Source organism: Phycodurus eques, chromosome 2, assembly GCF_024500275.1.
Source record: "Phycodurus eques isolate BA_2022a chromosome 2, UOR_Pequ_1.1, whole genome shotgun sequence".
NCBI classification, from domain to species: Eukaryota; Metazoa; Chordata; class Actinopteri; order Syngnathiformes; family Syngnathidae; genus Phycodurus; species Phycodurus eques.
In genome coordinates, this window is record NC_084526.1 from 633,435 (window position 1) to 705,523 (window position 72,089).

Consider the following 72,089-nt stretch of genomic DNA (forward strand, 5'->3'; position numbering starts at 1 on the left):
ACTCCTTGAAGTCTCAGCGCCCTTTGCACAATGGTCATTGCACCGGACTATTGCAATATTAGTCATTCGAACTGCTCTAAGTGCTAGAGGACTCTGCATCTTTTTGCACAATTGTTTTTTGTCAATGTCTTTATGTCTCCAAAGTGTTCTGTAAATTGACCGTCTGTTGTACTAGAGCGGCTCCAACTACCGGAGACAAATTCCTTGTGTGTTTTGGACATACTTGGCAAATAAAGATGATTCTGATAACAAACACCATGTTCAAGTATAAGGGTGTCCACACGTGCACTTGGCACTAGGACACCCGAGGTCGCAGTTCAATGATTGACTTTGAGGACGTGTCATCGGACTTGCGGCCGCATGTCTTGGACACTCTGGTGAAGAGAGGGGCGGAGGTGGTGAGTTGGCTTCGATGATGGGGGAAGATGCCAGTCGGACCTGGCAAGCGTATTGTGAGGGTCTGCTGGGAACGTCTGTCAGAATCCGCTGTGAGAAGGAGTTTCAACTCCCACCTGCGGCAGAACTTCACCCACGTCTCAGCGGATGCAGGGGACATTGAGTCCGAGTGGACCGTGTTCCGCGCCTCCATTGCTGAGGCGGCCGACCAGAGCGGTGGCCGTAAGATGGTCGGTGCCTGTCGTGGCGGAAATCCCTGAACCCGTGAGCGGTGAAGGATGCCGTCAAGTTGAAGAAAGAGTCCTATCTGGCTTTTTTGGCCTGTGGGACTCCTGAGGCAGCTGATGGGCCAAGCGGAATGCAGCTTTGGTGGTTGCTGAGGCAAAAACTCGGACGTGGGAGGAGTTTGGTGAGGCCATGAAGAACGATTTCCGAACGGCTTGGAGGAAATTCTGGTCCACCATCCGGCGTCTCAGGAGGGGGAAGCAGTGCACCATCAACGCTGTGTATAGTGGAGATGGGGGGCTGCAGACCTCGACTCGGGACGTTGTGAGTCGGTGGTGAGAATACTTCAATTCCACCGACATGCCTTCCAATGAAGAAGCAGAGTCTGGGATCTCTGAGGCGGGCTCTCCTATCTCTAGGATTGAGGTCAACGAGGTGGTTAAAAATCTCCTCGGTGGCAAGGATGAGATTTACCCGGAGTTTCGAAAGGCTCTGGATGTTGTGGGGCTGTCCTGGTTGACATGCCTCTGCAACATCGCGTGGACATCGGGGACAGTGCCTATGGATTTGCACACTGGGGTGGTGATCCCCCTTTTTAAAAAGGTCCGGAGGCTGTGTTCCAACTACAGGGGGCTGAGACTACTCAGCCTTCCTGGTAAGGTCTATTCAGGGGTGCTGGAGAGGAGGGTCTGTCGGGAAGTCGAACCGCAGATTCAGGAGGAGCAGTGTGGTTTTCGACCTGGCCGTGGAACAGTGGACCAGTTCTACACCCTTGGCAGGGTCCTCGAGGGTACATGGGAGTTCACCCAACCAGTCTACATGTGTTTTGTGGACTTGGAGAAGGCGTCCGACCGTGTCCCTCTGAGAGTTTTGTGGGGGTTGCTTCAGGAGTATGGGGTGCCGAACCCCCTGATACGGGCTGTTCGGTCCCTGTACGACCAGTGTCAGAGTTTGGTCCGCATTGCCAGCAATAAGTCGGATTCGTTTCCAGTGAGGGTTGGACTCCGCCAAGGCTGCCCTTTGTCACCGATTTTGTTAAGTTTTATGGACAGAATTTCTAGGCACAGCCGAGGCGTAGAGGGGGTCCGGTTTGATGGCCTCAGTATTGCATCTCTTCTTTTTGATGATGTGGTTCTGTTGGCTTCATCAAGCTGTGATCTCTAACTCTCACTGGAGTGATTCGCAGCTTAGTGTGACGTGGCTGGGATGAAAATCAGCACCTCCAAATCTGAGACCATTGTCGTCAGTCGGAAAAGGGTGGAGTGCCCTCTCCGGGTCGGGGATGAGAATCCTGCTCCAAGTGGAGGAGTTCAAGTATCTTGGGGTCTTGTTCACGAGTGAGGGGAGAATGGAACGGGAGATCGACAGGCAGATCGTCTACAGTGATGCGGACTTCGTATCTGTATTGTGGTGAAGAAGGAGCTAAGCCGAAAGGCGAAGCTCTCGATTTACGTTCCTACCCTCACCTATGGTCACGAGCTGTGGGTCGTGACCGAAAGAACAAGATTCCGGATACAATCGGCCGAAATGAGTTTCCTCCGCAGGGTATCCGGGCTCTCCCTTAGAGATACGGTGAGAAGCTCGGTCATCCGGTCGGGGCTCAGAGTAGAGCCGCTGCCCCTCCGCATTGAGAGGAGCCAGATGAGGTGGCTCGGGCATCTGATTACAAGACCCCGAGGACGACCCAGGACACACTGGAGAGACAATGTCTCTCGGCTTGCCTGGGAACGCCTCAGGATCCTCTCGGTAGAGCTGGAGGAAGTGGCAGGGGAGAGGGAAGTCTGGGCTTCCCTGCTGAGGCTGCTGCTGTCCCCGCGACCCGACCTCGGATAAGCGGAGGAAAATGGATGGATGGATGGTCTGGAATCACTGGTGGATACAGACAAAAAGATGCTTTCCAAATACGTCTGGACTTAAGTGTATTATTGTTGATTGAGAAGTCCAAATAAGCATGTACATTAAGTGACAATAATAGTGAGGGAGCCATATAACCAGCATTCCCCCTCCGCAAGGCCACACGGAAATGAGCCACACTCACAACTCCAGACACACAACACAATAGCCTTGTTACACGTCGACCATCTGAAAGTAAGGATGCATTCATGAACCAAATGTACTACACAATTAAACTGTTACCAACAACAATAGACAGAACAGACGTGCTGGCACGAGAACACACATACACGTTTACTTTAGATTTTGAGTTTAATTCACAATGAGCGACACTTCGGACACATTATTTTGGCAAGCTGGTACATACAGCTAGAACCTTCCCCTAAGAGGAAAAAAAATGTGTGTGTGTGTGTATATGTATATATATATATATATTTGTGTGTGTGTGTGTGCGTGGCGTTTGCATGTTCTTCCCTTGCCTGTGTGGGTTTTCTCCGGGTACTCCGGTTTCCTCCCACATCCCAAAAAACATGCATTAAATTGCCCGTAGGTGTGAATGGTTGTTTGTTTATATGTGTCTTGTGATTGGCTGGCAACCAGTTCAGGGTGTACCCCACCTCTTGCCCGAAGATAGCTGGGATCGGCTCCAGTACGCCCGCGACCCGAGTGAGGATAAGCAGAACGGAAAATGGAATAGAATATATACATGCAGTGGGGCAAAAAGGTATTTAGTCAGCCACCAATTGTGCAAGTTCTCCCACTTAAAAAGATGAGGGAGGGCTGTAATTTTAATCACAGGTATACCTCACCTATGAGAGACTATATGAGAAAAAAATAATAATTCCATGATTGATCGACATGTCTGATATTTAAAGAATTTATGAGCAAATTATGGTGGAAAATAAGTATTTGTTCAATATCAAAAGTTCATTTCAATACTTTGTTATATAACCTTTGCCAGCATTTTCTGTAAGTCTTCACAAGGTTTTCACACACTGTTGCTGGTATTTTGGCCCATTTCTCCATGCAGATCTCCACGAGAGCAGGGATGTTTTGGGGCTGTCGCTGGGCAGCACAGACTTTCAACTCCCTCCAAAGATTTTCTACAGGGTTGAGATCTGGAGATTGGGGAGGACACTCCAGGACCTTCAAATGTTTCTTACGAAGCCACGCCTTTGTTGCTCGGGCGGTGTGTTTGGGATCATTGTCATGCTGAAAGACCCAGCCACGTTTCATCTTCAATGCCCTTGCTGATGGAAGGAGGATTTCACTCAAAATCTCACGATACACGGCGCCATTCATTCTTTCCTTTACACGGATCAGTCGTCCTGGTCCCTTCGCAGAAAAACAGCCCCAAAGCATGATGTTACCAATCCCATGGTTCACAGTTGGTATGGTGTTCTTTGGATGCAACTTAGCATTCATTCTCTTCCAAAGTTTTTTTTTTGAGTTTTTACCAAAAAGCTCTATTTTGGTTTCATCTGACTATATGACATTCTCCCAATCCTCTGCTGGATCATACAAAGCTCTCTAGCAAACGTCAAAGGAGATTATCAGTGGTCTTCTATGTCTTCCATTTTGCAGTAATTGCTCCCACAGTTGATTTCTTCACACCAAGCTGCTTACCTATTGCAGATGCAGTCTTCCCAGCCTGGTGCAGGTCTACAATTTTGTTTCTTGTGTCCTTTGACAGCTCTAGTGGAGTTTGGAGGGTGACTTTTTGAAGTTGTGGACAGGTGTCTTTTATACTGATGAGTTCAAACAGGTGCCATTAATACAGGTAACGAGTGGAGAACAGAGGAGCCTTTTAAAGAAGAAGTTACAGGTCTGTGAGAGCCAGAAATCTTGCTTGTTTGTAGGTGACCAAATACTTATCTTCCACCATAATTTGCTAATAAATTAGCTTTTGCTTTAAAAATCAGATTTTCTGTATCTTTTTTTCTCATTTTGTCTCTCATAGTTGAGGTATACCTCTGATGAAAATAACAGGACTCTCTCATCTTTTTAAGTGGGAGAACTTGCACAATTGGTGGCTCACAACTTTTTTGCCCCACAGTGTGTGTGTCTGTATTGTATCTATCTATATATATGTAAATATACACATATATATATATATATATTTATACACACACACATATCTATCTATCTGTATCTATATATATATATATATATATATATATATATATATATATATATATATATATATATATATATATATATATATGATAGGCTCCAGCACGCCCGCGACCCGAGTGAGGATAAGCAGTACAGAAAATGGATGGATGGATCGATATATATGTACACACACATAGATAGATAGATAGATAGATAGATAGACAGACAGACAGACACACACACACACATACACATCCATTTTACACACTGCTTATCCTCACTAGGGCATGCTCGAGCCTATCCCAGCTGACTTCGGGCGAGAGGCAGGGAACATTCTGAACAGGTCGCCAGACAATCGCAGGGCGCATTTAGACAAACAACCATTTGTCCTCACATACACACCCACGGGCAATCAACCTAACATGCATGTTTTTGGGATGTGGGAGTAAACTGGAGAAAAGCCACACAGGCACGGGGAGAACATGCAAACTCCACACAGACGAGGCCGGATTTGAACCCGGGTCCTCAGAACTGTGAGGCAGATGTGCTAACCAGTCGTCAGATGTGCTAAACACATGCTTGACCGTGTCACAGAACCATCCATCCATCCATTTTCTGAGCCACTTCTCCTCACTAGGGTCGCGGGCGTGCTGGAGCCTATCCCAGCTATCATCGGGCAGGAGGTGGGGTACACCCTGAAGTGGTTGCCAGCCAATCGCAGGGCACATACAAACAAACAACCATTCGCACTCACACCTACGGGCAATTTAGAGTTGTCAATTAACCTACCATGCATGTTTTTGTTTTGTGGGAGGAAGCCGGAGTGCCCGGAGAAAACCCACGCAGGCACGGGGAGAACATGCAAACTCCACACAGGCGGGGGATTGAACCCCAGTCCTCAGAACTGTGAGGCAGACGATCTAACCAATCGTTCACTGTGCCACCCGTGTCACAGAACCCCCTGCGAAAATCCATCCATTTGGACTGCCTGTCCTCATTAGGGTCCCAGGTGAGCTGGAGTCTATCCCGGCTGATTTTGAGCAGGAGGTGGGGTAAACCCTGGAATGGTTTCCAGCCAATCGCAGGGCATAAATAGACAAACAACCATTCAGAGTCATAGTCATGAAACAAGGGGCAAATATGCAAATGATTGATGACTAGTCCAAGGTGCACCGCGCCTCTCAGCTCCAGGTCACCCATGACCCTAATAAGGACAAGCACTGTAAAATGAACGGATGGACTTCTCAAAAACATACTCACTTTATCGTCAACTAACTATATCATCCTGCATACATATACTTATAATTTAAATCTGTTTAAAAATATAATTCTAAACCATTACTCACCTTACTCAGTCTAGTTTATTCTAAGCCTCTGAACTGGAGTTTGAGGTCAGCTGAGTGAAACATGTCTGATGAGGTAAACTACAGCATGTGAAATGTTTTCTTTCCTTTGGTAAGATGAAAACACACACACACACATACACACACACAAATGCACTTTAGCTGGTCCGTGCTCATGGAGGTAACCCCTGGCAACAAGTGGAAGAGGAACTTCAGCTTCTGACCAACGTCAGAAACTCATCACGAGTTTTGGGATCTTCCCTGAAGACTCCCAGCATGGTGCTGGTGATGGTCTTGCTGTTCATCTTTTGGACACCTCGCATCACCATACACATATGACTGCAGACAGGAACGGATGACGTTAAACACACTGTGACAAGAAGTTATGTTGAGGGTTACTAGTAAATGTTCAAGCTTGAGACATGATTTCTATTGACAGATTCCACTGTACAAATACTTTCTCCATTCAGTGTTTTCCGTGTACTTACGTTGCTTCGATGACAACACCAACCCCTGTGGGCTTCAGAGCTTCAGTGACCGCCACAGCGATTTGCTTGGTCAACCTCTCCTGAACTGTGAAGAAGCACCACGGATGAACTCTGAACATGCTTGTTGCAATGCAAAGGTTTTCGATCTACCTTGTAGTCTGCGGCTGAAGATCTCGACAATCCTGAGAAAAGAGGATGTGAAGTGAAGGCTTATGTACTGTATATATTTCTTTTTTGCAACAAAGCTTAAATTTACACAGTATTTAATCCTCAAGTGTTGTTCTTAAACATTGTGGGGACAAGTGCTCAAACACATAAATGACATAGTGTGTGACATGAAATATGTCAGCAATAACAAATGCGCACGTGTATGACTGCAAACAGTCTCAAAGTCATGAGTGAAGCCCAAACACCCACAATTGCTTTAACAGCCAGCAGATAGTAGTATTACTGTTTGCAAAGAGATGGCAGTTTGTACTGTTTTATACATAATTTCAGTTTTACCTTGTATAAATTGACCGTTTCGAAAGGTTTGTAAACAATAGGCGCCACGATGCTTCCTGGTGGCAGAAAATTGACCACCGGAGCCTTAAACTGAAACAATGCACTGCCAGTTTCATCCTAACAGGTTTAGTGTACTCTGCCTGGTGGAGTAGTAGCTACTTCTGAAGGGACAGACTGGGAACCAAAATCGGATTTGTGGAGGACATTTTCATACAGGTACAGTATGTGTAAAATGTTTGGTTGGGGTCTTTGAGTAATTTAGCAAACTATAATGTCTAGCTTGATTGGACTAGAGTGACGCTATCCATGAGTGATGTGCGGTCAGGGGAGGCGCTCCGCCTCCCCAGAATTATGAAGGATGAAAGAAACAAACAAATAATGATTTAATAAAATAATTTTCAATTTCATTTCGCTGCTCTTTGCTTCATTTGATTATAATTTAAAATCTTATAATAATTCCATCATCAAAATTGCTGAATTGGCATATTTCCTATTCAAACACATGGGCCAGACAAGAAGTGAGGCAGGCATCCTCAACCCAATGTTTTACTAAAAGCACAAATATATAGCAACCACCACCATCTATTGGTAAATTGTTGTACTAAAACAGAAGAGCCTATTGAAAAGTGCCTGTTTTCGCTCTTCACGTCTTCAATATGTTTTAAAATTCTTGTAATGTGCATTCTGATTTTCCATAGTCAGGTTTCTTCTTTTTTTCCTTTCGGCAGCATGTCATCCTTTTCCATGTACGCCTATTTCCTGCATCTTGCTCGCTAACACCAACTGCTCACATCTTCCTTCACTACATCTATCAACCTTCTCTTTGTCCTTCCTTGACCTCTCTTGCCTGGCAGCTCCGTCCTCATCATCCTTCAACTAATATACTCACTATTTTTCCCCTGGATGTGTCCAAACCATCGAAGTCTGCTCTCTCTAACTTTGTCTCCAAAACATCTAACCGTGGCCTTGACCGTCCCTCTGATGAGCTCATTTCTAATCCTATCCAGCCTGGTCACTCCAAGAGAGAACCTCAACATCTCCATTTCCTCCAGCTCTGCTTTCTGTTGTCTCTTCAGTGCCACTGTCTCTAATCAGTACATCAGAATCAGAATCATCTTTATTTGCCAAGTATGTCCAAAAAAACACACAAGGAATTTGTCTCCGGTAGTTGGAGCCACTCTAGTACGACAACAGACAGTCAATTTACAGAACACTTTGGAGACAGAAAGACATTGAAAAAAAAAAAAAAAAAAAAAACAGTCACTGAGCAGTAAAGGGTTGCTAGTTATCTGGTAATACTGGTACTTTTTTTGGACAATTGTGCAAAAAGATGCAGAGTCCTCTAGCACTTAGAGCAGTTTGAATGACTAATATTGCAATAGTCCGGTGCAATGACCATTGTGCAAAGGGCGCTGAGACTTCAAGGAGTGTATGCGGTTTAAAGTGACGAGTAGTGCGATAATCTGGGACAATGTTGGTTGTGCAAATGTTACAGATACTCCTCAATCAGTGTGCAAATGGAGCAGATGCTAATCTGGCATGAGTGGCCAGTATATGAAAATAGTGCAGCATGACGAGACAACTACAGTGAGTACACGAGTAATATATAATTGGCCCCACAGAAATGTGACAACGAACAAAAAATTACCAGCATGTTGTAATGGAATTGTAGGTCAGGTGTTTAAGAAGTTGATCGCAAGAGGGAAGAAGCTGTTGGAATGTCTACTAGTTCTAGTTTGCATTGATCGGTAGCGCCTACCTGAGGGAAGGAGCTGGAAGAGCTGGTGATCGGGGTGCGGAGTGTCTGAGAGGATTTTGCACGCCCTTGTCTTAGTTCTGGCAGCGTGCAAGTCCTCAATGGTGGGTAAGGGGGTTCCGACAATCCTTTCAGCAGTTTTGATTGTCCGTTGCAGTCGGAGTTTGTCCTTTCTTGTAGCAGCACCAAACCAGACTGTGATGGAAGAACACAGGACTGATTCGATGACCGCTGTGTAGAACTGTCTCAGCAGCTCCGGTGGCAGGCCGTGCTTTCTCAGAAGCCGCAGGAAGTACATTCTCTGCTGGGCCTTTTTGAGGACGTAGTTGATGTTGGTCGCCCACTTCAGGTCCTGAGAGATTGGAATTCCCAGGAACTTGAAGGTCTCAACGGTTGACACAAGGCAGCTGAACAACGTGAGGGGCAGCTGTGGCGAAGGATGCCTCCTGAAGTCCACGATCATCTCTACAGTCTTGAGCGTGTTCAGCTCCAGGTTGTGTCGGCCGCACCACATGGCTGGACTCGCCACTGTCTTATAAACTTTGTCCTTCATCCTAGCAGAGACTCTTCTGTCACATAACACACCTGACACCTACCTCCACCCGTTCCAACCTGCTTGGACCCGTTTCTTCACTTCCTTACCACACTCACCATTGCTCTGGACTGTTGACCCCAAGTATTTAATGTCCTCCACCCTTGCTATCTCCTCTCCCTGTAGCTTCACTCTTCCCCCTCCACCCTTCTTATTCATGCACATATATTCTGTCTTACTTCAGCTAATCTTCATTTCTCTCCTTTCCAGTACAGGCCTCCACCTTTCTAACTGTTCCTCCAGCTGCTCCGTGCTTTCACTGCAGATCACAATGTCATCTGCAAACATCATGGTCCACGGGGATTCTATTCTAACCTCATCTGTCAGCCAATCCATCACCACTGCAAACAGGAAGGGGCTCAGGGCTTATCCCTGATGCAGTCCCACCTCCACCTTAAATTTGTCTGTCACACTACAGGACACCTCACCACTGTTCTGCTGCCCTCATACATGTCCTGTATTATTCTAACATACTTCTCTGCCACTCCAGACTTCCGCATGCAGTACCACAGTTGCTCTCTGGGTACTCTGTCATAGGCTTTCTCTCGATCTACAGAGACACACTGTAGCTCCTTCTGAACTTCTCTGTACTTTTCCATCAACATCCTCAAGGCAAATAATGCATCTGTGGTACTCTTTCTCGGCATGAAACCATACAGTTGTCACAAATACTCACTTCTGTCCTGAGTCTAGCCTCCACGACTCTTTCCCATAACTTCATTGTGTGGCTCATCAACTTTATTCTTCTATTGTTCCCACAGCTGTCCACATCACTTTTGTTCTTAAAAATGGGCACCAGCACACTTTTCCTCCCTTCCTCAGGCATCTTCTCACCCGCTAGCATTCTGCGAGCCTGTTCTTGACTGTGGGCTGATGTCACTGGAATGTATAGCTCACAAACGGTGGGGAATTAATTCAAAACTCCCGGACAGGTTCTTACCTTTTGGACTGAAAAGGTTTGGATCTATTCTAGACTGTGCCGGAGGTTGACAAGGTTAGTCGAGCTTGTGCTCACTGTAGCAGTTGCAGTGGTGTCTGTTGAAAGATGATTCATTCTGAATAGCTGGACTGATCAAGGCAGACTTTCTGTAATGGCAATAGTCTCTTTTTAGACAGAGAGACTTTTGATGCTCAAAGAAGAAAATGAAGACTTTTACAGTAGACTTCAACTAAAGGTAAGACAAAACTTTAAAATGCGACTTAAAATGAGATCACACTATGAAACGAATAATCCAAAAATCAAATTAAAAACTAGCTTTTGAACGTAAGTATTTTTTGTAATTATTTTGTTGAAAAGTCCTTGTTTAATATTTGGGCATGATAATAAAATATGTTTCAAATATAAATGTAATATTTCAGTAGTATAGGCCAAAAGTAAAATTTATATTTTGCACAACACTGTAATTTAATGAGTAGACTGTTAAATTACTAAGAAATTGCAATTGAAAATACACTCTAAACCACAGTAAATAATGTTCTTTATGGCCAAATATGTGTTTAAATAAGGCTGATGTGATTGTTTATTTTGTTTGTGTTTGTTTTTGCCATTTTCTTGTTTGGCTTCTAATGCTCTTCTGAGTGACTCACTCAGAAGAACACGCCTGTGCCATTAATCCAAGAAACAGAAAAGTCAATTAATTAGCCAGTCCCATGATAATGTTGTATGTCTGAATTTCCACCAAATCTATTTTTGAATCAACTTACCTGTTGAAATGTAAATTATGGCCAGCTTTCCATCTCCTTTGGATGCAATTTACCTCATGTAACAGATTCTTTTATCTTCTTTTTGACTGACACTTAACACATTCTAACTCCAGTGGTAGAGAAGAAGGCTAAAATAATAATTTAAGCCGTTTACACTGTTTCTCAACTGTGCCTTGGTCAAATGACATCGAAGGATTTGTGCAATTGAAGAAAGCTCTGTCTTTTACCACTCAGACGGACGTGCAGCGCCATGGTATCCACTGCCCTAGTCCCCTCCAGTTATTGATCAACAAGCTTGGGCCCTATTTTTGTGAACGGTATAAATCCAGCACAGCCGGTGGCGCAACTGTACGCCAGAGGCGGGTTAGACCGGTGTTGGTAATTTCGTAGACCAGCACAGCCTGCTGCCTGCTCTCATTTTCCTTTCACTCTTTATGACAAACAGACTCATCTGTAAAGGTTTTAATAAGCTTCAATCCCCGGCCCTGCCTGTGTGGAGTTTGCATGTTCTCCCCGTGCCTGCGTGGGTTTTCTCCGGGCACTCCGGCTTCCTCCCACAGAACAAAAACATGCATGGTAGGTTAATTGACAACTCTAAATTGCCCGTAGGTGTGAGTGCGAATGGTTGTTTGTTTGTATGTGCCCTGCGATTGGCTGGCAACCACTTCAGGGTGAACCCCACCTCCTGCCCGATGATAGCTGGGATAGGCTCCAGCACGCCCGCGACCCTAGTGAGGAGAAGTGGCTCAGAAAATGGATGGATGGATGGTTCTGTGACACGGTCAAGCATGTGTTTAGCACATCTGATGACTGGTTAGCACATCTGCCTCACAGTTCTGAGGACCCGGGTTCAAATCCGGCCTCGTCTGTATGGAGTTTGCATGTTCTCGCCGTGCCTGTGTGGGTTTTCTCCAGTTTACTCCCACATCCCAAAAACATGCATGTTAGGTTAATTGAAGACTCTAAATTGCCCGTAGGTGTGTATGTGAGTACAAATGGTGGTTTGTCTAAATGCGCCCTGCGATTGTCTGGCGACCTGTTCAGGATGTTCCCTGCCTCTCGCCCGAAGTCAGCTGGGATAGGCTCCAGCATGCCCTAGTGAGGATAAGCAGTGTGGAAAATGGATGTGTATGTGTGTGTGTGTGTGTGTGTATCAATCGATCTATCTATCTATCAAGTAACCCTAGTCCTAACCCTGTTTATAGCATAGACCTATGACGATATGTACAAAGTTAAAAAGCCCAGACAGCATATGGAAAAAAACTATCATGAAAATAAAGTGCAGTAAATGATACTCCATGTTCTGTTTGGGACTACGATTTTAAATTGGTAAATTGGTTTGTTTTGCTAGTAAATATTACAAAATAGTGTGAATAATCATAAACAATACTTTCATATGGTGGTGGTACACTTCTGCAATTGTTTTTAAAAAGATGTCAATCATATGGTTGTGGTAATACTCAAAATTAAGTGGTTGTCCCATGGGAAGTGGGTTAAGAGCCCTCACAATAAGAATTGGCCCCTCTTAGTCGAAATAATTATCAAATAAAAGTAAAGCCTTTATTTTCTTATTTTGTTGTTTTTTAAATTTCACCTGTTTTGTCTTCCACTGCTTGTTGCGGACAAACTTAATATCATATCTCGCATAACTGTCAATCTTTACTTCATATGAAACTATGGTATGCCATGGTCATGCTGTACCTCCACAGAAAATGGTGCGACCAAATCATATACAGGTGGGAAAATTGTTCCGCACCAGAGCTACGAGTGCAAAAGTTAGTGTAGAGCCCTGGCGGGTACCCTTATTGAATACAGAATGAGCTGGTGATAACTGCTGGCAACTTAAACAAATTAATAAATAAAAAAGTGTATATTTTATCTACTTTACTAACTTTTACTAAAAGTTTTTTAACAAATTAATTGCAATAACATAACTGTCTATACTATACTGCTTACTTATGCTCATTAGGGTTGCTGGAGCCTATCCCAGCTGACTTGCGGTGAGAGGTGGGCAGAGGTGGGTAGAGTAGCCAAATATTGTTGTAAAGTAAGAGTACTGTTACTTTAGAATAATATGACTCAAGTAAAAAAGTAGTCCTCCAAATAATTACTGTAGTAAGAGCAAGAACGTACTCAGTGAACTAGTAACTGGTTAGTAACTTCTTATTTATTTTTTTAAATCAGAGCATGAACATCAAATAAAATAAAAATAACTGAATAAAATATGAATGCGCAAATTCAGATATTGCTGAACAATATCACTTAATCTAAAACATAAATACAATCTTTATAAAATAAAACCTTTGTAAAATAACAAAACTGAGGCAAATTCTGTTCCAAAAAAATGGTCTTATACTACAACCCCAATTCCAATGAAGTTGGGACGTTGTGTTAAACATAAATAAAAACAGAATACAATGATTTGCAAATCATGTTCAACCTATATTAAATTGAATACACTACAAAGACAAGATATTTAATGTTCAAACTATCCATCCATCCATCCATTTTCTGAGCTGCTTATCCTCACAAGGGTCGCGGAATGTTCAAACTATTAAAGTTTATTGTTTCTTTAGCAAATAATCATGAACTTAGAATTTTATGGCTGCAACACGCTCCAAAAGAGCTGGGACTGGGTTATGTTTACCACTCTGTTACATCACCTTTTCTTTTAACAACATTCAATAAACGTTTGGGAACTGAGGACAGTAATTGTTGAAGTTATGTAGGTGGAATTCTTTCCCATTCTTGCTTGATGTACAGCTTCAGCTGTTCAACAGTCCGGGGTCTCCGTTGTCGTATTTTACGCTTCATAATGCGCCACACATCTTCAATGGGAGACAGGTCTGGACTACAGGGAGGCCAGTCTAGTACCCGCACTCCTTTATTACGATGCTACGCTGTTGTAACACATGCAGAATGTTGTTTGGCATTGTCTTGCTGAAATAAGCAGGGCGTCCATGAAAAAGACGTTGCTTGGATGGCAGCATATGTTTCTCCAAAACCTGTATGTTCCTGTCAGCATTAATGGTGCCTTCACAGATGTGTAAGTTACCCATGCCATTGGCATTAACACAGCCCCATACTATCACAGATGCTGGCTTTTGAACTTTGCGTCCATAACAGTCCGGATGGTTCTTTTCCTCTTTGGCCCGGAGCACACGACGTCCACAATTTCCAAAAACAATTTTAAATTTGGACTCGTCGGACCACGGAACACTTTTCCACTTTGCATCAGTCCATCTTGAACTCGGGCCCAGAGAAGGGTTTCTGGGTGTTGTTGATAAATGGTTTTTGCTTTGCATAGGAGAGTTTCAAGTTGCACTTACGGATGTAGCGCCGAACTGTATTTACTGACATTGGTTTTCTGAAGTGTTCTTGAGCCATGCGGTGATATCCTTTAAACATTGATGTCGGTTTTTGATGCAGTGCCGCCTGAGGGATCGAAGGTCACAGGCATTCAATGTTGGTTTTCGGCCTTGCCGCTTACGTGCAGTGATTTCTCCAGATTCTCTGAACCTTTTGATGATATTATGGACCGTAGATGATGAAATCCCTAAATTCCTTGCAATTGTACGTTGAGGAACATTGTCCTTAAACTGTTCGACAATTTTCTCACGCACTTGTTCACAAAGCGGTCAACCTCGCTACATCTTTTCTTGTGAATGACTGAGCAATTCAGGGAAGCTCCTTTCATACACAATCATGGCACCCACCTGTTCCCAATTAGCCTGTTCACCAATTAATGACTATTTGCTAAAAACAATCAGGTTTATCAGTTTGAACATTAACATTAAATATATTGTCTTTGTAGTGTATTCAATTAAATTACGTCCCAACTTAATTGGATTTGGGGTTGTATATTGTTTCCATGTGTTAAACAGCACAATACTTTAGGCTCACCAGGCAGATTACAAAAACAGGAACAAGGCTCTCCTCTCCTCTCCTCTCATTGAGCCGTCACCTTAACGTGGTGGAGCCGTTTGTGTGTCACAATGATCCTAGGAGCTACGTTGTCTGGGGCTTAACGCCCCTGGTAGGGTCACCCATGGCAAACAGATCCTAGGTGAAGGATCAGTCAAAGCACGGCTCCCAAAACCCCTATGAAGAATATATTAAATCGATCTCGGTTTCCCTTGCCCGGACGCAGGTCACAGGGGCCCTCCTCTGGACCCAGGCCTGGAGGTGGGGCTCGGTCGGGCACAGCCCGAAAGGGTAACGTGGGTCCCCCTTCCCATGAACTCACCACCTGTGGGAGGGGCCATAGGGGCCAGGTGCAGTGTGAGCTGCACCTGGCAGTGGCCGAAGGCAGGGTCCTAGGAGATCCGATCCCCGGCTCCAGAAACTGGCTCTAGGGATGTAAAATGTCACCTCTCTGGCAGGGAAGGAGGCCGAGCTGGCGTGTGAGGTTGAGAAGTTCAGACTAGATATAGTCAGACTCGCCTCCACACACAGCTTGGGCTCTGGTACCAGTCCTCTTGAGAGGGGTTGGACTCTTTTCCAAATTGGAGTTGCCCATGGTGAGAGGCGCCGAGCAGGTGTGGGTACACCTGTTGCCCCCCGGCTCGGCGCCCGTACATTGGGGTTCACCCCGGTGGACGAGAGGGTAGCCTCCCTCTGCCTTCGGGTGAGGGGACGGATCCTGACTGTAATTTGTGCCACCCTTTTTGGAGTCCTTAGACGGGGTGCTGGAGAGTGCTCCCGCTGGGGACTCCATCGTTCTGCTGGGGGACTTCAATGCACACGTGGGGAATGACAGTGAGACCTAGAAGGATGTGATTGGGAAGAACAGCCACACCGATCAGAACCCGAGTGGTGTTCTGTTATTAGACTTCTGTGCTCACCATGGATTGTCCATAACAAACACCATGTTCAAGCATAAGGGTGTCCACACGTGCACTTGGCACCATGACACCCTAGGCCGCTGTTCGATGATCGACTTTGTGGTCGTGTCACACAAAGACCGACCGGAGCTGTGGCCATAAGGTAGTCGGTGCCTGTCGTGGTGGCAATCCCCGAACCTGTTGTTGTACACCAGCGGTGAGGGATGCCGTCAAGCTGAGTCCTACCAGGCCTTTTTGGCCTGTGGTACTCCTGAGGCACCTGCTGGGTACCGGCTGGCCAAGCGGAATGCATCTTTGGTGGTCGCTGAGGCAAAAACTTGGAGAACGATTTCCGAGCGGCTTCGAGGAAATTCTGGTCCACCATCAGTGCACCATCAACACTGTGTATAGTGGGGATAGGGCGCTGCTGACCTCGACTCAGGACGTTGTGAGTCGGTGGGGAGAATACTTCAAAGACCTCCTCAATTCCACCGACACGCCTTCCAATGAGGAAGCAGAGTCTGGGGTCTCTGAGGCGGGCTCTTCTATCTCTGGGGTTGAGGTCACCGATGTGGTTAAAAAGCTCCTCGGTGGCAAGGCCCCGGGGGTGGATGAGATTCACCCGGAGTTCCTAAAGGCACTGGATGTTGTAGCGCTGTCCTGGTTGACACGCCTCTGCAACATCGCGTGGACATCGGGGACAGTGCCTCTGGATTGGCAAACTGGGGTGGTGGTCCCCCTATTTAAGAAGGGGGACCAGAGGGTGTGTTCCAACTACAGGGTGATCACACTCCTCAGCCTCCCTGGTAAGGTCTATTCAGGGGTGCTGGAGAGGTGAGTCCGTTGGGAAGTCGAATCCCAGATTCAGGAGGAGCAATGTGGTTTTTGTCCTGGCCATGGACCAGCTCTTCACCCTTGGCATGGGAGTTCGTCCAACCAGTCTACATGTGTTTTGTGTCTTGCAGAAGGGGTTCGTCCGTGTCCCTCATGGAGTCGTGTGGGGGTGCTTCGGAAGTATGGGATACCGAACCCCCTGATACGGGCTGTTCGGTCCCTGTACGACCGGTGTCAGAGTTTGGTACGCAGTCGTACTCGTTTCCAATGAAGGTCGGACTCTGCCAAGGCCACGCTTTGTCACCGATTCTGTTCATAACTTTTATGGACAGAATTTCTAGGCACAGTTGAGGCGTAGAGGGTGTCCAGTTTGGTGGCCTCAGTATTGCATCTTTGCTTTTTGCAGATGATGTGGTTCTGTTGGCTTCATCAGGCCGTGATCTCCAACTCTCACTGGAGCGGTTCGCAGCAGATTGTGAAGCGGCTGGGATGAGAATCAGCACCTCTAAATCTGAGACCATGGTCCTTAGTTGGAAAAGGGTGGAGTGCCCTCTCCAGGTCGGGGATGAGATCCTTCCCCAGGTGGAAGAGTTCAAATATCTTGGGGTCTTGTTCACGAGTGAGGGAAGACTGGAACGCGAGCGGACTTTGTATCGGTCCGTTGTGGTGAAGAAGGAGCTAAGCCGAAAGGTGAAGCTCTCTATTTACCGGTCGATCTACGTTCCTACCCTCACCTATGGTCACGAAATGTGGGTCATGACCGAAAGAACAAGAACAAGCGGCCGAAATGAGTTTCCTCCGCAGGGTGTCCGGGCTCTCCCTTAGAGATTGGGTGAGAAGCCCAGTCATCCGGGAGGGGCTCAGAGTCGAGCCGCTGCTCCTCTGCATTGAGAGGAGCCAGATGAGGTGGCTCGGACATCTGTTTAGGATGACTCCTGGACGCCTCCCGGGTGAGGTGTTCCGGCCACGTCGCACCAGGAGGAGACTCCGGGGACGACCCAGGATACGCTGGAGAGACGACATCTCTCGGCTTGCCTGGGAACGCCTCGGGATCCCCTCGGAAGAGCTGGAGGAAGTGGCTGTGGACAGGGAAGTCTAGGCTTCCCTGCTGACGCTACCGGCCCCGCGACCCGACCGGAAGAAAATGGATGGATGGATGGAACATGGCTGCAGTGTATTTAAAAAGTATACAGACATATGTTGTAAAAGAATTTTGACCACCATAAATCATTTAAAAACTTTTTCCACCATTAATGTGACCTAGAATTTTTACAACTCAACTGATTTATTTTTTTGAGAGGGAAGGTGCAAATAAACAACTGAAATAAACTTGAATGTGACTGACTTGGACTTCAGAATCAGAAACAGAATCATCTTTATTTGCCAAGTATGTCCAAAATACACAAGGAATTTGTCTCCAGTAGTTGGAGCCGCTCTAGTACGACAACAGACAGTCAATTGACAGAGAATACTTTTGAGACAAAACACAGTCACTGAGCAATAAAAGGTTACCAGTAACTTGGTAATGACGGTACAATTATTTATTTATTTTTAGGACAATTGTGCAAAATGATGCTGAGGCTGTTAGCAATTCAGAGCAGTTTGAAATGACTAATAGAACAATAGTCTGGTGCAGTGACCATTGTGCAAATGGTGCCGAGACTTCAAGAAATGGATGCAGTTTAAAGTGACTAGTAGTGTGAAAATCTGGGACAATGTCAATTGTGCAATTGGTGCAGATACTTCTCAAGCACATGATTGGCCAGTGTTGGTCAACAACCGATATGCAAGTAGTGCAAGGTGGCGAGACTACTACAGTGAGTGCACGAATAATTTATAATTGGCCCGACAGAGATGTGACTAAAATCTCAAGACAAAATTGGCAGCATGTTACAATGGAATTGTAAGTTAACTGCTTAAGTCACCTTTTCTGGAAATAATTTTTTAAAATGACAGCTTGCTCAAGTTTCCAAATACTGCTTTGTCAGCCTTATATTGCTGTCATGCTGTATATCATTGCACTGTCACATGAATAACAGCTAGCACCACAAAATTAATTTAAAATGCTGAAAATTGCTACTTTATTAGGGTGTCACTGATTTAAACCTCTCGTCACTCGCTCAAGACAAGCAATCACATACCATTGCAATCGCTCTCTCACATGAAATTAACAGCTACACACCCCAAAATTATGTTCTATTGCTAATTTAAAATGCTAAAAAAATTGCTGATTTATAACACAGTGATGGATGAAAATGGTAGAATATGGCATAATGACCATCCATGCACGTTGGAGTCCGGCCTTGCAGATTAGAGTTCCCAAGCCGTGCACATTAAAGTCGTGCCTCATGACCATGAAAAAGCCTTTAATATGTCACAAAAACGAATGTCTGTATAACGTCATTGTCCAAAATCCTTTTTCAAGTGTGGAAATACTGTCATTCTGTGGCTGTATATATTTATATTTTTATGTTAGAATCTACAAAGCTGACAGTTTTTGTTACCCTGTGTGTGTTCGCATGCGTGCGTGTGGATGCACTTGTGTTTCCTGGGCAGTGTTTAATTGATCACGTTCAATGTGTGTATTTAAGAGGATTTTTAAACTCCATATGGGTGTGTACAAGTGCAAAACCTGATCTCACTGACCCCAATACCTTTAGGCTTAGCACACTAAAACCACTTACTAATTGTCTTGCACTCCCAAACGATCTCGCTCTCGCTCTCCCGCTCTCTCTCTCTCTCTCTCTCTCTCTCTCTCTCTCTCACACACACACACACACACACACACACATTGATTGTAACAGTACGTTCTCACCTGGCCAGCTTGCTGAGACCCAGAACTCGTTTGTTGGGAAGGTAACCGATATGAACCTGCAGAAAGTAAACAAATCCATTTAAAATGAGATGATTACAGTAACAAGAATATATAGTCACTACTAAAATAGAATTAGTCAGATCAGATTTATTAGCAGGGATTAAGTAAATTTTTAAAAAACTGCAACAACCTGGAGTTTTGTTGTGGTTATAATACATGTCAGTAAGAGTAAGTAAATGTAAATGTAATACAAGCTGCCAGCAGCGATGAAAGGAATGTTTTTTTTTTATGGCAAATCCTTGAAATGAGCATCAAACTTTGATGCCATGCGCTGCCCATATAAGACGATGTACGCATTTTTTTTTTTTCCAAATGCAATTTAGCGTTCCCCATCTGTCTTGGATTCCTGCTTCCAATTGGGGCTCATTTGGGCAAATTCTGTTGTAGGAGTTCACTCACCACTCCTGGAGCCGTCACCTTATCGTGGTGTAGGGGTTTATGTGTCCCAATAATCCTAGGAGCTAAATTGTCTGGGGCTTCATGCCCCTGGTAAGGTCACCCATGACAAACAGGTTCTAGGTGCGGGACCAGACAAAGCACGCTCAAAGACCCCTTATGATGAGTACAAATATTGGTCCTAGTTTTCTTTCACCCGGACAGGGTTCACCGTGGCCCCCCTCTGGACCCACAGCCCGAAAGGGTAACGTGGCTCTGGTAGTCCTATTGAGAGGGGTGGGACTCTCTTCCACTCCGGAATTGCCCACGGTGAGAGGCGCCGAGTATCTGTGGGTATACTTTTTGCCCCCCGGCTCGACGCCTGTATATTGGGGTTCACCCCGACGGACGAGAGGGTAGCCTCCCTCCGCCTTTGGGTCCTGACAGTTGTTTGTGCCGAGGCACTGAACAGCAGTTCAGAGTACCCACCCTTTTTGTAGTCCTTGGAGGGGGTGCTTCCAGAGCGTTCCCACTGGGGACTCCATCGTTCTGCAATGCTCACATGGGCAATAACAGTGGGAGGGCGTGACTGGGAGAAACGGACCCCCAATCAGAACCCAGAGTGGTGTTCTGTTATTGGACTTCTGTGCTCGTCACATAACAAATACCATGTTCAAGCATAAGGGTGTCCACACTTGGCACCAGGACACCCTAGGTTCCAGTTTGATGATCGACTTTGTGGTCGTGTCATTGGACTTGCGCCCGCATGTCTTGGACACTCGAGTGAAGAGAGGGGCGGAACTGTTAACTGATCACCAGGTGGTGGTGAGTTGGCTCCGATGGTGGGGGAAGATGCCAGTCCGACCTGGCAGGCCCAAACGTATTGTGAGGGTCTGCTAAGAACATCTGACAGAATCTCCTGTCAGAAGAAGTTGCAACTCACACCTTCAGCAGAACTTCACCCATGTCCCGTGGGAGGAGGGAGTCGTTGAGTCCGAGTGGACTATGTTCCGCGCCTCCATTGTTGAGGCGGCCGACTAGAGCTGTGGCAGTAAGGTGGTCGGTACCTGATGTGGCGGCAATCCCCGAACCCGTTCGTGGACACCAGCGGTGATGGATGCTGTCAAGCTGATGAAGGAGTCCTACAGGACCTTTTCGGCCTGTGGGACTGCTGAGGCAGCTGATGGGTACCGGCTGGCCAAGCAGAATGGAGCTTTGGTGGTTGCTGAGGCAACATTTCGGGCATGGGAGGAGTTCGGTGAGGCCATGAAGAATGACTTCTGGACGGCTTCGAGGAAATTCTGGTCCACCATCTGGCGTCTCAGGAGGGGGAAACCATCAACACTGTGTATAGTGGGGACGGGGCGCTGCTGACCTTGACTCGAGACGTTGTGAGTCAGTGGGGAGAATACTTCGAAGACCTCCTCAATTCTACTGACACGCCCTCCCATGAGCAAGCAGAGTCTGGGGTCTCTGAGGTGGGCTCTCTTATATCTGGGGTTGAGGTCACTAAGGTGGTTAAGAAGCTCCTCGATGGCAAGGCCCCGGGGGTGGATGAGATAAGCCTGGAGTTCCTAAAGACTCTGAAGCTTGCGGGTCTGTCCTGGTTGACACACTTCTGAATCATTGCGTGGACATTGGGGACAGTGCCTCTGGATTGGCAGACTGGGGTGGTGGTCCCTCTTTTTAAGAAGGGAGACCAGAGGGTGTGTTCCAACTACAGGGGGATCACACTCCTCAGCCTCCCTGGTGGGGTTTATTCAGGGGTGCTGGAGAGGAGGGTCCATCGGGAAGTCAAAGCTCAGATTCAGGAAGGAGCAGTGTGGTTTTTGTCCTGGCCGTGGAACAGTAGGCCAACTCTACACCCTTGGCAGGCTCCTCGAGGGTGCATGGGAGTTCGCCCAACCAGGCGACATGTGTTTTGTGGACTTGGAGAAGGCGTTCGACCATGTCCCTTGGGGAGTCCTGTGGGGGGTGCTTCTGGAGTATGGGGTACCGAACCTCCTCATACGGGCTGTTCTGTCCCTGTACGACCAGTGTCAAAGTTTGGTCCGCATTGGTGGCAGTAAGTCGGACTCGTTTCCGGTGAGGGTTAGACTCCGCCAAGGCTGCACTTTGTCACCGATTCTGTTCATAACTCTTATGGACGGAATTTCTAGGCGCAGCAGATGCGTAGAGGGGGTTCGGTTTGGTGCACTCAGTATTGCAACTCAACTTTTTGCAGATGATGATTCATCAAGCCGTGTTCGCCAACTCTCATTGGAGTGGTTCGCAGCCGAGTGTGAATCGGGTAGGATGAGAATCAGCACCTCCAAATCTGAAACCATGGTGGAGTGCCTTCTCCGGGTCGGGGATGAGATCCTGCCCCAAGTGGAGTAGTTCAAGCATCTTGGGGTCTTGCTCACAAGTGAGGGAAGAATGGAGCGGGAGATCGATAGGCAGATCGGTGCAGCGTCTGCAGTGATGCGGACTTTGTATCGGTCCGTTGTGGTGAAGAAGGAGCTAAACCGAAAAACGAAGCTGTCAATTTAGGATCTGATTAGGATGCCTCCTGGACGCCTCCCTGGTGAGGTGTTCTGGGCATGAGAGACTACGTCACCTGGCTGGCCTGGGAACACCTCGGGATCCCCCCAGAAGATCTGGATGAAGTGGCTGGGGAGAAGGAAGTCTGGGCGTCCCTCCTAAAGCTACTACCCCCGAGACCCGACCTCGGATAAGCGGAAGAAAATGGATAGATGGCTGGATGGAGTTCACCCATGTACCAACCCTAGAATTCACCCAAAATGGTGTACTGTCAATTAAATTTCTGGCATGGGTCCTTCAGTCTTTTTAGTGTGTCATGTTAGGATTGACATGTCCACAGAATTGCATACCGATCGGTGAAACTATTGGTGGAGGTACATCCTTTTCTAACAGAGTCAACTCATTTGGATTTGAAACCAGATTGAAAAGTTCACATTTAACATGCCCAGACTTGTCTGTCATGTCCAATCAGAGCTGGTTATAATTTTATCATATAATTTTGCCTATGTAGAACTTATGAACTATATTTCTATGGCCATTACTTGATTTCACAGGCAACCAATGAGTAAGCCTTGACTGTGACCTTTGTCTCTGTGTCAACAATTGACCATTCTTGAGTGTTTCTGATGTAATTATGTGATTAATTTGTCAGCTTGTGTGGTTAAATAATAATGTTAACAATATGGCTTCTCAAAATGCAGCAGTTTGAGAAAAATGTCCACACATAGACTAAAAGGATGATGAGGGCAGAGAAGCTGGACAGGCAAGGATGGGTCTGAGCGTCATCAGCTGGAGAATCACTGATTTAGAGAGCTGCAGGCTCTAATTCTGAAACACACACACACACCCACAGACACACATGCTCCACCCAGACGTCAGACACAATCTGTTGACGAGATGAGAGAAAGGGCAGCAGCACAAGCGTGCAAAGATCTCTTTTCCTTGTCTTTCCTCCTTTTTTTTAGCCTTCCCTCTTCTTCCTGCTGTGGAAGCCTGATAGTGTTACATCAAAGATCTGTGAAGGCTTCAATTTCTATTATCAGCATCTCTATTACACCTTAGAATCAGAATCGGAATCAGAATCATCTTTATTTGCCAAGTATGTCCAAAACACAGAAGGAATTTGTCTCCGGTGGTTGTAGTACAACAGACAGTCAATTTACAGAACACTGTGTGTGAGTGTGCGTGTATGTGAACATGTGTGTGTGTGTGTGGGCGCACATTTCTGTGCAACAGTCATAATCATAATCGTTAATAAATGATGTCTTCAATATTTGTCATTTTAATGTTTTTATTAATCATTTTATTTTTATTTGTTATTTTATTTATCGGCGGCACGGTGAACCACTGGTTGGAACGTCAGCCTCACAGTTCTGAGGACCCTGGTTCAATCCCCAGCTCCGCATGTGTGGAGTTTGCATGTTCTCCCCGTGCCTGCGTGGGTTTTCTCCGGGCACATCCCAAAACATGCATTAATTGGAGACTCTAAATTGCCCATAGGTGTGACTGTGAGTGCGAATGGTTGTTTGTTTGTATGTGCCCTGCGATTGGCTGGCAACCAGTTCAGGGTGTACCCCGCCTCCTGCCCAATGACAGCTGGGATAGGCTCCAGCACGCCCGCGACCCTAGTGAGGACAATCGGCTCAGAAAATGGATGGATGGATGGATGGATTTTATTTATCAACCTTGTAATGGTGAGTGCAGTTGGAGCCTGAATCAAAGTACCAGTATATGAGATTTTGACATGCCATCATTAAAAAAATATCTGTCTATGGATTAATTCAGCGTTGCCAATTGTGTTTTCAACCCTGATAACACAAAAAAATGCAAGTCTAATAAAGCAGATTAATCAGATCTCAAACGTCAAAATTAAAATTTAGCACTCCATTTTGCAAACAAACAAATAACATTGCTGATAGACTGAATTGGATAGTTTATGTAGAGACAATAGTTTTGGTTTCTATTTTGTGCAATGTACGGACAAGAAGTACATGTAAGAAGAAGAAATGTAATTATGCTGTTTATATTACATATTTATATTTCCTATACTCACAATTGCTGATGAAACAATGCAAACTTTCCCATTGTGAAACTAATACAAATTATCTAATCTTATATTAGTCACTGATGGTGGAGTAGTACACTAGCCTGACTTTGGTGCAGGCAGCGTGGGTTCAGTTCCCACTCAGTGATGGTGTGAATGTGGGTGCAAATGGTTGTCCTGGCCAATATGTGCCCTGCGACTGACTGACGACTAGTTCAGGGTGGAGTCTGCCTTTCACCCGAAGTCACCTGGGATAGGCTCCAGCGACCGTGACCCTAACCAGGATTAGCTGTGTTGAAAATGGATGGATGGATCGATAATCTTATCTTACAAATATTTCTTAAAAATAATACTATACTTTTAACCTGCCCACGTTCTGAAGTCACGTGTGCAGTGACATACCAATTCATTTCCGGTTCAGACACAACGTCCTGTGTGGACGTGTATTATTTTATATTTATATCTCTAAACATGTATTAACTGGCCTCTCATTGTGTTGTTCAAAGTTGGTTTGTCTCTGCCAAAAAGCGGTTCCAGCCAGACCTATATGACAAGTGTATTCATAAAATCACTTATTTTGATGTTTTGTGACTGCTTGCAGTGATGGCTTAGTGATTAGCATGGCTTTGGCATCATCTTCGCCTATCCACTCCTCATTCTCCCTTCGTGACACGTGTAAGAAGTGTAGCTTATTCATTACCATGGAGGCGATGGTGACCCCAATTCCAATGAAATCGGGACGTTGTGTTAAACATAAATAAAAACAGAATACAATGATTTGGAAATCATGTTCAACCTATATTTAATTGAATACACTACAAAAACAAGAGATTTAACGTTCAAACTGATCAACTTTGTTTTTAGCAAATAATCATTAACTTAGAAATTAATGGCTGTAACACGGTCCAAAAAAGCTGGGACAAGTGGCAGAAAAGACTGAGAAATTTGAGGAATGGCATATTATGTCCCATTTGCCCTTTCGTACGCCTATTTTTCTTTCTTTCACCATTATTCGTGTTTCTGTTTTGTAGTTAGACCCCTCTGTGTGTTTCCCGATAGATCCCTCATAGATTTCATTAAATAGTCTATAAAACTTCACACTTTTTTGTGTGTGTTTTGAGTTTAAAATTCTAAATTCCTAAATGTATCAACCTTCAGATTATGAGACTGATGAGATTTTCGTCACTTTTCCCTAAATTTTCCATCCATCCAGCCATCCATTTTCAACACCGCTTATCCTGGTTAGGGTCGCGGGGCGCTGGAGCCTATCCCAGCTGACTTCGGGCGAAAGGCATACTACATCCTGAACCATCCTGCCTGGTGAAGCAGCTTTTAGGTGCTATGCTGCACACAAATGGAATAAATTGCCAACAAAAGTAAAGTCAGCCCCAAGTGTCAATGTTTTTTTAAGTCCAGGTTAAAAATTATTTTTTCTCATGCTTGTGACTAAGTATTTTAAAGCACTTCCACTTTTAAAGTGCCACTAAACAAACCCCCAAAAATACCTTGGAAATTCGACACACCACAGAAAAGAGTAATATTAACGAAAGCCAGAAAACAAATGAATGGATACAAAATATTAATAATAAAAAAAAAATTTAAATCACAAAGCCTTCAAAATGATCAAGAATTGAGACATTCTTTGAGCTTCCAGATGCTGTGGGCATATCGCTGGGTGCTCTGAAAATCTGACCTCCCCCCCACTTTCAGCTGCCAATCAAATACTTCATTCCATGTTCCATCACGCCATCACGGCTCCTCTGCAAGGAGAGGAGCGATGCACCTAGCACACGCTTTCACGGGCCGCATAGAGTCAGTCTGCCCCTTTGTTTCCGTTGAAATTCAGCGGGCCGTTAACCGACGGAGGGACTCAGCTTCAATGCTTCACGAGGAAGGGGAGGGAATCATCTATGGTGCAGGCGTTAGGCCTGAGGCGGCACCAGCCAGATGCTTTTTTTCCCCTTCCTCTTCCTCACCCACGATTGCAAGTGGCTGAAAGCCCTACGCTGTTGCACCGGACCTTTGCTGTGTACTCTAACCTAGGCCTGTCACGATAATTACTATATCGACTTATCATATGATAAATAAAATGGACATTATAGCTTTTCCGGACTCAATCAATTGCCATTGTTTTGGTGAGCCAGTGCACAGATCACACAGTTGAGCTGAAAGAGTTGTGTCATTAGCCACCAGTGGGCTCATGGAACACCGGCAGACCGGTACACTCTTGACAATGTTGGCCAATACTCCACAGCCTTGCTCCATGTACAGGGAGTAGATTCACCCAGCAGAGACACTTAAGGGAACGTTAACTGTTTATTATGTTCGCTAGCCTGCGAGCGAATGAGCTAGCGAGCTATGGAGTGAAAAAGCTCGCTCCACCGCGACAAAGTCGTTTAAGACGTCAGCGCCTCTCTCCGAGTTGTTGAGTGTGTTAGTCCTCAATTAACATTTTTATTAAGAATAACCTCAGTGGAAGACTTCATTCAACCAGCAGTAGGGTTTATCCCACAGACAGGGCGGAACATCTGGCAAAATATTTCTTCCACCGCAAGTACCTCCAGAACTCACAGTCACCAAGGCATCAGGGTTAGATTTTTGTAAACACTATCTGTCAGTCAATGCAATGGCATGCTGCCAAAGTAAAATAAAACGGTTCACGTTTCAGTGAACAAAAAGCACTCGATCATTGATGTGTGCTTTTGTCTTTTTCTTTTTTTTTTTTTTTTTTTTTTTTTAAATGTGTCTGTGGCGGCACGGTGGTAGACTGGTTAGAACGTCTGCCTCACAGTTCTGAGGACTAGGGTTCAATCCCCAGCCGCGCCTGTGTGGAGTTTGCATGTTCTACCCGTGCCTGTGTGGGTTTTCTCCGGGCACTCCAGTTTCCTCCCACATCCCAAAAACAACTCTAATTGACAACTCTAAATTGCCTGTAGGTGTGAATGTGAGTGCGAATGGTTGTTTGTTTGTATGTGCCCTGCGATTGGCTGGCAACCACTTCAGGGTGTACCCCGCCTCCTGCCCGATGATAGCTGGGATAGGCTCCAGCACGCCCGCGACCCGAGTGAGGAGAAGCGGCTCAGAAAATGGATGGATGGATGTGTCTTTGTGTGATGCTTCTATTGTATTAGCCCGTGTGAACAGCAGCCGCACAGCACACAGCACCGCCTGAGCAAAGCATAGGCCGGGCAAAATTAAGAGCGACGACGAGAACTTTTCTGATCGTGCAAACATTATGCCAACCAAAAATATTGCGACACATTGCCTATTCTATTTTGGAGCTTGTGGATGATCAAAGGTTGATTTGGAGCCAGTCAGTCACAAAGAGTCGAGCCACGCATGAAGTCACTAAGTATGACATAACTCCTTTAAACTCTGCATCGCCGTGCTTTTTCCGGGTTCCCAAGTTTTAACGCAATGCTGCACGGGATGGGCATTAGTCATAGATCGATTATCGGCCGGGCCAATTATCAGGGCCGATAGTTGGCATTTTGGCGCATATCAGTATTGGCCTTTTTTTAATCCGACGGTCGATAATTCATCCATCCATCCATTTTCTGAGCCGCTTCTCCTCACTAGGGTCGCGGGCGTGGAGGATCCTATTCCAGCTGTCATCGGGCAGGAGGCGGGGTACACCCTGAACTGGTTGCCAGCCAATCGCAGGGCACATAGAAACAAACAACAATTCGCACTCACAGTCATGCCTACGGGCAATTTAGAGTCTCCAATTAATGCATGTTTTTGGGATGTGGGAGGAAACCGGAGTGCCCGGAGAAAACCCACGCAGGCACGGGGAGAACATGCAAACTCCACACAGGTGGGGCCGGGGATTGAACCCGGGTCCTCAGAACTGTGAGGCTGACGCTCTAACCAGTCGGTCACCGTGCCGCGTCGATAATTCAATACTGGGTTATTTTGGCTCTGCTACAGCAGCCGCGAGCCTCTCTGTCTCTGACTTCTCTCTACAGCATCGCCCACATCATCCCGCCCACATCACCACTTTAGTGGCTACCCTTGCACATCGACTGCACAGATAACAGCCAATCAGAACGCAGTCAAAGCCGTGCAATGCATGCACAATGCTCTCAGTCTCACACACACGGGACAGAGAGAAGGTTTTACCAAATGGAGACGGTCCGGGACCAAATATACAGTATGTTTCAAAGGTAAATTAAGGCAGCAGACTCTACATAAATTGTAATAAATCCTAGTCCCATATATCCTATCCTATATCCTAATCATGTATATGCATATATATATATATATATATATATATATATATATATATACACTTCAGAAAAACAATGTCAGTAAATACAGTTTGGCACTACATCCGTAAGTGCAACTTGAAACTCTACTATGCAAAGCAAAAGCCATTTATCAACAACACCCAGAAACGCTGTGGGCTTCTCTGGGCCCGAGCTCCTCTAAGAAGGACTGATGCAAAGTGGAAAAGTGTTCTGTGGTCCGACGAGTCCACATTTCAAGTTGTTTTTGGAAATTGTGGCCGTCGTGTCCTCCGGGCCAAAGAGGAAAAGAACCATCCGTTATGGACGCAAAGTTCAAAAGCCAGCATCTGTGATGGTATGGGGCTGTGTTAGTGCCAATGGCATGGGTAACTTACAGATCTGTGAAGGCACCATTAATGCTGAAAGGTACATACAGGTTTTGGAGAAACATACGCTGCCATCCAAGCAACATCTTTTTCATGGACGCCCCTGCTTATTTCGACAAGACAATGCCGTGGCTTTATAGTAAAAGAGTGCGGGCACTAGACTGGCCTGGCTGCAGTCCAGACCTGTCTCCCATTGAAAATGTATGTACCTGTGGGATGTTCCAAACAGGTGTTTGATGAGCATTCCTCAACTTTCTCAGTCATTTTTGCCACCTGTCCCAGCTTTTTTGGAACGTGTTGCAGCCATAAAATTCAAAGTTAATGATTATTTGCTAAAAACAATAAAGTTTATCAGTTTGAACATTACATGTCTTGTCTTTGTAGTGTATTCAATTAAATATAGGTTGAACATGATTTGCAAATCATTGTATTCTGTTCTTATTTATGTTTAACACAATGTCCCAACTTCATTGGAATTGGGGTTGTAGAAATGGGTCCATTATGAACGAGGACGTGGCAATTCAGCTGATTGGCCACTGCATGGAATAAAGGCGCTTGGTGTTTATATAGTGAGGGACGGAAAGTATACGTCTAAACCTCTCGTATGTCATGGGGATAGTATTAAGCCCCGCCCACAAAATCAGGAACATTTAGGTGTAAAAGAGTTTTAAGCCATATCTCAACAATTCAGGACTACACTGTTGTCAGTCTAGTGTTTTCTGCACTTATCTTCAAACATAATGTATTTAGAAACAAAACTGAACTTTAACTGATCTTTCTTGCACTTTACATTTTTTTATTATTTTTTTTTTCTCTTTGTGTTTGAATGTTGTTAAGCTGTCTTAGTTTTCTGCTTTATTTTTAAATGCTTTTAATTTTCTAATGCATTGAGATACCTTGTGTATGAATCGCGCTATATAAATATTTTGCTTTGCTTTGCTTTGATTTAATTTCATGCAGCGCTGTGAAAAGGTAGGAATGCTGTCTCACACCAGGAAGGCCTGGGTTTCAAATGTCATAATGGGCCTTTCTGTGTGGAGTTTTTATGTTTTATCTGTTCATGTGGATGTGAATATTAATTGTAAACCCTCGTGAGGATAAGCGGTAAAGAAAATGGATGGATGGATGGTTATTCATGCCTTTGTGTCAGCCCTGTGACTGACTGGAGATCAGTGAAGAGTGTACCAAATCTCACTCTTAAATCAACTGAGATAGGCTATAGCTTCCCTGTGACAGGGGGAGGTATGGATGGAATGGAATTAGTGGTAGGTTTGCCATATCTTGTGTTACAGGAAATAAATATGAAGCCAAATGATGAATGTAATCTACTGTCTCTTCCCATGACGCTCTCACAGCCACTAATGAAAAAAAGGAGAAGCAAGAGGAGGAGTGTCACTTCTTGTCATGAGTCACCAAGTGCAGACTCACATTTGAGAGGGGATGGATTAAAGACAACACTGTTGAGAATGACAAGCTTTAGAGTCACAACCACCTGATGGCTCGCACACGCACACATGCGCACACACACGCACACACACACGCAACAGAAAAAAATATTCTTAATGTGTGACTCACTTGTGCTACCAGAGGTTGCTTAGACCGCTGGAAAAATAATCTGATGCCACCCCTATTGTCTTAATTGACATGCATCTGCAGGCAATATGGAGGTCATGAATGAATACACATTAAAAGGGGGGAACGACCAATCAGGTTTTAGTTACAGAGTAATGATGTCAAAGAGGTTCGGCAGGGGCAGAAGCAGGACAAAAACTGAAGATAAAATGATTTCAGCTAATCAGATTCTTTCTCATCTTGTCCGTTTTAAACTAGATAATGACTGTATGGGTTTGTGAATATCAAAGTAGCATTTGTTACAAATATGTTCTACGTTATTTTAGTGTGGTTCCAAGTCCGATCAATATATTGATGAGACTTACAGCTAGGTTTAAATATATTTTAAAAAGTTAGCATTTGCTCAACACCACTCATAATGTACATCCATTTTTTTTTCCTTTCAACCTTAAATGTTCTACTCCATTTACTTCTGCTGCCATTTTTATTTACAGTTTAATGAGGCCAAACAGGAATTGATCATGTTTCTGGCTTTCCCTGGCTCACCACCTGTAGGGAGGGCCATAGGGATCGGGTGCAGTGTGAGCTGGGCGGTGGCCGAAGGCAGGAACCTTAGCAATTCAATCCCCGGCTACAGAAGCTGTCTCAAGGGACGTGGAATGAACGTCTCTGGCAGGGAAGGAGCCCGAGTTGGTGTGCGAGGTGGAGAGGTTCCGACTAGATATAGTCTGACTCGCCTCCACGCACAGCTTGGGCTCTGGTATCAGTCCTCTCAAGAGGGGTTGGACTCTCTTCCACTCTGGAGTTGCCCACGGTGAGAGGTGCCGAGCAGGTGTGGGTATACTTATTGCCCCCCGGCTTGGCGCCTGTACGTTGGGGTTCACCCTGGTGGACGTTAGGGTAGCCTCGCTCTGCCTTCGGGTGGGGGTCGGGTCCTAACTGTTGTTTGTGCCTATGCACCAAACAGAAGTTCATAGTACCCACCTTTTTGGAGTCCTTAGAGTCCCGACTGCATCTCTGGCGCTCAGCCACATTGATCTTTGGTTTCTTTTTTACCTCTCTCACCAAGGCTCTTCTCCCACAATTGCTCAGTTTGGCCGGATGGCCAGCTCTAGGAAGGGTTCTGGTCGACCCAAACGTCTTCCATTTAAAGTTTATGGAGGCTACTGTGCTCTTAGGAACCTTAAGTGCAGCAGAAATTTTTTTTGTTACCTTGGCCAGATCTGTGCCCTGCCACAATTCTGTCTCTGAGTTATTCAGGCAGTTCCTTTGACCTCATGATTCTCATTTGCTCTGACATGTACTGTGAGCTGTAAGGTCTTATATAGACAGGTATGTGGCTTTCCTAATCAAGTCTATTCAGTACAATCAAACACAGCTGGACTCCAAGAAGGTGTAGAACCATCTCAAGGATGATCAGAAGAAATGGACAGCACCTGAGTTAAATATATGAGTGTCACAGCAAAGGGTCTGAATACTTATGGTAGTGTGATATTTCAGTTTTTCTTTTTTACTAAATCTGCATAAATCTCAACAATTCCGTTCTTCTCCTGTCAATATGGGTGCTGTGTGTACATTAATGAGGAAAAAAATGACCGTCAGTGATTTTAGAAAGTGGCTGCAATATAACAAAGAGTGAGAAATTTAAGGGGGTCTGAAGACTTTCCGTACCCAGTTTTATATATATATATATATATATATATATATATATATATATATATATATATACACACACACATATGTGTGTGTCCGTTCGTGATTACATCTCTCACCCTGCCGATGATGGGCACCAAGTGATGTTCGCACATGGAGAACATGTCGATGTCTTTGACAATCACCATCTCGTCGTGGTCCTCATCAAAGATAGCATCATTCAACACATCTGTGCACAAAAACACAGTAGACATTACATTACATTATTGTTTTTTTAAGTTTGCACTTATAACGGTGAGAACTAATATTTTACATCCATCTCGTTCCTTAAGATTTGAATATACTGTCATGGTCACAGAAAGACATTAAATAAAGAAATTATTTCATTCAACTAAATGATGTACTTCCCACCTTTGACACTCCCTTTATCATCAACATTTCTGAGTATCTAATCATAGTGCTGTTACTAATCACTCCTGTTGCTTTATTACTTTTTTCTTTTGTTTTTTCGGTCACCGGGGTTCAATAAAGCGCTTTTATCATTTGGTGACGACACAGACGCCTCTCAGCCACACCATGTCAGCTTTTAATTTCCTGACTGACAATCAGTTAGAGGCAGTGAAGGAACAACATGGGAGAGGATCACAGACTTGTTGCAGCTGCTGGTGCTGTTGCTTATTGCAGGACTGTAAAATAAACATGCAGCAAAGTAAGAAGACAAAGCAGAAACACATTTAGAGGTTCTTGTAGAACCCATTTTAATCTCTGCCATTTGTCTAATTATGTTTCTGTTATGTTGCCTTTATAAACCTTTCATCATGAACCTTTGGGGATGGGTAAAGATGCTGTCCCCAACACTGTCTGTAAAGACAAAGCACATGTAAATAGAGAGAACCACAGTAAACACAAAACAATTAACCATGTCTGCAATGTTTTTTGGGTGGCAAAGTTGCTGCTACACATCACATTTTGATTGTTGGTAATGGAACAGCTTAACTGAAGCAAAAATATTCAGTATGTACCAGAGGTGTGGACTCGAGTCACATGACTTGGACTCCAGTCAGACTAAGTCATTTTGTTGATGATTTCAGACTCGATTTAACAAAATGTCACAAGACTTGCAACTCGAACAGCAATGACTCATGACTTCACTCGGACTCGAGTCCATCGGCTTGAAAATCAATACTTTTAACAAAGTATTGAGAAACACTGCAGCTCTCAATAGCTCAACATACCAGTTTATTTTATGACAGGAATTTCAGAATTATGTAAGAATTAAGTTGATGTTCTCAATGTATATCACTCATGTGGAAGTATCCCACCATAATAAAGCTTAATTAGAGCTTATTTCTTTTAACAGTTAACACTCTGTTCAGCACGTTCAAGTAGATGAATGGACCATCAGGTCACTCTTTTAGACACGACCAAAAATAATAGCTTTATTAAAAACACTGCAACATAACAATAAATGTGGCAGTTACATTATATACACATTCCACAAAGTACTGTAACATAACAATAACGACGTTAATTATTGCAAAAACAAACAAAAATTAACAAAAAGACATTGCATTGTGGGAATCGCGTGGCTTGTTGTCACGTAAGCTTGTTTTGGTTAGCATTAGCAGCTGGCTTTGTGAGCGATCACGCAAATAGTCACACGGCGGGCCAGCTGTATGCTGTCTGGGCTTCCTGTTCATTACAGTCTGGTTCAGTCAGTGAAGTGTTCTCAAGAATCAGTCTTGTAATTCCTTTTTTGAATTATTTTTTATTCATTTTTATTTACCGGTCAGGACACAGCTAGCATCTGTTCGACATGAAGATACATTCTTCTTTGTGTCCTTTTTCTTTCTTTTTCTCTTCTTTTGTGTATATGCAACCCTTGGGTCAAATTCTTCAGAACTTTAATTTTGACTATCATAGCTATGCAGATGACACACAGTTATATCTAGCAGTGTCTCCAGATGACTACAGTTAAACTGAGGTGTTGTGTCACTGTCTGAAACTGGATGAGCCAAAATCTTCTTCAATTAAACCACAACAGAACTGAGATAATTGTTTTTGGCAATAAAGAAAAGAGCAAAGCAAGCAAGGTAAATGTATTTATATAGCGCATTTCATACACAAGGTAACTCAATGTGCTTTACATGATTAAAACCATTTAAAAACAAAGACAAAAAACAGAAAAAAATAAAATAAAATAAAAATTCAATATAATTAAAACAGCATACAGTGCACGGAATATCATTTAAAAGTGGGAATGCTCTAAAAACCATGAGAAAAAAATAAGAGTTTTTAACCAGTACTTAACAATATTCACACTTGGGGCTGACGTCACATCTGTTGGCAACTTATTCCATTTGTGTGCAGCATAATAGCTAAATGCTGCTTCACCATGTTTGCTTTTGACTCTGTGCTCCCCTATTTGACCTGAGTCTGTCGATCTCAGAGCCCTGCCGGGTTTATATTCCATTAGCATTTCATTCATGTATTCAGGACCTAAACTGTTTAGTGATTTATAGACCAGTAGCAGAACTTTAAAAGATATTCTAAAGCTGAATGGAAGCCAGTGTAAAGACTTTAGAATTGGAGTAATATGCTCTTACCTCTTTGTTCTGGTCACAACCTGAGCTGCAGCATTCTGAATAAGCTGCAGCTGTTTAATGCTCTTTTTAGGGAGTCCAATTCAGAAGACCTTTACAATAGTCACGTCTACTTGAGATAAAAGCATGGATGAGCTTCTCCTGGTCTGCTACACACATGCAAGCCTTCACTCTGGATATGTTCTTCAGATGGCAGAAGGCAGTTTTAGTAATTGATTTGATATGCCTATCAGAGCACCAAGGTTTCGGACTTGGTCTTTGGTTTTTAAAGAGAGTGACTCTAGGTATTTACTAACAGCAATTCTCTTTTCTTTATTGCCAAAAAACAATTATTTCAGTTTTGTTGTGGTTAAATTGAAGAAAATTTTGGCTCATCCAGATATTTATCTGTTTTAGACAGTGACACAACACCTCAATTGAACTGTAGTCATCTGGAGACACTGCTAGATATAACTGTGTGTCATCTGCATAGCTATGATAGTCAAAATTAAAGTTCTGAAGAATTTGACCCAAGGGTAGCATATACAGGCTGAACAGGAGGGGTCCAAGAACTGACCATTGAGGGACCCCATAGGTCATTGCCATTCGATGAGATTGAACAATTCCAATGGTTACAAAATAACTATTTTCCTCCAGGTAGGACCTGAATCATTTAAGAACTGTTCCATTTAGTCCTACCGACGTTTCCAACCTGTTCAGCAGTATATTATAATCTACCGTATCAAAAGCTGTACTGAGGTCCAACAAGACCAGAATTGACACCTTTCCCGAGTCAGTATTCAACCTTGTATCATTTAGCACTTTGATAAGAGCAGATTCTGTACTGTGATGTGTTCCGAAACGTGATTGAAATTTGTCAAAAAGTCCATTTAAGTTCAAGAAATTGCTGAGTTGATAAAAAAATAACTTTCTCAACAATCTTGGCTATGAAAGGGAGATTTGAGATGGGTCTATAGCTTGCTAACATGGAAGCATCCAGCGTTCTATTTTTTAGCAGAAGCTTAATGGCAGCTACTTTAGACCTTTAGGAAACTTGCCTCAGTGAAGTGAGCAATTGATTATTTGCTGCAAATCAGCTACCACAGACATCGCAATAGCTTTGAAAAGGTCAGATGGTATTGAGTCAAGACAGCTCGTTGATGGTTTCAGCTGTTGAACCATTTTCTCTACAGTTTTTTTCAAATATCAAATTCTGACATGCTAATAGAGTTTTTCCTGGGTGGCTTCAGATGTCGTATCATTTTATCATTTTGCTGATTTGTGTTAATATTTAACCTGATGGATTGTATTTTTTCACGAAAATAACAAGCAAATTCATTGCTGTAAGGAATTATGGAGCCATCTGATTCAAGGGGGTTGTGAGCTTGTCAACCACAGCAAACAGAGTGCGAGTATTGTTGAAGTTCTTACTGATGATTTTAGAAAAGTGTTGCTGTCGAGCCCTGACTAACTCTTGGGTAAAATTACAAAGACTTTGTATGTAGAGGTGATAGTCAATTTGGAGTTTAGTTTTTCTCCACTTACATTCTGCTTTCCTACACTTTGAGTTAGAGGTTTTTACCATCATTGTGCTCCTCCACGGTGTTCTAGGTCGCCTCAAGATTGTCTTAGTTTTAATAGGACCTACAGCATTCATGACATTTGAGATTTTACAGGTGAAATTATCCAAAAGTTCATCAACTGTCTCAGCAGTCACAGTTTGTGGCACACCAATGGTCTCCATAAACTTAGTGGCAGTACTCTCATTTATGTACCTTTTCTTAATAGACATAGAGGTTGTCTGAACTTTTGGAAGTATCTGTAATTCAAAGAATACACAAAAATGGTCAGAAATAGCCATATCCTTAATGTCAATTGATAGAATTTCAACATGCTTAGCGATGACCAGGTTTAAGATGTGACCTTGAGTGTGGGTTGGACTCTTAATATGTTGAGAGAGGTCAAATCTGTCTAGTATAGCATAGAGAGTTCTTTAGATTTTTTTTAGTTGTAGAGAGTAAAACAGTTGTAGTAATATTACTACAACTATTACTGTAGTCAGTAAAATAGTTGTAGTCAACTATTACTACAACTATTACTACAACTATTACTGTAGTCAGTAAAATAGTTGTAGTCAGTACAAATAACTGACAGCAGTTCTGAAAAGTCCTCCATAAATTTTCTGTTGTATCTTGGAGGCCTATAAATTATTAAAACAATAAACTTTGGGTCACCTTTAACTAAAAAACAGAGATATTCAAAAGAGCTAAAATTACCCAGTATAATTTCTTTACACTGAAATAATGACTTAAAAATAACAGCAACACCAGCGCTTTTTCCCTATTCGACACTTGTTCATAAAATTTATATTTGCTGGTGTTGCCTCATTTAAAATGGGATTACAGCTACTTTTTGCTAACCACGTTTCATTTAGTAACAAAAAGTCCAGATCTTAGGTTGTAATGATATCATTAATCAACATTGATTTATTACCCAGTGACCTGATATTGAAAAGAGCTAGTCTCGCAGAGATAACTGGAGACAATGGTTTGATATTCACATTTTATCCAAGTTTGTAGTTCTACTTTTTTTGTACCATATTTCTTTGACCAACTTTCTGTCCCTTGTAATTACAGGGATCAAAAATGCCTACTCTCCATAGGGGTCGGACTTATAGACCCCGCAGATATCAGTCAGATTCGCAGATAAGGTTCTTCATGGGTGGAGGAGGGGCCCTTCACATCTTAGTGGACGGTGGTTTCAAGCGAAGGGGGATGTGAGGAAGATCTTGGCGTGGTGTGTGTTGGATTCCAATATTGACAATCGTCTTCATCCTGTCCGTCACACCTAGCAGAGAATTTAGGCTAGTCGAGAGTAAGTTTTGCGTTGGGCTTTGCTCCAATGGGGCAGGGAGGGGTGTGGGAGATTCAACGTGCTCGCTCATCTCATTTGTCATTCGCTCCTCCGATTGTTTGGATGACCCTGATGAATCCGTCTGCGCCTCCTGTCGCCTTATCTCCTGTTCCTCCGATTGTTTGGGAACAACTACATCTTTTTGTCCTTATTCATATCAATTGAGCAATCAGTCCACCCCTTGTCTATTTAAACAGAAACAGTCTGCCTTGTAAAGATGTCTGCGCTCCTAAAAAATGCAGAAACTGTCAATGAAACAAACAGATAGTGCCGTACACACTTCTTTGAGCCACTTATTTAATTAACTGAGCCTCAAGAAACGAGGATTGCTGTTAGTAAATACCTGGAGTCACTCTCTTTAAAAACCAAAGACCAAGTCCGAAACCTTGGTGTTCTGATAGATTCCGACCTGACTTTCAACATTCATATCAAATCAATTACTAAAACTGCCTTCTAGCGTCTGAAGAACATATCCAGAGTGAAGGCTTGCATGTGCTAAGCAGACCAGGAGAAGCTCATCCATGCTTTTATCTGACGTAGACTTGACTATTGTAATGGTTTTATGACTGGACTCCCCAAAAAGAGCATTAAACAGCTGCCGCTCATGGTGTCAGCTCGGGTTCTGACCAAAACAAAGAGGTCAGAGCATATTACTCCAATTCTAAAGTCTTTACACTGGCTTCCAGTTAACTTTAGAATAGATGTTAAAGTTCTCCTACTGGTCTATAAATCACTAAATGGTTTAGGTCCTGAATACATGAAAGAAATTCTAATGGAATATAAAACCAGTAGGGCTCTGAGATCGACAGATTCAGGTCAAATACTGGAGCACGCAAACATGGTGAAGCAGCCTTTAGCTCTTATGCTGCACACAAATGGAATAAATTGCCAACAGACGTGACATCAGCCACAAGTGTGAATGTTTTTAAGTCCAGGTTAAAAACTCTTCATTTTTCTCATGCTTTTTAGAGCATTCCCACTTTTAAATGATATTTCTTGAACTGTACGCTGTTTTAATTGTACTTTTATTTATTTTATTTTTTATCACTTAGTTTTAAATGTTTACAAGCTGTTCTTTTCCTTAGTTACTCAAAATACTCATTTGTCTCCTTTTTCTTTTTTTCCCCCTTTGTTACTCAAAATACTCATTGGTCTGACGAGACAAAAGTTGAACTTTTTGGAAGGTGTGTCCCATTACAACCGGTGTAAAAGTAATACTGCATTTTCAGAAAAAGAACATCATAACAGCAGTAAAATAAGGTGGTGGTAGTGTGATGGTCTGGGGCTGTTTGCTACTTCAGGACCTGGAACACTTGCTGTGATAAATGGAACCATGAATTTTGCTCTCTACCAAAAAATCGTGAAGGAGAATAACCGGCCATCTGTTCATGACCTCAAGCTGAAACGAACTCTGGTTCTGCAGCAGGACAATGATCCAAAACACACCAACAAGTCCACCTCTGAATGGCTGAAGAAAAGCAAAATGAAGATTTTGGAGTGGCCGAGTCAAAGTCCTGACCTAAATCCTATTAAGATGCTGTGGCATGACCTTTGTAGCGTACATTGGTTGAAATGAAAATGTAATTAATTTGGAAAAAGAGACGAAGGAAGGTAAACGTTCACTTCCGGATTAGTCCGATTTACAGTTTAATCGTTAAAATCCAACTAATTTGTCTCGTACTGGGGAACCACGTCACTTTTTATATGTATAAAATTTAGGGAAAGTGTCGAGAAACCTTTTAATCTCATTACTAAAGGTTGCTACATTTTATGAAAGACGAGTTCTAGACGACAGAGGCTTACTTAAACTCAGAACAAACACAAAACACAACCAAGAGTGGAATTTTTGGTATATTTAATGACATCTACAAGGGATCTACAGGGAAACACACAAAATGGTTCTGACTAAAAAAAGAAAGCAACACTAATAATGGTATAAAGAAGAAAAATAGGTGTACAAAAGGGGACATAGAACACTGTGTCTTGCTGGCTAATAATGTGAATGTGCGCGTTTAATACGTTGAGAGAGGACAAAGTTGGGATTTTGTGTGAAGCTAGTAATTTCCTCGATATTATTAGGCACTAATATTGTACAGGGCGGCACGGTGTCGACTGGTTAGAGCGTCTGCCTCACAGTTCTGAGGACCTGGGTTCAATCCCGCCCCCGCCTGTGTGGAGTTTGCATGTTCTCCCCGTGCCTGCGTGGATTTTGTCTGGGCACTCCGGTTTCCCCCCACATCCCAAAAACTGCTTCCTGCCAGATGATAGTTGGGATAGGCTCCAGCATGCCCGCGACCCTAGTGAGGAGAAGCGGCTCAGAAAATGGATGGATGGATAATATTGTACAGTCTGGCAAACACTGGTGTGCTACTCACGAATGTAGATCAGCTGGTGGGTGGTGGGGGTCTGTCTCAGTCGTCTTGGGAAGCACGGAGACAGGTTTGGTCGAATGACAAAAAGGATGCAGAAAAATTAAACAAAACAAAAGAGGCGGAAGATGAAAAATTGTTGTTCGTCACGCCTTGTTGAAAGAATATGACCATCTTTCTCCCCGCCTTGGTTCCGGGATACGCTCTCAAGTTCAGAAAACTCACGTTTGGCTGGGAGTGTATCTGGTAGCGCAGCAGCAACTGTTCTGGAGGCTTAACAGCGGCGATTCACGGAGGCTAGGGAGTCGGGTCTCCATCCCCAAGGCCCGCAGTTACCGAGCTGTGTGCCCGAACAAAGAAAGGAGAGGGGTGGCCAAGGCCAGCCCATGGCTGACGAGGTTAGCCAGGACACGAAGAGAGAAAAAATACAAGAGAGCAAAGAAGGCGGGAGTCAAGAGTTAAACATCCCGGGGGCGTTTCGAAGACGACCGAGGACCAGACAAGACCACACCCATCATAATGAATAGAGTCTACAATTTTGACCCATGAAATGGGTTTAAAATCATATATTAATGAATATAAAATACCCCAAACTTTGTACTCTTTACTCACAGGTCAAGCATATTGAGTGACTGTTTAAACTTTAGTCTTGGCAAATCAACTGCTTATGGTTCAAATCACATTTCATCCTGCTTGGAGTCAAATCAAGACAAACAGTTCTCAAAATCTTGCAGCTGCGCTTGTAAAGTTGACACACTGACACAAACATCAAGGCATACATTTGTAATAATTCAGCAGAGTTTGTAAAATATCAAAACACAAATTTGTGTTTACTTGTGTTGTCTTTGACTAATATTTAAATCTCTTTGATGATGGGAAATATTTAAGTGTGACAAACATGCAAAAATATAAGAAATCAGGAAGGGGCAAACATACTTTCACACCACTGTATATTAAATCTAGAAGTATATAATATCCATCCATCCATCCAATTTTCAAAACCGCTTATCCTCATTAGGGTCGCGGGCGTGCTGGAGCCTATCCCAGCTATCTTTGGGCGAGAGGCAGATTGAACCCCGGTCCTCACAACTGTGAGGCAGATGTGCTAACCAGTCGGTCACCGTGCCGCCTTATAATATATTAATTAAATATATAAATATTATATATCCATCCATGACTTTACGCACCTCCAAAACTTGATTTTATTCCACCCCGAACTGCAGCAAACCACAGAGGCTCTTAACAGAGCCCCTCTGTGGCCTAGGAAGTGGAGGCGACAATGTAAACAAAAGCAAGCCACCATACAGAATGGCACTGCCCAGTCTCCTAGTCTCTAACATTAGATCGCTTGCCAACAAAATAGAGGAGATTTGACTGAGGATAGACTCACGTAAGATGGACAGCTGTGTGGCAATCACCAAGACCTGGTTGGATAATAACATCACCGATGCAGTAGTGAAGCTAGTGGGGCACTCCCTGTTCCGGCCCGACAGGACTGTAGCTCCAGGTAAGACCAAAGGCTGAGGTTTGGCACTGTATATTCACAACTCATGGTGTACATCTACAAACATAATTGGAACTTTCTCCTCCCCCGATTTGGAATACCTGGCAGTGAAGTCCAGACCATTTAAACTAGTAAGATAACTCAGCTCTGTCATGATAATAGCGGCCTCTATACAACCACGACGTAATGCCAAGTTAGAGCTAGAGCAGCTTTATTGGCTGATTAGCAGCCAGAGAAATCCTATCCAGAGGCGGCTGCGATCGTGGCTAGGGACTATAAACCATGTGGAATTACAAGCTGTTCTCCCCCAATTTTATAAATTTGTAAACTTTCCAACAAGAGACTGCAATGCTCTGAACAAGGTGTATTGCAACATCCCAAGAGCATATAAGGCAGCAGCAGCTTCTCACTTTGGTACGCCAGATCACATCACTGTGGAACTGATCCCTGCCTACAACCTCTGATGAGCAGGTAGCTGTGTGCTCAGTCCAGCCCTCTTCACCCTCTCCTTACACATGACTGCTCTGAGGTCCAGAACCTGACACAGGGGTGTTTTTTATGAACAACCTCATCCTGAACACCAGCAAGACCAAGGAGGTCATCGTGGACTACAGGAGGTCCAGGAAGATTGAGCACGCACCTCTCATCATACATGGGGAGGTAGTGGAGTGGGTAGACAGTATAAGGTTCCTGGGCATCGACATTTCCTCTAACCTCTTGTAGCATATATGGGTTAAATAAACATGTAATTAACTTAGGAGAAAAGAATGAGCTGGAAGTGACGCCTGCGTTACTTCCGGTTTAGCGTTATTTTAAAATACAGTGTTATAAATCAAGCTATTTTATCTGGTAAAAGCGGGCACCACGTCACTTTTTATGTGGATAAAATTTAGGGAAAGTGACGAGAAACCTATTTATCAGTCTCGTAATCTGGAGGTGCTACACTTTCTGAAATTTTGATAGAGTTCTAGACGGCCAGAGGTTTCTTTCCTCGAACCCATACACACACAACAATGCAGGTAGTGACTTTTATGGAACATTTAATGGTCTAACATGGGGAATCTACAGGGAAGCAATACAGAAAAATGCAAAACAAAGTACAGACGAACATTGGCAAAGGAAACTGACTCGTGATGTGAGGGTGGAATGAGCGTGTAGTGACAATGCATATAGCTGGGGATTCCTGTTCTCGTCAATTTAAACCCAAATATGCATAATCTGTACTTTTAGTAGACCGCAATGTTGGATTTACGCATCTTGAACACGATTGAGGCAGGCAGGTCGAGCTTCCGGGTGTTCGGCTGCCCCGAGCACCCGGAAGTTCTTATCTCTGTCGGACGAGATAAGAACTGACTCTGAGAGAGCGTAGCTCCGGCCTTTTTATGGCCAGAGTGAAACAAAGGGGGTGGTTTACCACCCTCCTTCCTTTCCCACCACCTCCGGGACCAAAAGGGAAGCTGGACCGCCTCTGAGTGTTACTTTTCCATTTTAGGATTATTTCGAGTTCGCGCACATGGTGGCACCCGGAGGTGCCCGACGACAAAAAGGGTTCAGCTGGAGGGGCTGAAGGTTAGAGAGAAACACCCAGCTGGCCAGCTTCCAGCACAGAAGGAAAAAGAAGCCTCAACGCAACTCAGCTCAACTCTACTCTAGTTCAGTTCCAACTGAGAAAGGTGTGAGTTTAGAGTTAAATACCCCAGGGGCGGGGCGTAGGAAGAGGCAGTGCCGACTTGGAGAAGACCACGCCCACCAACCTGAATTTGAGTAAATGTGGTTTGGTTGGTTTTTAAAATAATATTAATCTCAAACACTCCCAACTTTGTACTCTCACGCATAGAATCATTATTTAAACTTTGGTTGAGGCAGATGGGTTGCTTATTGTTCAATACAACATTTCGTAGTTTGATTTCAAATCATGAACAGCTTTCAAAATCATGCAGAGGACCTGTCAAAGTGAGAATTGGGACACAGACACCAAGGCATACATTTGGAATATTTCGACAGAGTTTGCAAGATATAAAAACAGACATTTTATCTTCTGCTAACAAACATCAGAGGCACATCCACAAGTTCTGGTGTTTGCAGTTCCTCTCAACGCCAGTGGGTGGAGCCTCATGCGCATCGGTGGATATTAACCACATAGTCTTCCCCAACCATTTCTTTTGAAGACAGGAATCAAGATTTGACGGGAAGCTGCTAATTAGGTTAAGGTCCACTTGCACTATACACTAGGTCCTGTCCTAGTCGCCGTCTCACAGTGGGGCAGCGTGGAGGAGTGGGGGTTCTCAGGTGGTCGCGAGTCTCTGTGACGCCTCAAAGTTGCGGCGTGCATGTCTGCTACATATCCCCCCTTCATCAGCGAAAGTTCGGCTCGATGGCGGGTTTCGGCGATGTCTCCTTGGAAGGCGGCACAGGTTGTTGGTACACACGCCAAAGCAGTTACCGGAGTACAACATTAGTGCATACCCCCGCCCCCTTTTCAGCTTTAACAGGTGTCCATGACAGCTTCTTACTCAATGTGTGTGTCTATATGTGAATATAGATGTCAATGTTGTTTCTAGGGGGCACGGTAGCCGACTGGTTAGAGCGTCAGCCTCACAGTTCTGAGGACCCGGGTTCAATCCCCGGCCCCGTCTGTGGAGAGTTTGCATGTTCTCACCGTGCCTGCGTGGGTTTTCTCCCACATCCCAAAAACATGCATTAATTGCCCGTCGGTGTGACTGTGAGTGTGAATGGTTGTTTGTTTGTATGCCCTGCGATTGGCTGGCAACCAGTTCAGGGTGTACCCCGCCTCCTGCCCGATGACAGTTGGGATAGCCCGCAACCCTAGTGAGGAGAAGCAGCTCAGAAAATGGATGGATGGATGTTGTTTCTATGTGGTGAGGTCAAGAGATTGTGCAGTTGCGAGAGACAGGGGAAAAGACTACCACGAACGTTGATGAAGAGTCTTTGTAGGGCTCTTAAAAATGAGAGCAAGAGGAGATGAAAAAAGAAAGAAAAGAAAAAGTCATTCAGCCCCGCTCCCTCCTAGCAGGGAGTCTCCAAAAACAAGAAAAAGGGAAAAACAAAACTCTACTATAAGGGGTGAATCACTAAAATAGTGCAGGTGCACCAGAAGAGTTGGGTTCCAGGTGTTGCCTTGGAAATTAAAGGGTGGGCAGGATGGGAAATTAGATGGCACAGAGGTGCGCTTTGCAAGGTGTAAAGAACAAGTGTACAGAGAGTCTGAGGTCTCTGATAAGAGACGATGCCCATATGTCCTGTGCTGTTGAAGCCATGCGTGTGTGAAAATCACAAAAGAACAACAACAACTGACCGTGACGGCCAGCTAATCAAGAAAGACACTATCAAGGTTAGAGTGACAGCTGAACGAATGGACCAATGATGTAATATGCGACTCATAGGGGAGAGTTTTCCATCTCACCAAGGGGTCTTGTGGTCTCGAAAGCTTGGAAGAATGATCGCGAGAGCGCCCACTGGTGGGCATCTTCAGCGTTTCTGGTGTGCACATCCCTTTCATCAAGATGTAATCTGGCTGTGAGTTTGGCAGAGGCGGCGCTTCCAGGAGGCTCAGAGTCTTGCTGTACTTTGTCACGCAGTAGGTCAAACACATCCTTGGACATGACAGTGATGTCTGCTGCAGTATCCACGAGTCCGTCATATCACGTTCAAGTGTAGTTGTCAAGTAAAATTTCCCTGATGTGTCATTAACGGTGAGTTTACCTAGAAGACGCCGAAATGGCTGCTTGTCTTTTTTGTTGGACAGGTAGCTGGAGTCATTCAGTGAGTCACAGGGCATGGTCGGAGACTGTCGAGGTCGGATTGTCGAACTGGGTTTTGGTCCGCGAATTTTGATTTTAGTAACGGGTGTTACCTGGTCATCGCAGTGGTCGGTTATGTGCTTGCCCACGGTCTGTTGGACGGGACGCTTGTCATTGCTAATTGGACAATCAGCCGAATGCACAGAGATGTCGAAGTCAGAACAGACCATCACGGCGGGCTGGCCGAGCTCGGGGCGTGGCCTCCAAGCAGGGGCTCAGGCTCTCGTGGGTCTTGCTTCACATTATTTCCCAAGCTGCGGATGATCTCAAGGATAGCATGTGCAGTAGTCCCCAATTCTTTGTTAGCGACCCCTTGTGGGGTTGCGAAGGAGGATACCTGTCCTTTGGGCTTGTCGCGTTCAAGCGAACTGGACCAGGCGTCAGTTTTTTCCAGCAAATGTTCAAAGTTTTGGCACGCATCATTATTTTGGTAGCTCAAATCAGAAATATTGTGATCCAACACCTTATTGTTGGTCTTTTTACAAATAGCGAAGCCTTTATCGGCTAGGATTGGCAATTAATTTGCAGGCTGTCTCCAATTCCTGTCGAACAAGTGTTATTTCAGCTTTCTGTTGTAGCCTGTCAATTGTGACATGAGTTCACATAAGGACTCGACGCATTGAGCGCCTTCCTCTTTCAGCATCTCAAGCTGTGTTTCGACATCAACGAGGCGGGCTTTTGCAAGGTTTAAACGAGTGTTGGATTCTGCTAGTTGTGCCCTTTGTTGATTGTTGCTGCTGTTCAGCTTCCAGTTTGAGTCTAATTCCGTTGTCTTCCACATCACGCCATTTTAGCTGTGACACTAAGTTTACAACGATGCAACTGAGCGTCCGCACAAGATTTTTATCTGTTAAGGTTTTATGCTGTGTCAGTCATAAGTTGTGCCATGTTGCTATTGAGGGCTTCAAGGCTAGCATCTTTGACAGATTCTGCATAGCCTGGGACGAGGTCTTTCGTAAATTTACTTACAAGCTGTGTTAACGAGTTGAGACTGTCATAATGGCTGAGACTTTTTACAAGTGAGAAGAATCAGCTTGTCAACTAAGTTTGAAACTAATTCAACTAATTAATTTATTTAGCTCTGGTAATTAAATTAAATCTGGTTATGATTTAGTTACGCAAATTAATTTGACGGTGTGTGATGCTGTCACTGCAAGTCAATAAAATTTGTGAACGCAAGTTAGGACTTTAGCTCATTCACATGAGTTTTATTTAACTTTGGGTAGAAGTTAAATGTACTTATAATTAGGTTTATGAATGAATTAATTGCTTCTGTGGCTTCCAATAATGTTGGCTTTGGCAGGAGAGAGACAAAGCAGAAAAAGTTCAAAAAGCAAAAATTTCCAGACAAATTTGTTTTGAAACAAAAATAAAAATTTAGTTTTTGTAAATAAAACCCAAAGTGATTAAAAATGGATACAATAAACTAACTAATAATAATAAACCAATTTGTAAAAGAGTAAGTCGCTGGTTACTGTAATGTGTAATGCACGTCCGCGGACGGAAGATGGCGTTTATCGCTTGGGGGATGCAGGGCCTTCGGTGCTACAGCTTGTCATACTCTCACGTTGTAAGTCTCATAATTGGTTAAAAATAAAACCAAAGCTGCAATCGTACAACTGTAGCGGTTGTGTTTTAGCAAACGAGCGACAACGGAAACGTTTAAATTAATCACAATCGCGATCGTTGCGCGGTTGGATTGAATGGCTTTAGCCGTTTCGCAAACGAGACAAAAAAAACAAAGCTGTAAATTAATGAAAGCAATCGCGACACTCTGCGTTTTGAAAGCGATCGCAAACGGAAGCTTTTAAATTAATAAAAGCAATCGCGGCGTTCGGCGTATGCGGTAGCTTAGCGGCTAGTTAGCGGGCTAGCGGTTGCTAGGTTACGAGGAACGCTAGGCTGCGGGACAGTGCGGTGGCTCGCGGCGCGCAGCGTGGTTAAAACTAGTCGAAAAAGCCCTTGCAAAACAGCAAAAATCATAATGTGGTGCGACAGACATTATTGTTCCCAAAGTAACAATCATCGATTGGTCATGCGTCTTTGTAGGCAATCGTCAGTAGCTTGCTGGTTACTGTAATGTGTAGTGCACGTACGTGTAGGTGGCTAACGGCTAACTTCGAGAGGGGGGGGGGTGGTCCGAGGCTACGTCATGACGCAAATGTCCCTGAGGTGGCAGTCGAGCGCACAGACCAACCGAAGAAGAGCCACATGACGTCACGTGACGGCAAAGATGGCGGGCTACGGAAGCCTCTATGTGTTACGCAAACGACCACATGGCGAACCTCGTGGTTGCAATACACAAAGCAGACACACAATGACGGCCGCCACAAATGCCACGTGTTTTACCCCACACAAAAGAATCAACACTCTAGTTTTAGTCTTTGTTTTCTCACGTTTGCAAGCACTACAACGCTGTGTCTATGGTACAGAATGCTGCTCAACACAGATTACGTTGAGACATGCCATACACAAGATGGTGGGCGATGTGTCGATTTTACTGAAAATATCTATTTTTGTGTGTTCTGAATTCAAAACTTCAAATATCCTCACGAGGGTTGCATCAATACTGTAGCGATTATGTATGAAATAAGAATTGTAATTAATTTAGCATAAAGTAATAAGCCGGGAGCGACGTTTGCGTTACATCCGGTTTATCGTAATTTTGATTTAATTGTTAAAAATCTGGTTAGAGCGTCTGTCTCACAGTGCTGAGGACCAGGGTTCAATCCCCGGCCTCGCCTGTGTGGAGTTTGCATGTTCTCCCCGTGCCTGCGTGGGTTTTCTCTGGGCATGTCGGTTTCCTCCCACATCCCAAAAACATAGGTTAATTGAAGACTCTAAATTGCCTGTAGGTGTGAATGTGAGTGTGAATGGTTGTTTGTTTATATGTGCCCTGCGATTGGCTGGCAACCAGTTCAGGGTGTACCCCACCTCCTGTCCGTTGATAGCTGGGATAGGCTCCAGCACTCCTGCGACCCTTGTGAGGATAAGCGGCTGAGAAAATTAATGGCTGGATGGATGTTAAAAATCCATCTAATGTCTCGAAAAGGGCACCACGTCAAATGTTTCAAGTTTAACTTTAGGCGAAATGACGAAAAACCTTTTTAATTAGTCTCAGAATCTGGAGGTTGCTATACTCTACGACATTTTGAGTCCTAGGTTACAGAAGTTTACTTAAATTCAGAACACACACAAAATACGACCACGAGTGGAATTTTATGGTATATTTAATGAAACACAACTACAACAAGAACATAAAACTAAGGGTAAACGAAAAAAAGAAAATAAGGCGTACGAAAACGGAAAAGAGGGCATCGTGTGTGGTCGCTGGTCGAAACTAAATGTGCGTGTGAGCGTTTAATGCGTTGAGAAGAGCGAGAGAAGGCAAAGTTGGGATTTCGTATGACACTAGTAATTTCCCCACAATTATTACGCACTGATGTAGTACATCATATTAAGGATTGTAGTGTCGACTCACGAACGCAGATCAGCTGGTCTTTGGGGTGGTCTTCCTCCGGACCTCAGCCGGAAACGAAGAAGGTACGTGAAGACAGCACAGGGGATCGTGGGCTGCAGTCTGCCTGATCTGTACTTGGTTTACGCTGCCAGAGTCCAGAGGAGGGCCAGACGCATCGCATCAGACCCCAAACACCCAGGCAATGCAGTGTTTGTACCACTCCCAACAGGAAAGTGATATAGGAACATTAAAGTAAGAACAAATACTTAGGAACAGCTTTTTCCCCAGAGCAAATTTTACTCTGCAGACTTTTCTTGATATGAGGTGATATGAGATTTATGGTCTGAAGCTATATGTGTGTGTGTGTGTGTATGTACTGTACATATTTCATCATAATGACAATAAAAGACTGTCTCGAATTTGTCAACAGTAAGTATATTTTCATGCTAAAATGATGAAGATGACAATTTCAAACAGGACGTCTGTTAATCTTAATCTTATTTTTTTATAGTATTGATATTGGTTTTGCTGATACCAGCCTCTGATTTACATGGACTCAAATGGAAATGTCTGTGTTTGCCCATCACTAACTAACACAGTACATTGTTGAAAATATTTTGAATTGAAACAACCATTTGGGGTGGAATGGCTAAGGTGGTAAAGTGGTCATCTCCCAACCTGAAGGTGGTGGGTTCGACTCTCAGCCCTTGTGACTATGTCGAAGACACCTTGAGCAAGATACTGAACCCCCAGTTCCTCCTGATGCTGTGTCACCAGTTGGTAGATAAGAAGGCAGTGTTAAAGCGCTTTGAGTACCCTGAAGGTAGAAAACCGCTATACAAGTGGAAACCCATTTTGGGTGAATTAGCATTGAGTACATCCTAACTCCAAAGGTCACCCCACACATTTTAATTGGATTCAGGTCTCGGGCCCGGGGGGGACATTCCAAAACTTTCTTTTCTAGTTATGTGTGCTTTGCTTGGACACATTTTCATTCTAAAAGGTAAGAATCAGTAGTTTTATTTTTGGGGGGGGGGGGGGGGGGGGGGGGGGGGTTGGGGACTGCTATTTGGAACTGTGGGCCTCTCCACAATGAGGAAACCTATAGTTCCAGCTGAAGGAAGATCATCCACAAAGTAAGATGCAGCACTGCAGCACGATAGGTACTGTATAGTGTACCTTTGCTAATGTGCCGTCTCACTTGCTTTTACAGGAGTTGATGTACTTGTTGAGCTATCACATGTAGGATATAACCAGTATTGCGAGAAATTCCTGCAGCTCCTCAAATGTTGCTATAGACCTCTTGACATCCTTGTTGACCCCTTTTTAATTACCCTGCTATATAAAAGTATGACAAGGATGAAGTTTTAGTGCTGTAGCAAATATGAAAAGCAAGCAGATTTGTTTTTTCTTTTCTAAATACCATTATTGTATAGATTTGTGACCTGGCAGCTGGTTACATGTGGCATTCATATGCTGGGTTGTTTTCTGTTCTCAGTGTTGTGGAGTCTTCTGTGTGACTGGGTTCTTTCTGTGCCTCGATCAGCTGGTCTTTTAAAACTTTACTTCTCACATCATCTTCATCTGCACATCTTTTAGCTCACCTTCTTTTAAAAGCAGTCAAAATTATTAATTTCATGCATTTTTATTCAGTGAATATTTACAGTATGTTTTGGCTTGAACTGGGGCTGCACTATATTGGGAAAAAATGACATTGCAATTTTTTTTAAACCTGCAATATATATTGCGAGGTGAGATAATACAGGATCCGTGTTGGGAAAGTTTATTTTCTATGCGAACTAGTTCAAAGTTCAGTTCAGCGTTTAAAAAATGAACTAGTTCAGTTCATAGTTCATAATTCAAAATTTTGAAATAAGTTCACCAGTCAAAAAACAAACTAGTTCAGCTCTTTTTTTCTCAGTATGTTGCTGACGGGCTAGTACCCTAAAAATATTGGCATTTCATTTCCCCATTGTTGCCACCCTTTCAGTCCATACTAGTAGCCAGCTGCACCTTTCACCCCACAAAAACATGAGGAAAAACTTGTTGCTTGAATGGTCTTTTTTAAAATGACGAATTAAAATGTGCAAACAAAAACACGCAACACAGTATGACAGGAACAATGGGGAAAGCATATTAAGAACTTTGCATTCCTCGCAGGTCTGGCTGACTATATTAACAAAATAATTGATCTATTCTTATATTACAAAAATAATAAATTCCATATTATCAAAGTGTGATCATACAGCGTTTTAACTAAAGCATTCTGATACAAATAATAATTTCCCTCGTAATTCATTTTTACAATTATGTACTTACTGTACTACAAAATAATACATTCACTTTATGCCGTGTTTATGCAGTGTTTCTGAACGCAGCTCCCACACTCACGCAGCTGCCGTGTGCCTGCCTACTTTCATTCTAAAGAGCAAAACAGGAAATGCAGCAGGTGTACATTCTCTCCCGTGTCCTCATTCATAGTTATTATACAAGCAGATAAGTATACAACACTCTGGTCTACTCTGTGTGTTGTCTGAAGCGTTATAATTTACTGGAACATGGGTGTTAATCTTATTAGCACTGTCCAAGCAGGTCCATCTGCTGGTCACTTTTAATATTACAGTGATTTACTGTATATTACAGTAAACCAACATCGCAGCAGAGCCTACGCTGTGACTACTGCACACACGTACATCGCGATGACAATTCTCAAACAAAATATCACGCAGCCCTAGCTTGAACTGACAAGAAAGTGGAAACAAACTGTAACACTTGGGGTTCTATTTTTGGGAACAGCATAAATCCTGTGCAGTACATGGCGTAACTCGGTTTAAACCCGGCGTTGGTCATTTCGCAGATGAGCACAGGCCGGCGGATGTAAGAGAGGTCTGCACCGCTGTGGGAGTGATCACAGCTGACTTCAATCATGTCCAATCAAAGCAGCTCCTCTCATTCACTTTCAATGTGGCGCACTATTAGCGCACTGACTTTGACAGGGCAGAGTGCAGACAACCAAATTTTTCCAAAGAAGAAACTGATTTGCTCCCGGAGGTCGAAGCCCACAAAGTACATTTATAAGGAACTGCATGCAGACGTCCACGGGTGGATGACGTAAAGTTGGCTTGGTAGGAGATCACAGATCTGCGGCGTGATGGTGGGCACTTGGAGAACCTGATCATGAATCCCCCAAACCGAACCTCCATCCCTGACCTTTAATGCCCCGCCATTCCCATAGCGGTGCCAGTGAGATGATTTATCAAATATAATGATGATAATAATGCATTTAATTAATTGCTTTCTACAATGGGCAGCACGGTGGACGACTGGTTAGCACATCCGCCTCACAATTCGGAGGACCGGGGTTCAAATCCCAGCCCCGCCTATGTGGAGTTTGCATGTTCTCCCCAGTGCCTGCGTGGGTTTTCTCCAGGTACTCCAGTTTCCTCCCACATCCCAAAAACATGCGCGGTAGGTTGATTGAAGACTCTAAATGACCGTAGGTGTGAATGCGAATGGTTGTTTGTTTATAATACATGTGCCCTGCGATTGGCTGGCGAACACTTGAGGGTGTACCCCGCCTCTCGCCTGAAGATAGCTGCGATAGGCTCCAGCACGCCCGCGACCCTAGTAAGGAAAAGCGGTACAGAAAATGGATGGATGGATGGATGGAACTTTGGACTGTACTGGGCGTTTTAGGCCACGGAAAAAAAAATACAAATCAATGATGTTGTACTTTCCAGTAATATGGGTGCATATGGTGTCAAATTTTTTTAAAATAATTAATTATTTAAAAAAAATGCTTCAATGTAACGGACAGTCACCTATATTGTACGACCCCCCCGCCCCTATTAGTCTGTTCTATTGAGGTACTACTGTATAGTGCAACTTCAACACAGAATTTAGACAGATTAGACCATAAATTAGAGAAATGATCATGGACTGTACCCCTATGTTTGTCAGTACAGTACAGCTACCAATGTGAAATACTAAATTTTTAACAGTGGTATTACAGTATAAAACAACCAACAAGCTCTTAACTGTAATCTTTTGAACTGCAGCTTGCGCAACATTTTTGTTTAGTACCATGTCAGAATGTAAAACGTATATAGTTACACTGTAGGTACCTATAAAAGGTAGTTGCCTGGCACACACACATTAATACACTGACAAGATGTTTTATTACAATGGTTTCGAACAGTAAAGTAACAAATATGATCAACCAATTGAACTAAGCTAAGACGTTCCGTTAAATCTCTGCATAGCTTTTGGTCATGTGCTGGTCAACAAGAGGATTTCTGCCCCATGCTGTGATGAAAACTGAACCCATGACCTGGACACACACACACACACACACACACACACACACACGTGTACACTGATCAAACAGTCCAGTGCTTCTCACTCAATGCTTTAACTCTATAAACATCTAGCTTTCCATTCTAAATGTATGTGTGTGTATTCTCTGCGTTCCACAAATTCTAGGGGGAGGCTTTTGAAACAACCAATCAGCAAAAAGTAGGGCTTAAGGAGCAACACATACTGTATGCATGTCACTGTTATTATTTTCAGTGTTCATTCTTTGCTGCTCACAAGTGAGAAGAACTTGGTGGATGTCACCTTGCCCTTGAAGGTTTTTAACTCACATTTTTCCATCATTTACTTAGGCCGCATTCCAATCTGCAATTTAAATTTACAGCACATACAACAAGCCCCACTACAACTAAACTACCTCCACATGGGTTCAAAAAGAGGTGGGTTAGGGAAACAGAATCCTAACTTCACTCCAATACACCAAAGTATAGCGAAGTGGGCCCATGTGGTGCTGAAACCTCTAAAATTGTTTACAGGGGCACGTGGCCCAGCGGACGGACATTAGGGAGGTCTCAAAAACAAGTTCCTATCGCACTGAAAGACTCTGCACTGTGCAGCTTTGAAAATTGCTGGTCCTGAGGATTGGAACTCTTACGTGACACATAACCTCCTAGTTCTGCCTTTGGCTCACTTTGGCATTTTTTTCTACAGCCTGAAACAGTTCTACATTAAAAGGGGGGGAAGAATATCTTCCACTTTAACAAACACACTTTACCACAATGGAAAATACTTGGTTGTGCTGACATATAAATCCATCCATTATCTGTGCCGCTTATCCTCACCAGGGACGCGAGTGTGCTGGAGCCTATCTTGGCTGACTTTGGGCGAGAGGCGGGGTACAACCTGAACTGGTTGCCATGTCTGTGTGGGAGGAAACTGGAGTAGAACAGGCAAATTCCACACAGGAAGGCCAGAGCCCCGATTTGAACCCAGAACCCCTGAACTGTGAGGTAGTGTGTGCTAAGCAGTCATTCACCGTGGCGTCCTGTATGTGAAATATTATTTTCCAGTTTATTGTGTATAAACTTTATACCGCTGTGTCATAAGATGCTTTAACTGTGAACATCAGAGACAGATATTCCAAACCAGATTACATTTTTTCCAAAATTACGAAACATTGGCGGTTTTGGAGAGATCTGTTCCAATTTATATGGCATCTGTCGATAAAGTCATTGGTTTCTATATAAAAAATAAATAAATAAACTAGGTACGACTGGGAGAAAAACTAGATACACACAACAAACACATACTGTCGTGTAACTGTCACACCGATAATTAATAATTCTGAGTTGAAGCATTTGTTTAAGTTAATGTTACCGAAAAAAATGATTTAGTGGTTGATAGATAAATAAATTGTGTAAGTAGCTGCTTTTCCCACGGAAGATATCGTTGCACTGAATGTGACCAAACGGCGCAAAAAGTTGAAAATCGAACTATTATTAACGACCCATTTTCGTGGGAAAAGAAGCCAATGAAAAGGATCGATCATTTGGTTCCTCTCCTCAAAACGTACCACCTGTTGACCGGAGCGCAGCAGCACCTCTGACAACCTTTGCGGGCTGTAAAACTCACCGATTATGGTCTCCTGGTAGCCCTTGGTGAAGAACTGCATGGCTGTGGCGGCTCTCCAGGGAGTTTTGACGAGCCCCTGCCGCCGTGGGTCCTCCCCAAGCCCGCGTAAGATGGTCGTGTAGGCTGCGGCCAGAGACGGGAGGCTCACCTCGTTGTCCTCCACGCTTCTGGTGCTCTCCTCTTTCCGGTTCTCCGTCACCGAGGCCGCCGATCGGTGCGACCCGGACTCCGCGGCCGAATCCTGGAGAGCAACGGGAGGTCTTTGGACCACTCTGTCAAAAATTCCATTGAGCACCAAACTGGCGTCGCTCGTTTCTTTTTTGTCGTTCGAAATGAACTCAGACTGCTTTGAGTGTTCCATCACTTGTGTGCACTTGTTGAGTCAAACGCTCATATCGGAAATAACAGTCCCGGATCCTCGCGTTTTATGGATACACATTATCCCCAGGGGAGTTCTTATTGGTTGTCAGGCTCCCGGTGGGCGGGGACAAGACCCTTTTCGTCACAACCGGCGTCAGAACAGCTGGAGGTAACGTAACTTTATTAGCTACGCGAATTCTTTTTCATGATGTCCAATGCAAGAAACGTGACTAAAAGGTGTGTCTAATCAACTATAATAGCAGTGTTAGGAAGTAATGAACAGTGTGGAGGGTTAACTAATCATGTAACTAAAATGTGTATCTAAATTACAGTTGCTTTTGTAAATTCCATAATTACAATTTTAGTTACATTTTAAAAGTAGCCCACAAAACTTTTTTTTTTTCATTTTCACTTCCTCCAACGCTTGTGATTGGCTCTCCAGTTATGTGCCATTCTGCTATAGTCTCAAATATGACATAATTTTCCAAATATGACCTCGAACCGGGCGGCACAGTGGCCGACTGGTTAGAGCGTCAGCCTCACAGTTCTGAGGAGTGGGGTTCAATCCCCGGTCCCACCTGTGTGGCGTTTGCATGTTCTCCCCGTGCCTGCGTGGGTTTTCTCCGGGCACTCCGGTTTCCTCCCACATCCCAAAAACATGCATTAATTGGACACTCTAAATTGCCCGTAGGTGTGAATGTGAGTGCGAATGTTGTTTGTTTGTATGCATCCTGCGATTGGCTGGCAACCAGTTCAGGGTGTACCCCGCCTCCTGCCTGATGATACCTGGGATAGGCTCCAGCACGCCCGCGACCCTAGTGAGGAGAAGCGGCTCAGAAAATGGATGGATGGATGGACCTCGAACCGCTACCTTGTGGTGCAATCTCTCAGTTTTCTGCGATTTTGAAAGGGTTAAACTCAAGAGAAGAAAGAAGAAACATCCAAGGGTCCTGTTGATGCATTCATTTAAAATCAAGAATGTAATCAAATGTCTTTAGTATTACTTTAAGAAAGTAATTGAAATAGTTATACTACTACCACGTTTTCAACAGGGTAACTTGTAATTGAAACCAACTACATTTCCAAAGTAATCTTCCCAACACTGGTAATAGACTATAAATACTTGGTGAGTGTACACCAGGTATCTGTACTTGAGTATTTATTTTTTCTGACCACCTTTTTACCTTTCGCCCTTACATTTGAAAACAGTTATCTGTACTTTCTACTCCTTAGTTTGTCAAACTAGGCTTGTTACGTTTTTTAAAACATTCCTCATTAATGGCCGTATTTAAAAGAATTGTTTGATGTTGTCAGCTCTAACAATGATTCGTGGCTAATGCATTGTGTCTTGTGCCAGCCTCAAGGTGTTGGGCATAGCAGCTGGTTTAACTACATTTCTTAGTAGCGTGGTCATTGTGTCACTTTTTTTTCAAATAGGGTAGTTAAGCTACTTTCGTGATCACATAGTGCAGTAGTTTGACAAGCGGATTTAACATTTAAAACCGAAGTTTGACTCTCCGGTATTAACATTGTAGATGTCAACAAGGTCTTTCTGAATACTCATAATTACATTTTGAATAGGTTACATTTTAATTCAATATATCTGTAACGTCATTGTAACTACTCTAAACGGCAGCAAGAGATATCGACAATATAGTTTTGACTAGAAAACTGAACTTCAAGTATCTGCAACATCATTTAGCCATTGACAAATGACCGTCACTTTTGCCCTTGATTTGTATGGGGTTTCTCATTACAGACGCAGTGTCTAAAATCCAGTTGCAGATATCCCCCAGTGAATTACAGATATCTCCAGCTCAACATGTCATGTCAGAAAATACACAACAATTTTGATGTTTGTTTTCCAAATTAAAAGCAGATGTGTACAAATGTCTTATTTTGATAAAACACAAAAGATGCTTTCATGAATGAAATGAAATCAGAGAATATTTAATGTTGAGAGGATGAAATCAGAAGATTTGGAGAATTTTAAGTTAGTGGCTCGAAACCACATGTCATATACTGTCCTGCAGTTCCATTATTGGAGTCGGGATGGCGCTTTGCGTCCTCTCCCCCCCCCCACCCCTCTCTGTTTTAAGCATCTGTCTTTAATCAGCCTCATCACCACCAGTGTATATAAGCCTGCCTGTTCCCAGAAATCCTCGCCAAAGTATTGCAGCCTCTCCTAGTGGTACTGCGCCCCACCTTACTCAAGTAAGCCACTTAACTCCTCGTTCCCTTGTTAACTCTTGTGTCTCGTTGTTCTCAGTGCTCCCCTGTGTACCTGACCCTCGTTATTCCTGCCACCAAGCCAGCCGCCTCTCGACACCACGGCCTGCCAACACATCAAAGACCACCTCCATCACCTTTTCTCAATAAACTGTTCATCATCTTACATCTCCCTCTGCCTGCTCTTGGGTCCAGCTACTCCCCACTCGTGACACCATATATGTCAAACTCTGGCCTGGGGGCCAAATTTAGCCCGCTATGTAATAATATTTGGCCTACTAGACCATATCAAATGTGTATTAGAGCTGGCCTACCAGTATATTGTGGATGCACCATGAAAACTACAAATCCTACAATGTAAAAAAAAAAAGGAACTAAATGAAACAAAATCATAACAGGAAAAAAACCGTTAAAACACTGAAAATGTAAAATGTACGTTATTTAGTAAATTACTTAACCATTCCCAAATGTACATTTTACAGTAAAAATGTTAAAATAACACGGCACGGTGTTCGACTGGTTAGAGCATCTGCCTCACAGTTCTGAGGACCGGGGTTCAATCCACGGCCCCGTCTGTGTGGAGTTTGCATATTCTCCCCGTGCTTGCTTGGTTTTCTCCGGGCACTCCGGTTTCCTCCCACATCCCAAAATGTGAATGTGAGCGCAAATGGTTGTTTGTTTGTATGTATCTTCCGATTGGCTGGCAACCAGTTCTGGGTGTACCCCGCTTCCTGCCCAATGATAGCTGGGATATGCTCCACCACGCTCTAGTGAGGAGAAGCGGCTACAAAAGTGTAGTTTCGGGGCACGTGAAGAGTGCTTCTGCTCTCCGCGCTTGTCGGCGCGGTGAGGAAAGTTTGGTGTGTCTCCGCCATCTTGTGGCGTGCACCAGTTTCTTCGGCAAGCTGGACAAAACAAGAAGCGCAGAACAAAGGGGCTGTGGTACTTTTATGCACAGGAGAGAGGGGCAGGCCCAGGGGCCAAAAGGAAGAAATACCACGTCATATTATTAATTTTCATTCTCGGATTATTTGGGGTTTTAAAAACCAGTGGAAATAAGAGATTAATTACTGGATCTAAAATAAAGAAATCTGTTCCCAGCTTTTGCTTTGTCACGCAAACACTCTGGTTAATCTATGCAAATGAGTGTTCCAATTTTATGTGGTGGCTAATAGCAATTCATATTTGGGATGTGACATTTGTCTTGTGAGGTAAAACGTATTTATACAGTAAAAATGTTAAAATAACACGGCACGGTGTTCGACTGGTTAGAGCATCTGCCTCACAGTTCTGAGGACCGGGGTTCAATCCACGGCCCCGCCTGTCTGGAGTTCGCATGTTCTCCCCCTGCCTGTGTGGGTTTTCTCCGGGCACTCCTGTTTCCTCCCACATCCCAAAAACATGCATGGTAGGTTGAATGAAGTCTCTAAATTGCCCGTAGGTGTGAATGTGAGTGTGAATGGTTGTTTGTTTGTATATGCCCTGCGATTGGTTGGCAACCAGTTCAGGGTGTACCCCGCCTCCTGCCCGATGATAGCTGGGATAGGATCCAGGACGCCCTAGTGAGGAGAAGCGGCTCAGAAAATGGATATTAATGGATGGATGTTAAAATAACCACATTTCTCTGGAAAATTTACATATAGCTGTAGGAAAAAAAACAATGTTGGCAAAATAACTAAATTATACCATCAAAAAAGTATTTTGGGGGGGTTCGGGTCGTCATAAATACTGAACAAATGAACTTATGTTGATTCAAATCTGATGTACTGATTGGCGGCATGGTGGGCGACTGGTTGGCAAATCTGCCTCACAGTTCTGAGGACCCAGGTTCAACTCCGGCCTCGCCTGTGAGGAGTTTGCATGTTCTCCCCTTGCCTTAGTGGGTTTTCTCCCACATCTCAAAAACATGCATGGTAGGTTAATTGAAGACTCTAAATTGCCTGAAATTTTTTTATTTCTGAAATAATTATATATTTTATGGCACATTTAATTATTTATTTAATAATGTATTTAATTTTGGCCCTCTTGGCCTTCCGTAACTGATTAAATGTAGGGCTTATGTAGAGGAAAGAACATCATTCACCCATCCATCCAGCCATCCATTCTCAATACCATTTATCCTGTTCAGAGACGTGGGTGCTGGAGCCTATCGCAGCTGATTTGGGGTGAAATTCAGACTACAACCTGAATGGTCGCCAGTCAGTCACAGGGCACACATATAGACACAGACAACCACACTTGCACTCACATACACACTTGCGCCTAAATGTTGGTTTGCCAACAACCAGTCTACTGTAACCATCAAGAAGAAAAATTTGAATCTTTAAAGCAGAATGCTGCCAGCAGTACGCACATGGGCATTTACGTAACTTAACTTCTTGAAGACCATTTCCCACACGGTAAGCCAATTTATTGAAATACGCGGTCGTTTTTGTCCATAAAAATAGCTTACTATGAACTGAACTCTCATGCTGTTAAGGTAATGTTGAACCTGAAATAGTCTCTTTTTTCATAAAAAAAAAAAAAAAGAATACAAGGAGTCTAATAAGTAGTCAGCTCGGCTAATTTGTTTCCTCTGTGCTGTCTTGGTCAGGTAACGCCTAAACTTAAAACATACATGGCATCTCATCCTCTCCCAGGCGATGCCTGAAAACATTGTGTGAGGACTTTGAACATAACGGGGAATGTGACCTTACTGGTTGAGTACTGTGTGACATTCCCCATCAGTGTAATTTATCCCATGAGACTCAACTAGCAACTGTTAATATTAGAAAAGTAGTTCATTTAGTTTTTTACCCACAATTGAACATAGAATTGTATCATGACCTGTGAACCTTTCTTTGAATAATAATAAATGATCAGAATCATACCTTTGTACAATGGGAAGGTTTAGTGAGATTATAAAAAGTGTATTTAAGATAACAACTTCTATATTTTATATTTTAGCGTATATTGGTTTTGGATAAAAACGTAATTAAATTAGGAAAAGAATTACGCCGGAAGCGACGCAGGCTCGATTTTACGTTTAACATTGTAATCAAACTATTTTTGTCTCGTAAAGGGGCACCACATCTCTTTTTATATTCATAAACTTTAGGAAAAGTGACGAAAACCTCGAATCAAACTCTTTACCCTGGATTGTTTGCTACATGGATGAAATAAGAGTTCTACATTACAGAATCAGAATCAGAATCATCTTTATTTGCCAAGTATGTCCAAAACACACAAGGAATTTGTCTCCGGTAGTTGGAGCCGCTCTAGTACAACAGACAGTCAATTTACAGAACACTTTGGGGACATGAAGACATTGACAAAAAACAATTAGCACTTAGAGCAGTTCGAACGACTAATATTGCAATAGTCCGGTGCAATGACCATTGTGCAAAGGGCGCTGAGAATTCAAGGAGTGTATGCGGTTTAAAGTGACGAGTAGTGCGATAATCTGGGACAATGTTGGTTGTGCAAATGTTACAGATACTCCTCAATCAGTGTGCAAATGGAGCAGATGCTACTCTGGCATGAGTGGCCAGTATATGCAAATAGTGCAGCATGGCGAGACAACTACAGTGAGTGCACGAGTAATACATAATTGGCCCCACAGAAATGTGACAACGAACTCAAGTCAAAAAATTGCCAGCTTGTTGTAATGGAATTATAGGTTAGGTGTTTAAGAAGTTGATCGCAAGAGGGAAGAAGCTGTTGGAATGTCTACTAGTTCTAGTTTGCGTTGATCGGTAGCGCCTAACTGAGGGAAGGAGCCGGAAGAGCCGGTGACCGGGGTGCAGACGGTCCGAGAGGATTTTGCACGCCCTTGTCTTAGTTCTGGCAGCGTGCAAGTCCTCAATGGTGGGTAGGGGGATACCGACAATCCTTTCAGCAGTGGTTTATTGTTTCACTCAAACACACAAAAACGACACAGGAAGTGGACTTTTATAGGAAAATGAATTATATATAAGGGGGAAAACACTGCAGAGGGACTGAGCTACAAAGATTACAAGCAAACGTACGTAAAGAACAAAATGTTGGGTGAATGACTCGTGATGTGAGGGTGGAATGAGCATGTGCGGTGACAATGAGAGAGGTACGAACTTCTCTGGGTCTTATTATAATCCGATTATGCACCAATTTGCACTCCAGAAACCACACGCTGTACTCACGTTGTGTAGAAAAGGTAGATTTGACAAAAAAGGAAGTAAAAAAAAAAGGCAAAAATGGAGAAAAAGCAAGGGTTGGGTGGCTGAAGCGCCTTGGTGACTGTGTTCGTCACGGGCTCAGAGAAGACTTGCGCCGCACTTCCTTCCTGACGGGTCTTTTATTCGTAAAATGCCCCACACACACAAAAGTGTCGTTTCGGGGCACGGGGAGAGTGCTTCTGCCCTCCGCGCTTGTCGGCGCGGCGAGGAAGGTTGACTGTGTCTCCGCCACCTTCTGGTGAGAGGTGGGGCTCCCTGGCTGTGCACCAGTTTCTTCGGCAAGCTGGACAAAACAAGAGGCACAGAACAAAGGGGCTCTGGCCTTTTATGCACAGGAGAGAGGGGCAGGCCCAGGGGCCAAAAGGAAGACAGACCACGTGTCAGTATTAATTTTCATCCTAGAATTATTTGGGGTTTTAAAAACCAGTGGAAATAAGAGATTAATTACTGGATCTAAGCTAAAGAAATTGGTTCCCAGCTTTTGCATTGTCTTGTTTTGCATTTTATGTGGTGGCTAATAACAATTCATATTTGGGATGTGACATTTGTCTTGTGAGGTAAAACGTCTCATCTGATTCAGTTGACAAACAGTTTTCACATCAGACATTTAAAGTCAGTGAAAAAACAGTCAGTGACATTGGTGTCATGATTTATACTGGGAGCATTCATGCAAAGTTTGTAAAATCACAACACAGACATTTAAATTCCGTGAAATCTGCGGCACAGCATGCGGCTTGCAGTAACTCTCCACTGCCAGCGTGTGTCGCTTGTGTTCCGTCACAGATCGAGCGCTTGGCAGTGCCTTGAATGCATTGCAAAGGAGCAAATGGTTCTTTGAACTTTATTTTGAGTTGCTTTGAACAGCGGGTTTGCCAAACTTTCAGTCGGCATCATAGTTCTGCACACCAAAAGGGGCTCTGATGAGTGGAAACCCAGATTTCTGGGAGCGCAGTTAATTAGTTTAAGGTCCAAGTGACATAAACCAGGCTTCCAAAGAGCATCTGGATCAGCAGGACATCAGGGAGGAAAGCAGAGTTTAACAGTTGTGGGGGTTAATGCTGGGACCTTCTTCCGTCAGGGCGTATTCACGACATATCTCCCCTTCGTCGGCTTGATACAGCTCGATGGTGGGTCTTGGCGACGTCTCCTTGGAAGGTGGCACAGGTTGGGAGGTACATACAACAATGTATATATATATATATATATGTATATATACAATGTCTATATATATATATATATATATATATATATATATATATATATATATATATATATATAAATATATATATATATATATAGAGAGAGAGAGAGAGTGGGTACAGAAAGTATTCAGATCCCCTGACATTTTTCACTCTGTTATATTGCAGCCAAATCATTTAAGTTCATTTTTCCCCCCTCAATGTACACACAGCACCCCATATTGACAGAAAAAAAACAGAATTTTAAGTCACTGATGGTGTAGTGGTACACTCGCCTGACTTTGGTGCAGGCAGCTAGTGTTCAGTTCCCACTCATTGACGGTGTGAATGTGAGTGCAAATGGTTGTCCGTGTCTATATGTGCCCTGCGACTGACTGGCGACCAGTTCAGGGTGTAGTCTGCCTTTCGCCCGAAGTCAGCTGGGATAGGCTCCAGCGTCCCGCAATCCTAACCAGGATAAGCGGTGTTGAAAATGGATGGATGGATAAAAAACTGAATTGGTGACATTTTTGCAGATTTATTAAAGAAAACCCGAACCCTAACGACTGGATGCAATCAAAGGGAAGATGAATGCGGCCAACTACAGGGATATCCTGGACGAAAAACCTTCTCCAGAGTGCTCAGGACCTCAGACTGGGCCTTCCAACAAGACCCTAAGCACACAGCTAAAATAATGACGGCGTGCCTTCAGAGCAACTCTGTGACTGTTCTTGAATGCCGTAGCCAGAGCCTTGACTTAAACCCAATTGAACATCTCTGGAGAAACATGAAAATGGCTGTCCACCAACGTTCACAATTCAACCTGACAGAACTGGAGAGGATCTGCAAGGAGGAATGGCAGAGGATCCCCAAATCCAGGTGTGAAAAACTTGTTGCATCATTCCCAAATAGACAAAGACAACCCTACAGTCATCCAGAAATTCATAACTCAGGTTTTAGAAAATCCTTCATAAGCAGGTTGTAAGTCAGTCATACAACTAAGTTAGACTGAGGAATATGAATCATGGTCATTATTTAAGTCGTCATTGTCATCCCAGCAGTCAAATTGAGGGAAACGGTCAGGAAAACGTTCATCAGAGACTGAATTGTGAAATCGTGAAAACTGACTACGACACCTGTATCACCAGCGTTGTCAGGAATGTATGTGCAACAGGGATGGTTCAAGATCGTACAAACACCGCGCTGAGAAGCTAATAGTGGATCAAGTGTCGTGCAGTTTTGGAGGGCTACTTCACTTTTTGGAGGGCTTGCATTAAGTTCCACATGTGAAGCCTCAAAAATGGCCTGTCCGTGACAACAGGAATGGGGTGTGGTAGAGATAATATATGTGTGGTCTGTCAAAGCAATAGGGGCACATTGACCTGAACAATTGAGAAGGAATTTAGTGTAGACACTATCCACAAAGCCTGTATACACCCTCAAAAGGTAACGCGCCCAACCGGTCAGGTGCTGACATATAAGGAAGACAGGTAGTGTCAAGAAGAGTTTGCGAATTGTTCAGAGAGGAATTGGAGACAAAGGTTGTGCATGGTAAAGACATCGATTGGCAATTAGGTTTTGGTACCTTCCCAACATACACACGCTGGCCAAGTAGGGTCTTGTTCATTGCAAAATTTCATTCCGGGGCAAATGTGAACTGGGCCAAACAAGGACACCATACCCGAATCGTGGGTTAAACACCATCAAAATTTTGGGTCACATTGATGTAGGGGAGAGGAGACCCTGTTTCAGCAAAGACGGTTTAGTTAAGGTATTGCGGACTGACAAAAGAAACTGAGGTGCGAGGAAAGAGTGATGATGCATTAGGACGTGGGGAAGGCACAACATGGGTTTGCAGCAGCACGCAGCATGAAAGAACAAACGATTTTGAGAGCGTGCTACATGAAGGGCATATAAAAACCAAAAACTGTCGGAGGTGCTAATTGGACCTAAAACTAAAGAAGCTCATCATAATTATCACGTCTCGGAAAAGTAAAAACGGAATTGCAGATATTTGCAACACATATCCAGTCTAACTGTTAAATGTTAAAAGGGATTGCTGTACATTTTCCTCACCAGTTCTTAAACCTGAAATCATTCCTTCCATTTGACATCATGTGACATACCTATCCTCCTGCTAGTGCCCTATCCTAAGCAGGGTAGAAAAATGCAGTAGAGCGTCATGATACTTATCGGGTTCTTGCAGAACAATTATGCTCTGGAGTTTACCGTGCAACCTCAAAAGGAAGATCCTGTCAACTAGGGCTGTCGCTATAGAATATTTTTTTAATCAATCATTCTATCGATTATTAATTAATTAATTGAACAATCAGATAACAATTTATTTTCCATGAAAGTTTATTGAAAAATATTTTTTTTCTGATTACTGTTTATTAACTGATTATTGGTATTTATTTGGTATTCTTTAATGTTTAAATAAAACCAAATAAACAACAGTTACACAAGATCACATGGGATGGAATGATGTTGTACTAAACAACCTTTTTGAAACTGAGAGCTACTTCTTGGGTATTGATTTATGCATAGGGATACTAGATTGATATACAGTACATTTCTGAGGTTGCTTCAGGTTCAACTAAGTAACTATCCATCCATCAATCCATCCATTTTCTGAGCCGCCTGTCCTCACTAGGGCCGCGGGCATGCTGGAGCCTTTCCCAGCTATCATCGGGCAGGAGGCGGGTGACACCCTGAACTGGTTGCCAGCCAATCGCAGGTCACATACAAACAAACAACCATTCACACTCACATTCACACCTACGGGCAATTTAGAGTTGTCAATTAAGCTACCATGCATGTTTTTGTGGATGTGGGAGGAAACCGGAGTGCCCGGAGAAAATCCGCGCAGGCACGGGGAGAACATGCAAACTCCAGACAGGCGGGGCCAGGGATTGAACCCCAGTCCTCAGAACGGTGAGGCAGACGCTCGAACCAGTCTTCCACCATGGCACCACGAAAAAAAAGTAATACTTCAGCTGCGAATAACCATGATTTTTTCCATAAATTGATTATGATTCAGTTCCTGGTTTGGTCCGTAACATGTCAGAAAATACACAAAAATGTTGATGTTTGTTTTCCAAAGTAAAAGCAGATATGTACAAATGTCTTATTTTGATGAAACACAAAAGATGCTTTGATGAATGAATGTAGAAATCAGAGAATATTTACTGTTGAGAGGATGAAATCAGAAGATTTGGACAATTTTAAGTTAATGGCTCGAAACCATGTCATATACTGCCCTGCAGTTCCATTATTGGAGCCGGCATGGCACTTTGCGTCATTTCTATCCCCCACCCCTCTCTGTTTTAACCAACTGTCTTCAATCAGCCTCATCACCACCGGTGTATATAAGCCTTTCTGTTCCCAGAAATCCTCGCCAAGGTATTGCAGCCTCTCCTAGTGGTACCACGGCCCACCTTACACAAGTAAGCCACTTAACTCCTTGTTCCTTTGTTAACTCTTGTGTCTCGTTGTTCTCAGTGCTCTCCTGTGTTTCTGACCCTCGTCATTCCTGCAACGAAGCCAGCCGCCTGTTCTGTCCATGTCATGGGTGTGTGTTCTGGTTGTTGTCTTCCCCCTGTCTCGTACACACCTGCTCCTGAGAGCATCTTCCCCACCTGTGCCTCGTTTACCCTAATTACCCCATGCAATTAAACTACTGTCTCATTCTTTCTGGTCACCAGTTCGTTGTGCCTTGTCATCGCGTTCCAGCATTCCTTGTTTCCACGTCACAGACTCACAGTAAGACTAGACCCTGCTCCGATTATCGACCTCGCCTTTTTGCCTCACGTTTTTGGATACTGTTGTCTTTTTTTGGCTTGCCTACCTGTGTACCGACCTCTGCCCTGATATTAAACCTCTCTTTTTGAAACTGTCCATTTGTTTTGGAGTCATCCAATTTTGGGTCATATCTTCTGTTCCGTTCATGACAGAATGAACTGGCCATAACATGGACCCAGCAGACTCAGACCCGGTGCGCAAAGCCCTTCAAGCGCAGGGTCAACGCCTCTCGAAGCAGGATGAGCAGCTTGCTGCCCTCCACCTTCATCTAGAGGGACGGTCAGAGCATCAGTACAAAATGATGAGACAGGTGGCCTCGCAGTTTGAAGTTCTTATGAAAATTATTCTGAAGAAGGAACCAGTTGGCACAGCACCCGATGCCGCCACTGTACCATAGTATCCATGTGAAGCAGTCACCATGCAGCCACCTGCCACCTCTGCTGCTGTCTGCTCACAGCTCTCTCGACCGGATAGTTTCTCTGGAGATTCTGGGAACATTAAGCCATTCATTACTCTGTGCGAACTCCACTTTGAGCTGCAGGAAGCTGCCTTCCCCACTGAGCGGGCAAAAATTGCTTTCGTCATTTCCGACCTGACTGGTCATGCGTAAAGACTATGGAGCAAATTTTTCAGTTTTCCACACCAGATCGTGAGGCAGCTCGCTCCCTTGTCACCTTACAACAAGGTAAGCGCAGGGTGTCAGATTACACGATTGAGTTCCGCATTCTAGCAGCTGAGAGTCAGTGGAATAATAGGGCACTGCTCGATGCATTTTTTCAAGGACGATCCCCCAGTGTCAAGGATCATTTGGTCCTGCTTGACCTGCCGACCGACTTGGACACTCTCATCGCTCTCGCCGTAAAAATCGACAAGAGGCTTTTGGATCGCGAGCTGAACGGAGTTCGGTGGAGGGCTGCGTCACCGCGCACTTGGAGGATGAGCCTCGGTGACCAGCCAAACCAAGGCAGATCCCTTGTTTCCGGTCTCAATTCACTGGCTAGCGTCTCCACAGATGAATCCATGCAACTGGGCAGGTTCCGTCTCTCCCCTGAGGGAAGGGCGGTGCTTCTACCGCGGGCAGTTGGCTCATTCCGTGGGCAACTGTCACGTCGAGGTTGCTGGTGCCGGTAGCAAGGGCACGGGAGTGGTTTCATTAAGGAAGACCCAACCCGGATTCTTCCAAAAGTGACACTATGCTCTCCTGATCAAGAAATTCATACGCCTGTATTAATTGACTCTGGTTCTGACGCAAACTTACTCAACTCCCTCCTCGTTAGACGGATGTACCTTAGAACCTTTCTAATAAAATGCCACGGCAGCACCTATGCTGCAGACGGCAGTTTTATGGGAAAGATCGCTCACTGCACCCAAACACTCACATTGACATTTCCTGATTCTCACTCGGGTCGCATTAGTTTTCATGTTTTTGACGCCATGAATCATGACCTTATTTTAGGGAACCCATGGTTGAAATTACATCACCCCCACATTGACTGGTCCTCTGGGCAGGTTATGTCATGGCGCCCAGAACTGTTTCAAGCCTCCATGTGAGGTTCACGGCTATGTTTCAAATGACAAGCCACAAACCCCATCTGGGGATCCTGATTTATCTCAATTGGCCACCTGTTACCAGGACATTAAAGATCTAAAGTCCAAGGCCAAATCCCTTCCGCCCCACAGACCGTATGACTGTGCAGTTGATTTGCTGCCTGGAACCACACCTCCATGAGGGAGGTTGTTCTCTCTTTCAGGGCCGGAACACAAGGCTATGAAGGAGTATGTGGTTGAATCTCTGGCAGCCTGGATTATTCGCCCATCATCATCCCCTGCGGGAGCCGGATTTTTCTTTGTGGGCAAGAAGGACAAGACCCTGTATCGATTACCGGGGTCTCAATGACATTACTGTGAAAAACAGGTACCCTCTTCCTCTCATCTCCACCGCCTTTGAGTTCCTGGAGGGAGCCAAGGTTTTCACCAAACTAGACTTCCGAAATGCATATCATCTAGTCAGGATAAGGGAGGGGGATGAATGGAAAACAGCATTCAACACACCAACGGGACATTACAAGTATTTGGTGATGGCTTTTGGACTAACTAACGCTCCATCTGTGTTCCAGAACTTTGTCAATGATGTCCTGCGTGACATGTTGAATGTGTACGTTTTTGTATATTTGGACGATATTTTGATATTCTCCCCGGATGAGGAGACTCACATCATACATGTCCGCTCTCTGTTGCAGCAGTTATTGCAGAATGAACTATATGTCAAGGCTGAGAAATGTGAGTTCCACAAGGCGTCCGTTTCTTTTCTGGGGTTCGTGCTGGTTCCAGGTGAAATCAAAATGGACCCTTGCAAAGTTGATGCCGTGACTAATTGGCCCACTCCCACGTCACGCAAAGACGTACAAATGTTCTTAGGGTTCGCTAATTTCTACAGAAAGTTCATTAGAAATTTCAGTTCTATAGCCTCGTCTTTGCATGATCTTACCTCACCACACAGACCTTTCGTATGAACCCGCTTTGTCAGGCAGCTTTTCAGAAACTTAAATCGAGCTTTACCTACGCTCCCATCCTCACTTTGCCATATCTCACAAAGCAGTTTGTGGTAGAAGTTGATGCGTCTGGTGCCGGTATAGGAGCAGTGCTCGCTCAGAAATGTCTCAAGGATGTCACTGGGCTCACACTAACCGGACTCTATGTCACCCAGGAATTGCCAAGACTCAATCTGTGATCGAACAACGCTTTTGGCGGCTCAATGTTAGAAGGGATGTTACCAATTATGTCAATGCTTGCCAGGTATGTGCTGCTAACAAGTCCTCTCGTAAACGTCCTTCTGGGAAGTTACGACCCCTGCCAAGACAACAACGTCCTTGGTCAGACATCTCCGTAGACTTTGTGACGTTATTACCGGCCTTGAAAGGAAATACCACCATTTTCGTGGACAGGTTAAGATGGCACACTTCTTTGCACTCCTGAAACTCTCCTCAGCTAAAGACACTGCAGAGTTAATAATACACCAGGTATTCAAGTTCCATGGTTTCCCCAAGAATGTGGTACCTGATTGGGGTCCCCAATTCATTTCGCAATTTTGGAAGGAGTTTTGCAATCTCATAGGTGCTACCGTCAGTCTGTCATCTGGGTTTCACCCCGAAACCAACGGACAAACCGAGAGCCTGAACCAGGACCTGGAGACTGGGCTGCAATGTCTCGCTTGACAGGAGCCACGATCCTGGCCTCAGAAACTGGTTTGGGTCGAATTCTCTCACAATTCCCTCCCCTCTGCATCCACTGGTCTATCGCCTTTTCACGTTGTGCGTGGTTACCAACCATCTCTATTTCCTGCCATAGCCCCAGAGTCCACAGTTCCAGCGGCATAGACCTTGGTGAGACGCTGCAGGAGGACCTGACCGTCGGAGGACTACAAAGTGGGTCAGAGAGTTTGGCTCTCCGCAAAGCATATTCCACTCCGGGTGGAGTCCAGGAAGCTCGCTCCCAGGTTCGTTGGGGCCTTCCCCATCACATTGATCATCAACCCTGTCACCGTCAAGCTTAGGCTCTCAAGGTCGATGCGGGTCCACCCTGCTTTTTACGTCAGCCTGCTCAAGCCCGCCCGGGAGTACCCTCTGGTCCAGCCTTCCAGGCCCCCGCCTACATCCCAGGTTCGTGGATGGGGGCCCTGTCTTCACTGTGCGGCGGCTGTTGTCATATCGTCGGAGGGGGAGGGGTTTCAATATCTGGTGGACTGGGACTCCTGAGAGCATCTTCCCCACCTGTGCCTCGTTTACCCTAATTACCCCATACGTTTAACCTCCTGTCTCATTCTTTCTGGTCGCCAGTTCGTTGTACCTTGTCGTTCCAGCATTCCTTGTTTCCATGTCACAGACTCACAGTAAGACGAGACCCTGTTCCGATTATCGACCTCGGCTTTTTGCCTCATGTTTTTGGATATTGTTGTCTTTTTTTGGTCCTATCCTCTGTTCCGTTCATGACAGTCCACTGTCCACACCGCCGCCTGCCAACACATGCAGGACCACCTCCATAACCTTTTCTCAAACTGTTCATCATTTTACATCTGCCTCCACCTGCACTTGGGTCCAGCTACTCCCCTCTCCTAGCGGTACCGCGGCCCACCTTACTCAAGTAAGCCACTTAACTCCTCGTTCCCTTGTTAACTCTTGTGTCTCGTTGTTCTCAGTGCTCCCCTGTGTACCTGACCCTCGTAATTAAATCATCTTACATCTGCCTCTGCCTGGTCTTGGGTCCACCTACTCCCCACTCGTGACACCATAGATGTCAAACTCGGGCCTGGGGGCCAAATTTAGCCCACAATGTAATATTTGGCCTGCGAGACCATATCAAATGTGTATTCGAGCTGGCCTACCAGTATATTGCGCATGCACCGTGAATACTACAAATCCTACACTGTAAAAAAAAAAAGAAACGAAATGAAACGCTGTAAAATCGACAGAAAAAAAACAGTAAAGAATTTTTTTTTTAAATAATGTAAAATTTACGTTATTTAGTCAATTACTTAACCATTCCCAAATGTATATTTTACAGTAAAAATGTCTCTGTAAAATTTACATATAGCTGTAGAAAAAAAACAATTTTGGTAAAATAACAAAATTATACCATCAAAATAGCATTTTGGGGGGGGGGGGGGGTTGGGTCGTCATAAATACTGAACAAATGAACTTATGTTGATTCAAATCTGATGTACTGATTGGCGGCACGGTGAATGACTGGTTGGCACATCTGTTCACAGTTCTGTGGACTCAGGTTCAACTCCAGCCTCTTCTGTGTGGAGTTTGCTTGTTCTCCCACATCCCAAAAACATGCATGGTAGGTTAATTGAAGACTCTAAATTGTCTGAAAACATTTTATTCTCAAATAATTACATATTTTATGGCACATTTATTTATTTAATGTATTTAATTTTGGCCCTCTTGGCCTTCCGTAACTGATTAAATGTAGGGCTTATGTAAAGGAAAGAACATCATCCATCCAGCCATCCATTCTCAATACCACTTATCCTGTTCAGGGACGCGGTTGCTGGAGCCTATCCCAGCTGATTTGGGGTGAAATTCAGACTACAACCTGAATGGTCGCCAGTCAGTCACAGGGCACACATATATACACAGACAACCACACTTGCACTCACATACACACTTAAGCCTGAATGCTGGCTTGCCAACCACCAGTCTACTGTAACCATCAAGAAGAATTGGAATCTTTTAAGCAGAATGCTGCCAGCAGTACGCACACGGGCATTTACGTAATTTAACTTCTTGAGGACCATTTCCCACACAGTAAGCCAATTCATTGAAATACATTTTTGCCATAATTTTGTCCATAAAAATAGCTGACTATGTTAGCTGAACTCCCATGCTGTTATGGTAATGTTGA

The 72,089-nt window shown here is 44.0% G+C and overlaps 1 protein-coding gene and 1 long non-coding RNA gene across 3 annotated transcripts; both read right to left on the minus strand.

The window, feature by feature from the left end:
- Window positions 1-2,807: 2,807 nt before the first annotated feature.
- On the minus strand, window positions 2,808-55,330 carry gch1 (GTP cyclohydrolase 1). 2 transcript variants are annotated; one of them, XM_061703981.1, is made up of 6 exons: window positions 54,923-55,330; window positions 32,450-32,559; window positions 19,489-19,544; window positions 6,611-6,642; window positions 6,461-6,545; window positions 2,808-6,311 (listed from the first exon to the last, which is right to left on the minus strand). In XM_061703981.1, exons 1-6 carry the CDS (start codon window positions 55,281-55,283, stop codon window positions 6,185-6,187), a joined length of 771 nt encoding a protein of 256 aa, XP_061559965.1. In that variant the 5' UTR covers window positions 55,284-55,330; the 3' UTR covers window positions 2,808-6,184. The 2 variants fall into 2 exon arrangements, with proteins under 2 accessions (XP_061559965.1, XP_061559974.1); XM_061703990.1 differs by lacking the exons at window positions 2,808-6,311; window positions 6,461-6,545; window positions 6,611-6,642 and adding an exon at window positions 8,958-10,398.
- Window positions 39,664-40,470, minus strand: LOC133416796 (uncharacterized). Its single transcript, XR_009770282.1, has 3 exons — window positions 40,420-40,470; window positions 40,201-40,244; window positions 39,664-40,122 (listed from the first exon to the last, which is right to left on the minus strand). It is a non-coding gene; the product is annotated as an uncharacterized LOC133416796 (long non-coding RNA).
- Window positions 55,331-72,089: the final 16,759 nt, after the last annotated feature.

Excerpts from the sequence above, each read along its gene's own strand:
- gch1 (XM_061703981.1), bottom strand. The coding sequence starts at position 55,283 with ATGGAACACTCAAAGCAGTCTGAGTTCATTTCGAACGACAAAAAAGAA. Across the intron at positions 6,546-6,610 it reads CTTCAGCCGCAGACTACAAG|TTCAGGAGAGGTTGACCAAG; the intron begins GTAGATCGAAAA and ends GCTTCTTCACAG. Across the intron at positions 6,312-6,460 it reads GGTGTTGTCATCGAAGCAAC|TCATATGTGTATGGTGATGC; the intron begins GTAAGTACACGG and ends TCCTGTCTGCAG.